Source organism: Myotis nattereri (genome assembly GCF_964212035.1).
Source record: "Myotis nattereri genome assembly, chromosome: 16".
NCBI lineage: Eukaryota > Metazoa > Chordata > Mammalia > Chiroptera > Vespertilionidae > Myotis > Myotis nattereri.
In genome coordinates, this window is record NC_138091.1 from 46,919,244 (window position 1) to 46,986,819 (window position 67,576).

The 67,576-nt window shown below is 55.3% G+C and overlaps 5 protein-coding genes across 6 annotated transcripts; 4 read left to right on the forward strand and 1 right to left on the reverse strand.

Moving 5' to 3' along the window:
* Positions 1-4,660: 4,660 nt before the first annotated feature.
* On the forward strand, positions 4,661-5,791 carry SP6 (Sp6 transcription factor; the record flags this gene model as incomplete). Its single annotated transcript, XM_081110584.1, has 1 exon — positions 4,661-5,791. One exon carries the CDS (start codon positions 4,661-4,663, stop codon positions 5,789-5,791), a length of 1,131 nt encoding a protein of 376 aa, XP_080966710.1.
* A 6,556-nt stretch (positions 5,792-12,347) lies between these two features.
* On the forward strand, positions 12,348-17,036 carry SCRN2 (secernin 2). Of its 2 annotated transcripts, none has more exons than XM_081108898.1 (8): positions 12,348-12,420; positions 12,766-12,939; positions 13,476-13,657; positions 14,234-14,433; positions 15,120-15,335; positions 16,032-16,197; positions 16,290-16,470; positions 16,727-17,036. In XM_081108898.1, the coding sequence occupies exons 2-8, from the start codon at positions 12,766-12,768 to the stop codon at positions 16,883-16,885; spliced, it is 1,278 nt and encodes a 425-aa protein (XP_080965024.1). In that variant the 5' UTR covers positions 12,348-12,420; the 3' UTR covers positions 16,886-17,036. The 2 variants fall into 2 exon arrangements, with proteins under 2 accessions (XP_080965024.1, XP_080965025.1); XM_081108899.1 differs by having other exon boundaries at positions 16,333-16,470.
* On the reverse strand, positions 17,011-21,297 carry LRRC46 (leucine rich repeat containing 46). The gene is made up of 8 exons (XM_081108900.1): positions 20,998-21,297; positions 20,793-20,898; positions 19,867-19,975; positions 19,004-19,050; positions 18,602-18,711; positions 18,327-18,396; positions 17,873-18,012; positions 17,011-17,574 (listed from the first exon to the last, which is right to left on the reverse strand). The coding sequence occupies exons 1-8, from the start codon at positions 21,005-21,007 to the stop codon at positions 17,210-17,212; spliced, it is 957 nt and encodes a 318-aa protein (XP_080965026.1). The 5' UTR covers positions 21,008-21,297; the 3' UTR covers positions 17,011-17,209.
* A 144-nt stretch (positions 21,298-21,441) lies between these two features.
* On the forward strand, positions 21,442-26,545 carry MRPL10 (mitochondrial ribosomal protein L10). The gene is made up of 5 exons (XM_081108901.1): positions 21,442-21,519; positions 23,065-23,234; positions 24,366-24,530; positions 24,781-24,925; positions 25,668-26,545. Exons 1-5 carry the CDS (start codon positions 21,468-21,470, stop codon positions 25,922-25,924), a joined length of 789 nt encoding a protein of 262 aa, XP_080965027.1. The 5' UTR covers positions 21,442-21,467; the 3' UTR covers positions 25,925-26,545.
* Positions 26,546-28,089: 1,544 nt separating this feature from the next.
* OSBPL7 (oxysterol binding protein like 7) lies at positions 28,090-42,349 on the forward strand. The gene is made up of 23 exons (XM_081110053.1): positions 28,090-28,258; positions 29,609-29,762; positions 29,874-29,999; positions 30,221-30,274; positions 30,861-30,974; positions 31,306-31,416; positions 31,530-31,647; positions 32,251-32,354; positions 32,719-32,811; positions 32,895-33,027; positions 33,100-33,194; positions 33,343-33,438; positions 34,124-34,261; positions 34,837-34,930; positions 35,720-35,967; positions 36,145-36,282; positions 39,021-39,084; positions 39,201-39,279; positions 40,344-40,488; positions 40,615-40,759; positions 40,843-40,969; positions 41,111-41,233; positions 41,369-42,349. Exons 2-23 carry the CDS (start codon positions 29,688-29,690, stop codon positions 41,475-41,477), a joined length of 2,529 nt encoding a protein of 842 aa, XP_080966179.1. The 5' UTR covers positions 28,090-28,258; positions 29,609-29,687; the 3' UTR covers positions 41,478-42,349.
* The last annotated feature ends 25,227 nt before the right edge of the window (positions 42,350-67,576 follow it).

Genomic DNA, 67,576 nt, shown 5'->3' on the forward strand with positions numbered 1-67,576 from the left:
GCGCGTGTGTTTCTTGGGAAAGCACATACACAAAGGCGGAGTTTCCCGGTGGCGTGTGGCTGGCTTAGCCGTTTGGTAGTGGCACTTCGGGGGCGTCCCACGCGGGAACGCAGGGCTGGAAAACCAGCGGGCCGCCCGGACAGCCATCGCGGCGGCAGGAGCGACAGTGAATCCGCCCGAATCCCCGTCCGGCTGCGCAAAGGACCGTCAAGACAACAAACAAGGAAGACGGGAGCCTTTAATAAAAAGCCAATGGCAGCGCGCCCAGGGACAGCCAACGGGCACAACAACAACAAAAATACGAAAATTGATCAGAGTCCCCCACAAGACCAGGGTCACTTGGGAAGTCAACGTGGCGGGTAGAGGAGACACCAACCGGGAAGGGAGCGTCGGACTAACGGGGTGCAGAGGCCTGCGGGGGGGGGGGGGGTGGCGGGCGGGGGAAGGAGGGTCCCGCGCTGCCCACCGGGCTGGCCAGGCATCTCGATCCACTCGGACCTTGAGAGGAGGCTGGGCGCGGCGAACGCCCTGACGTTCTGCAGATGCTGCATCGAGTCTGTGTCTTCGCTTTTATCAAAGGACCCCTCCCCCCCTCCCCCAGGTTAAGAACCCGGGGTTCCGACGTGTAGGTGGGAACCGGGAAGGGGTGGTGGCTAGGGGTCCCTCAGTCCGGGCGCCTGCCCCAGCCGGGCCGGGGGCGCGGGGCGAGGCGGTGGGCGATCTGGGGGTGCGTTTAGCCGGCGCCCAGGTTGCAGCTTCAGGGAAGATGGAGACTGAACGCCTGGGGCCCTGGGAGATGGAGGGGGGGGGGCAGGCAGAGATGGGCCCGTGGGGGAGTTGATGGGAAAGAAGAGGGGGCGGTCGCCCTGAAAAGGCGAGTGGCCGGAGGGGAGAACTGGAACTCGAGCGGGAGCCCAGGACGGGGAGGGAGGTGGTGGTGAAGAGAAGGTGGGGGTGGGAGGGAGGGTGGAGGGGGGGGCAGGGGAGGAGGGCAGCAGCGCAGATAATTTCTCACGGCCTAGGGCTGGGCGGAGACCGGACACATACTTGGCGCGCGGTCCTGCTTCCTCCTCTCCTCTCGGTTCCGAGGCAGCGCTCGCGGGCCGAGGGCCGTCGAGGCCAAGGGCGCCCTAAGGTGGCTCAGGATCACCCCAGGGCCCGCCCCCTCTCTGGTCCCCCACCCCCACCCCTCCAGGGTCGGAGCGAGTCCTGCGTCCCCAGCCCAACCAAACCAGCTCCGGGGCAGCTTTCTTCCCCGCGGGGCGGGTCTTGGAGCCCGGAGACACTCCGCCCGGCCCCTGGCCCGAGACCGGGAGGGACGAGGAGGAGCGAGGGAGGTGGCGGGAGGCGACCTAGATAGCGATCCCTCCCCCGTTCCCTGCCCGCCCTCTCCTCGCCGGCCCGGCCCAGCCGAGCCTCCCGTCCCGCCGAGCCCGCAAGGGTTAAGGCGGCCGCAGGTGAGGTGGGCGGGGCTGCGATTTCGGGGAAAAAGGAGCGCGGAGCCCGGGATGAAGGCAGAGCGCGCGGGTGAGTCACGGGCGGAGCTGGCCTCGCTCGCTCGCTCGCTCGCTGGCTCCCGCCCGCCCTCCGCCCCTCCTCCGCCGGCTTGGGTCGCGGCGCCCACTCGCCCTTGGCCGCTGCCCCTCGCCGCTGGAGAGCCTGCCGGCGCACCGGGCCCTGGAGCGCCCGCCCGTAGCGCGTCCGCCAGCCGCGCCCGGAGTCCGAGCGCAGCCGCGAGGTAGGAGCCCGGGTCGGGGCGGCGAGGGGTGCGCGCTCCGGGGTCCTCTCGGAAAGACGCGCCCGGAACGCGCCCCCAGGGCCTCGGGGGAGCAGAATCCGAGGGGCTCAGAGCCCCAGCGGAGAGAAAACTGGGCGGACGGGAGAGACTGGAAACTGGGGAAACGGGAGCGACTGGGACAACCGGAGGACTTGAACCTTAAGGACGGGGAGGAGGGAAGTCCGACCGGCCCCGGAGCGCCGGTGGTCCGAGAGGCAGCGGGGGACGGGGGAGGAGGGTGTCTCTAGCCGCCTGCCCCCGTTGGGGAGCGCGAAGCCGGGAGTGTGCGTCCTGCGGTCTCCCACCCCGAAACCTCGCTGGCAGGCCGTGCATCCCGGCCTTGGGCTGCCTGCCCTGGGTCGGGAGGGGCCACTCAGTGGAGCCTGGGTCGTTAGCCTCCCCACCCTCTCGTCTTTGGGGCCGTTCCCAGGCGCCAAAAGCTATTAGGGTCCCAGGCCTCGCTGCTCCCGCCCAGCCCCTCCTGGGCTGCCCCGCCTGGGCCTGAGGCTCCACTCCTGCAGCTTCACCCGGTTCCTTTCTTGTGGTGAGGCCGCAGGAGCCTGAGTAGGCGCCCCAGCCCCTCTCCCGCTCCCTCTGCCAGACTCCTGCGGCCACCTCCCTGCTCCCAGAGGCAGGGGGTAGTAGGGTCAGCCGAGCCCCGCCGTGGAAAGTCCCTGCCCGAAACCAAAGCGCCTCCTCTGCCAATCAGATACGAACCCCACACCTGGGGCTCCCGAGCCTTAGGGAGAGATGGTGAGAAGAGGGGGACCTTCAAATCACAGATAGATGGTCAAGAAAGGGGTGCAGGTCTTCAGGTTCCCAGTGGTTCAGGGAGAGTGGAGAGACCTGGTTCACAGAGACACATACAGTACATACTTTGTGGGTGTGTGTGTGTTTCAATCCTCACCTGAGGACATTTTTCCATTGCTTTTTTTAGAGAGAGTGGAAGGGAGAGGGAGAGACAGAGAGAGAAACATTGATGTGAGAGAGACACATGGATTGGTTGCCTCCCGCAAGCACCCGAACCAAGGCTGGGGATTGAGCCTGCAACCGAGGTACTTGACCGAAATCAAACCTGGGACCCTTCAGTCCGCAGGTTGACGCCCTATCCACTGAGCCAAACTGGCTAGGGCAATAGCTGTTGATTGAATGAACAAATGAATGTCTTTGTTCAAGTCCCTTCTCCAAATACTGCCTCAGTTTCCTCTTTTTCAAGAGTGTTAGTCTGAGCGGTAGTTCTCAACATTTGGCTGCATATTAGAATTATCCACGGGACTCCTATAAATGATCCATGCCTAGCCTTGGCCAGTGTAGCTCAGTTAGTTGGAGCATCATCCCATACACCAGAAGGTAGAAGGTTCGGTTCCCAGTCAGGGCCCGTGCAGGAGGCAGCTGATCAATCTCTCTCTCTCTCTCTGTCTTCCTTTGAAGTTAATTTTTAAAAATGGTTAAATTAACTTCTTAGTTATTTGAAGTAAAGAACTTACTAGTTATGTTCTTTAAAAAATAAATAAAATAAAAATGACCCACGCCTAGAATACACCCCTTTATTAAAAACCCTTTGGGCAAGTCTTCCTCTTAAATCTGTGATTCTGGTATTCCTGTCGCCCTCTGCTTTCCCCACTCTGACCCTGCATCCCTTAAGGAGTCTTGGCCTTTTGTTGTTTTTTTTATTTTTTCTTTTCTTTTTCGTATTTCCCTTTTTTCTTGTTGTTTTTTAAATATATATATTAAGGATATTGTTATTGATTTCAGAGCGGAAGGGATAGGGAGAGAGAGAAACATCAATGATGAGAGAGAATCATTGACCCGCTGCCTCCTGCACACCCCCTACTGGGGATGGAGCCTGCAACTGGGGATATGCCCTTGACCAGAACGGAACCCGGGACCCAGCAGTCCACAGGCCCAGGCTCTATTCACTGAGCCAAACTGGCCAGGGCAGGAGTGTCATTTTTACCTTCTTGAGCTTGATGGTGAACTCTTCTCTTCCTGACCCCCTTCTCTGGGAAGCCAACCCCTCCCCGCTTCACATCTGGGTCTCCGCTCATGGCAGGAGGGCATGGGTAGCAGCCGGAGAGAGCGGGCTGGCACCAGTGTGGGTCAGGACCGGGGAGGGGGCTTAACTTTCTCTGGTGGCAAGAAGTCCCCCAGAAACTGGCACTGCGCTGAACCCCAGGGAGGTGAGGTCCTCGACCGAGGGAAAGCGTGAGGGCCAGGCAGGGAGCTGGGGAGAATGAGGCTGGGCAGTGAAATGCTCTTCCTCAAGGAACATGCCTCAGAGATAGAATTCAGTTTTGTTTTGTTTTTTTCTTTTCCAAAATCCCAGAATCTGCTTTGGGCTTTGGGAAGTCAGATAACCTCAAGCTTTGAGTTTCAGAAACAGGCCACCTCCCTCTCCCCACCTGTATCCTGAGTTAAAGTGGGAAAGCTGCGATGGGGCTAGCTAGATCCTCCACTTGGGGTGGCGGCAGGTCTGCAGGGGCAGCTGGGGTCCGCCGGTGTGAGCACTGTCCTGTAGGAGTATCCTCCCTACCAGCCTGGGACCAGCCCAACTCCCAGGATAAGCTGGGTCCTCTAGGAGAGATAACGTAGGGGAAGGGAGACTTCCATCATCCTCTGCCCTTGGCCGAGACCTTCACACCCTCAAGTCTTCCTAGTTCTCTCGTAGTTAACTGATCTTGAATCCCCCAACCAGAGGTGCGTTTCTCTTTTTCACCTGGGGGCGTGGAGAGGGAGGGAGGGGCACTTCGCAGGGAGGGGACTAGGTTGGGACTGAAGGTGAGCTGGTGATTTTGCTCACTTCGCCTCTCCTTTGCCTCCTTTAGGTCTCACCTGAGGAGCCCCTGACCGTCCCTGTCCCCCACCGCATCCCGCATCCCGGCAATGCTAACCGCTGTCTGCGGCTCTCTGGGCAGCCAGCACACGGACGCGCCTCACGCCTCCCCTCCGCGCCTCGACCTGCAGCCCCTCCAGACATACCAGGGCCACACGAGCCCGGAGGCGGGGGACTACCCCTCCCCGCTGCAGCCTGGAGAGCTGCAGAGCCTCCCGCTGGGCCCCGAGGTGGACTTCTCGCAGGGCTATGAGCTCCCGGGGGCCTCCTCCCGCGTAACCTGTGAGGACCTGGAAAGCGACAACCCCTTGGCCCCGGGACCCTTTTCCAAGCTCCTGCAGCCAGACATGTCCCACCATTACGAATCGTGGTTCCGGCCGACGCACCCGGGCACCGAGGATGGCTCCTGGTGGGACCTTCATGCGGGGACCACCTGGATGGACCTCCCCCACACGCAGGGCGCGCTGACCTCCCCTGGCCACCCGGGGGCGCTGCAGGCCGGCCTGGGGGGCTACGTCGGAGATCATCAGCTCTGCGCCCCGCCGCCCCACCCACACCCACACCACCTCCTCCCAGCCGCCGGAGGGCAGCACCTCCTGGGGCCTCCCGACGGGGCCAAGGCCTTGGAAGCGGTGGCCCCGGAGTCCCAGGGGCTGGATTCCGGTCTGGACGGGGCGACGCGGCCCAAAGGTTCCCGGCGGTCCGTGCCCCGCAGCTCAGGTCAGACCGTGTGCCGCTGCCCCAACTGCCTGGAGGCGGAGCGACTGGGGGCTCCGTGCGGGCCCGACGGGGGCAAGAAGAAGCATTTGCACAATTGCCACATCCCCGGCTGCGGCAAAGCCTACGCCAAGACGTCGCACCTGAAGGCGCACCTGCGCTGGCACAGCGGCGACCGGCCCTTCGTGTGCAACTGGCTGTTCTGCGGCAAGCGCTTCACGCGCTCCGACGAGCTGCAGCGCCACCTCCAGACCCACACGGGCACCAAGAAGTTCCCCTGCGCCGTCTGCAGCCGCGTCTTCATGCGCAGCGACCACCTGGCCAAGCACATGAAAACCCACGAGGGCGCCAAGGAGGAGGCGGCGGGGGCGGCCGCGGGCGAGGGCAAGGCTGGCGGCGCGGTGGAGCCCCCGGGGGGCAAAGGCAAGCGGGAGGCGGAGGGCGGCGGAGCTCCCTCCAACTGAGCTCCTCCGACCGCCTCCCCGCGGGTCCCCCCGGGCATCAGAAGAGAGCCCCTGGCCTGGTGTCCCGGGGCGGCTTGAGCGAGGAGCAGGTGGTTATTTATTGCGAGGGGTGAAGGCGGTGTGGGGTCGGGCGAGGGGACGCTAGGGGTGTTGTAGTCTCTGGCTGGACAGGACGCGTTTGCCTGTTTGGCTGGCCGGGTGTGTGTGTGGGGGGGGGAGCTGCGTAGGCCCCTCCGTTCTCGGTTTCCTCACGTCCCCCAGCTGGAGGGGTGCGGTGGGGTGTCCCCACCGCGGCTGCAGGGCGGAGGGGGCCGCCGGAGAAGACGGGCATCCCGGGAACCTAGAGGAGTGGGGCCGCCCCTGCGCTGGGGGGACCTGTCCGGACGCGTCCTTAGCGCCTGGGAACCAGGACATAAAAGCGCCTCCGGATCCGCCCTGTGGCCTGGCCCCTTTCATCCCCTCCTAGTTCTCTCCCTAGGGTTTCCGGAGGGAGAGCTGAGATGGGGTAGGGGAGGCTGGGGTCCCCTTCAAGGCGGGGTCTCCATCAGGCGAGGAGGCTGTTGCTGTAAAAATAACTCCTTTGAGGCGCCTCCTTGTTAACCCTCCCAGACCCAGCCTGATGGAGCCATGAAGGAAGGGGGCAGAGGGCCAGAATCGGGACAGCTTCCCAGCCCTGACTGCGGGATGGAGCAGAGAGCCGGATAGAGGTGGGGCGTGGGCAAGGGGGTCCCCTTCTAAGACGAGAGGAAGCAATTGAATGGGGGAATGGAGGAAACAAACTCGGATTCGGTCCTTACTCTGGGTCTTGATGAAAAATAAAGTTCGGTAGTCCACATTCCCCATCCGGTCCCCCGCCCCACCCCATGTGAGCTTTCCAGGCAGCCAGAAGCCCCCGCTCTAGAATTAATGTAGTTCCTCATCCTAGGTTCCCCATCGTCCGCCTTCCCCCCTGGGGATGGAAGGGACAAGGTTACCGGGCTTGTTGGGGTTCCGTGGGGGTGCCCCAGCAGAGGGACCTCCAGCAGTTCCCACTGGGAGTGGAGGGCTCTGTCTGCCCGGCCACCTCCTGCCCGCCCTCCCCTTTCCCTGCCCCGGGGGCGGGAGCCGGGCCCCTCCTGTAGAATGTGTGACGGAGGCTCCCAGTCCTGTCCGTGGGAAGGAGCGGCTCTCCCACTGGAAGGGGCTGCCTTCTGTGATGTCTAGGAAGCTGTCCCCTTTCCTTCTTTAGATGCTAGAAATACCTTCTGGTTGTGATCCCGGAGTGGGGAGAAGGGAGGGAGGAGTCCAGCAGAGGCAAAGGGGAGGGAGCCGACGAGGGAAGAGTGTGGAGCGAGAGGCCTTTCCCAGGCTTGATATGGAGGCTGTAAGGTCCCCTCCCCCCCACCTCCCCTCTTTCCACCCAGAGCCTTTTTGGAGGATTAGTTGTGTATTGATTTTTAAGTTATAAGCAAAGGGTATTTTATTTAATATTAGGGCATGTGTTTGTGCATGTTGTGTGTATGAGTACGTGAGTGTGTACGTGTGTGTGTGTGTGTGTGTGTGCGTGTGTGTGTTTCTCTACTGAGCCTGTGGTCTCCAGCCAAGGGAGACCCTACCTTGTTCACCCCGTCCAAGGTCCTGGGCTTTAGGCCTACCGTGTCTCTTCCTCCCTTGGGGATGCTGGAGCCCGGTCCAAGGAGCTCAAAGGGAAATGGGGCTGGGATCTGGGTGGGAATCTGTGTGTGTGTAGAAGGGAGTCCGTACAAGGGATAGGGCGACTCTCCCAGCGGGACTCATGGCCCTGGGGTAGTTTAAGAAATAATGTTCTTTCTTTCTGTTCCCTCTGATCCCGACCTCCTGCTGACCCCGCCAGAGGTCCCTTTCCTTGCCGAGAGGCTTGGGGGCAGGAGAGAGTTGGCGGTGCCTGCAGGTTGCCTGGCCAGGAGAGAGGGGGAGAAAGGGAGGGCACGTGGGTGTGAGATGCCTTTCTCCTCCACCCATCGAAACCAGCTGCCACCTCCCTGTGCTGCCAGGACAGCTTTCCCCAGCGACCATTCTAAGGGGAACTCCCGAATGAGTGGTGGTGGTGGAGGGGGGACATGGCTGTTCCCCTTGTGGAGGCCCCCAGCTCTAAGGTGTCCCTCTGGTGAGGGCTTTGGTTAGGTTTTCTGTCTGCCCCCTTCTAGGCAGCCCCCTAGAGGAGAAATGTAGGATTTTTTTTCTTTAACTGCTGTGAACCCACTTTGTTGGGGGGGAGGGAGAAGAGGAAGAAACAGCCTGTGTTTTTTATGCCGTAATAAAGTCATCAACCACATCATTGCTTCATTTGTCTTCTCGCCCGTGGTCGGTTTCCTCTTTGACTCCGTGTCCCTCAGCCGTGAGGGCCAGGCTGCTGCAGGGTGGGGTGGACACTGCCCTTTGATCTCGCAGCCCTGGGCAGCCTCACCTCTCCCCCTTTGTTTGGGGCAGAGCTGGGCTGATGGAAGGGTCCGGTCCTGCCCTGGGGGTGGCTGGTTCAGGAGGGAGGAGCTCCCTCTGGGTTGATAGCTCTGCGGACTGTCCCTCCCCGGTGGAACCTGTGCAGATGAGGAAGTTCTAGATGTTTCCTTCCTCCTCCACACACAAGCCCCCTCTTTCCCCTCCCCTGCCAAGAACGCGGCTGGTTCCCTGCCTTCCCAGAGACCGCCAGCCTCTTGGCACCCTCACCCCACATGGGGGTGTGTGTGTCAGTCGGTCCTTCTGGCTGTGAGGGAGGTGGGGGTGACTGACAGCGATTTCTTCACCCAGGATGATCCCTATCAGGAACAAGGCGATGAAAGGCAGCCAAGATATCTGATGGGCTCCCGCCCAGCTGGAAGGTATGAGGGAAAGGCTCCTGCTGCAACTCCCAGATAGAGACCTGCCAGTTACACAACTACTCTGTGCACAATGAGCCCTCGCCGGACCCACGGGGCGCCTTCGGATATGCAGAACTGCCCATCTGTGCACACTTTCCCAGGCTGCCCCATGCCTGGCATGTCCTTGGTGCCTAATGAATGTCAAATGAGTATAAAACCTCAACTCCAGAGCCCCAAAGCCAGGAAGGTGGATGAAGGATCAGTTTTGGGCTCCAAGGGGGCAGATAGATGATTGTGTTCTTTTTAAAAATATATATATTTTTTATTGTTTTCAGAGAAGAAGGCAGAGGGAGGGAGAGAGAATGAACCATCAATGATGAGAACGAATCACTGATCGGCTGCCTCCTGCACACCCCACACTGAGGATCCAGCCCTCAATCCGGGCATATGCCCTGACTGGGGATTGAATCGTGACCTCCTAGTTCATAGGTTGATAACTCAACCACTGAGCCACACCGGCTGGACAGATTATTGTGTTTTTTTCACCTTCCCATCCTCTTTTTTTTTTTGCCAAAATTATTCTTTTTTTTTATCTAGTGGGATTTCTATTTCCCCTGCTCTAACCCTAATCCAATTTTTCAGAACTAAATCTGGTACCCAGGTTGGCCCATCCTATCACAGGTTTGGGTCTGGGCTCACAAAATCCACCTTGTGGTGGGGCACCAGAATGATTTGGGGGTCAGACAGGAAACAACACTGGTATTGGGGGGTGGGGGCAAAAGTTTGTTCCCATCTGCTGCTGCGTTAGACGTCTGGGAGGACAAGAAACAGGTGTGTTTTCCTGTCACCTCATGCCCACCCCACTCCTTGGGTGCTCTTTGGTCCTCCTGGTTCTGGGGGAGTTAGACCCCAGGAACCTGGTGAGTCCTCTCCTGTCCCCCCAGCGCTGTCCCCGCTGTCCCCGGGGACAGGAGGGCAGCTCTGGGGCCGGCTGGGCCTGTCTGGGCAGGGCTGGCTGCCCCTCCTCCAGGTGCAGCTCCTCCCGCTGACCTGCATTCTTAGCGGGGGCCTTTGGTGGGGCTCTGACGCTCCCTCGGCTCGTTTGCCTTGACAGCAATGCTGCCTGGCTGGCCTGGCCCCCTTGATGGAGCCCAAGGCTGGCCACCTCTGACCCCTCAGGTCAGGGGCCCCTGGCAGGACGATCCCGGAGGAGCTGGGAGGGACGGAAATCAGAACATCTGGACTGACCCTCTGGGCGACTTCTCTGAGCCGCCATCTCCTCTCCTAGGACGTGGGAGTGGAATTCCGAGGTGGGTGAGTGAAATCTGGAATGGAAAGTGACAGCAGCAGGCAGCCTGGGAACTGCCGCCTGGGGCTGTGCTGCGCCGGCTCCGCCTCTCCTCCTGCCTGTGCCTGCCCCCTAGCGGGAGGCTGGGGAAGTGCAGGCGGTGAACCAGCTTTCTGGCTGGCCGCTTGGGCGCTCCTGTTAGCCCACAGCCTTGAAGTTTGTTTCTGGAATGCCACGCAATGGCAACCTTACCACCCCTCCCTGACGCTGCACCCGAAGCAGCCTTCACCTCCACGTCAGCCCAGGAAACCTGGCTGCTCGGCGTCCTGTCCTAGCAGTGTAGGTTTGGAAAGAATCTCAGGAACCAAACAGTCCTGCTGTTCCCAATCAGTAGACTATTCGGATCACCCGTGGACTTTTTCAAGATACCGCGATTTCCTCCCCCAAACCCGACCCAGGTATGCCCCTGGGGGCTGTATTAGAGCAGCACTTCTCAGACTTCATACCTGAAGTCTGGGGAACATGCAGCTTCTGATTCAGTAGGTCTGAGGTGGGGCCCAAGACTCGACAATTTTCACAAGCTGTCAGATGATGCTGATGCTGGCAGTCTGCCGACACTTTGATAGCAGAGAATTAAAGTGTCGTGTTGTGCAGTGGGAAATGTGTGGCTGAAAAATAGCCACCCTGGCTGGGTAGCTCAGTTGGTTGGAGTGTCATCCTGATACACCAAGGTTGCAGGTTCAATCCCCAGTTAGGACACAAACAAAAGTCAATGAATGAATGAATAAGTGGAACAGCAAATCGATGTTTCTCTCTCCCCCTTCCTCTCTCTAATATCCATAAATAAATAAAAATGAAAAAATTAACCCTCCCTCTCTCCACCTGTGGTTGGGAACCACGGAGGCCCTGGCAAGATAAGAGACCTGCCCAAAGAGACCCCACAAAAGCAAGATCAGATGCCAGTCTGCAGAGTTCCAGGTGATGCTCCTCCCTACTCCAGCCCAGCTTCTAGACCACTCTTCTGTTCAAGTGGCAGTCCCTTCCTGACAGTGAAGCTCATCTTCCTGGAGACACAGGCATCTTCTTGGGATACCTGAAGGCATTTAGGAAACATCTCAGGTTTCAGGCCCCCCACAGCCTTATCTGCCAGGTCTCCTCCAGCCATCACCAAGCACGCCTGCCTCCAGCCTGCCTCCGGGCAAAGCCTCAGCCTCTGCCTTCATTCCCACTCTAGGAGTGACCGATGGAGCAGCAGCCCTGATTGTGTGGCTGGTGGATGTGGGAGAAATAGACCATCTGTAGTGTCTCCCCCATTCCTGAAGGACTTCACAGAGCAAAATGGCGTGAGATGCATTCGCTTAAATGCTGGATATGATGGAGATCGCTTATAGAGGAAAATGACCCAGCAAGCAGAACACTCGAGACTTCTCCTGTTTCAGCTTCACTATGTGTAAAGAGACCATAACTTTGGAGTAGCAATTTCCAATTTTCTTTCAAATCACTTGTTGGGGGGGGGGGCGCAGAATCAGCCTTTGGGGGGGTTGGGGGGGTTTTATGTATAGGTGCCCTTCAAAAAGGCGTTAACTTATGTGTTCCCTACATCTCCTGGCCGAGCCATTCTTAAAAACAAAAACAAACAAACAAAAAAACCCTTTTCACCCTGCCCGCAGGTCTCAGTGGTTAAGCCTCAACCTGTGAACCAGGAGGTCATGGTTTGATTCCTGGTTTGATTCTCAGGGCACATGCCCTCAGGAGGCAACCGATCAATGATTCTCTCTCATCATTGATGTTTCTATCTCTCTCTCCCTCTTCCTTCCTCTCTGAAATCAATAAAAATGTTTAAAACATAAAAAAATACTTTTTCCTTCTTTAAAAAAGAATTTTTTTTTCAGAGAAAGGAAGGGAGATCAGCTGGCTTCTGCATGTCCCCCACCGGGGATGGAGCCCACAACCTGGGCATGTGCCCTGACCGGAAATTGATCCAATGACTTCTCAGTGCATGGGACAAAGCTCAACCAACTGAGCCACATCAGCCAGGGACTGACCATTCTTACAGATCTTACTGGGGAGGCGGGTGGGCCACCAGCCTGGGATTGTGTCTTCGGAATTCAAACCAGGTCACAAGTTCTTTAATTCCAGATGCCCCAGCAGTCCCAGCTTTCTAATAAACCCGCCCGGCTTTTCTTTCCTCTCTTTTCACGTGGCTCCTTTCCGCTCCCAGCTCCTGCTCCCCACGGTGACCCTATTGGAGTTGCGCGCTGATTCTCAGCTTTTTCCTGCTTGAAAGCTGCGGGCGGGGCAGGGCAGGCAGCCAAGCCCGGCTAGGGAGGCGGCTCTTCTCCAAGAAGCGGTGCTAGCGCGCCCCCTGGTGGAAGACCGAGGAACTGCAGGTGCTCGGTTCCAGCTCCGCCCCGGGGGGCAAGGCCTTCCAGGTCACCTGGGAACCTCGGTCCAACGGGCAGACCTGACCCTAAATGGAGGCACTGGCTCCCGGAACTAAGCTGGGGATCTAGCAGGGAGAGAGGGTGAGGAGCACATGACTGGGAAGCCAGAAGGGGTGGACAGAAGAGGGCTGTGGGACACTTGGAGAGGCGCAGGGCCACCAGGGAGATGGGCCAGGACTCTCAGAAGGGCAGGGCCCGAGGAGCGCGCTGGCCTGCCGATTCCTGAGCCTGGAGCTGGGGCGAGAGCGGGTGCCTCCGGGTCACATTGCACATGGACTGTGCGCGGGGTGCGGGGTGTCCAGAACCCGACTGCACTGCCTTCCCTGGGTGTCTGTTTTCACGTGTGGGGAGAGGGGCTCCCTAGCACTGATTCCAGGCTGGGATAGTGGAGACACGAGGGACACACTCGTCTCCCCCTCTCCCCAGATGGCATCGTGGAGCCCTGACGCCCCATGTTCCTGTGACTGCTTTGTCGCGGCGCCCCCGGCCTCGGCCATCCCAGCTGTCATCTTTGCCAAGAACTCAGACCGACCCCGGGATGAGGTGCAGGAGGTGGTGTTTGTCCCGGCGGGCACTCATGCCCCTGGCAGCCGGCTCCAGGTGGGTTAGGCCTCTGGGGTGCCGGGTGGTGGCGGAGGTAGGTCTTTTTCTAAGTCAAGACCTTTCTCCTCTCTGCTCCCACACTTGGGAGGCCTCCAGATGTGGAAAGAGCATGAGCTTCACACCTACCAGCCTGGACTTAGCCTATTGCTTAACCTCTGTCGTCCTCCATGCCTCCTCTGTAAAATGGGAATAATCAGGCCTTCCGCTAAGGCAGTGGTTCTCAACCTCCCTAATGCCGCGACCCTTTAATACAGCTCCTCATGTCGTGGTGACCCCCAACCATAAAATTATTTTCGTTGCTACTTCATCACTGTAATGTTGCTACTGTTATGAATTGTCATGTAAATATCTGATATGCAGGATGGTCTTAGGCGACCCCTGTGAAAGGGTCGTTTGACCGCCAAAGGGGTCGTGACCCCAAGGTTGAGAACCGCTGCTCTAAGGGCTGTGGAAGGTGACTGCCACTTGGTAGGAACCTTCCCCTTTCTGATCCGACTCTCCCCCCCCCCCCCCCCCCCGCCTCCCGCCTGCAGTGCACCTACATCGAGGTGGAGCAAGTGGCCAAGACCCACGCTGTGATCCTAAGCCGCCCTTCCTGGCTGTGGGGGGCGGAGATGGGCGCCAACGAGCATGGCGTCTGCATTGGCAACGAGGCCGTGTGGACCAAGGAGCCAGTTGCGGAGGGGGAGGCCCTGCTGGGCATGGATCTACTCAGGTGAGGCCCCTGCCCTTCCTCGTCCCCTCAGCACACCAGAAGTCTGGGGGCCGAGGACTGGCCCCGGCCTTCCTCCCCTCCTCCAAGCCTGGTCCACAAAGGGCCCCTTCCTTTCTGCGTCACCACCAGGCCGCCGCCCTGCCCCTCTCTCCCCGGCCCCATCTCCACAGTCTGGTTGGAGGCTCTCCCAGGTGGCCACCTCTGGGCCTCCTCTGGCCCAGAATCAATAGAGGCTTAATGTCTTTCTAATGAAATCTCATCCCGATTTATTAACCCAGTGAAAGCGGAGCAGCTCTGGTTGAAGAGGTGGTGGGCTCAGGGCACTTCTCTGAGACTGTGTGTTGGGCCTTTGCGCGGCCCTGCAGAGACAGCCTGACAAAGACCGGCATCGCTGCAGTGTTGGCAGGTTTTCTAGGGGACTCGGGCCTGACACCAAACCTCCCTGGGCCTCTTCTGTCCCCTGGAGCTCCCGCCACCAGCCACGGTGCCCCATCACCCTCCTGTCCCCTGGAGCTCCCGCCACCAGCCACGGTGCCCCATCACCCTCCTGTCCCCCCCGACCTCTTTCTGTGCCAGGCTGGCTTTAGAACGCAGCAGCTCAGCCCAGGAGGCCGTGCACGTGATCACAGGCTTGCTGGAGCGCTACGGGCAGGGGGGCAGCTGCCGGGAGGACCCCACGCCATTCTGCTACCACAACACCTTCCTGCTGGCTGACAGAACCGAGGCCTGGGTGCTGGAGACGGCGGGGCGGCTGTGGGCCGCACAGAGGATCCAGGGTGAGGGGCCGGTGCTGGGGCCTGCCTTTTGCCAGCCTTGGGAGGGGGTGGGAGCGGTGGTGGCTGCAGGGAAGGGCCAATCCAGGTGCAAGCCTCTCGGGTGGTGGGGCCATCCAGAGAGATGGAAAATGAGCCCCGTGGGAGAACCTATCCTCCCCCTTCACGGGGTGAAGTCCTCTTGTGCTCCAGCCTGCTGCTTCCTCCGAGGAGCCTTCCTGGACTCCCTGATGGCCAGGTTTCCCCCTTATATCAGGTTTCCCTCTGGCTGATCTGGGGAGGCTGTCTCTTCATCACACTCCCCACAGACGGCAGACTCAGAGTTCTTTCTGTGATTGTCCCGTCTCCCTCTTCAGCACTGTGTTCTCAGCACCCCGCCGAGTGCCTGGCACAGAGTAGGACTCAGTGATGGCGAACCTGTGACTCGTGTGTTAGAGGTGACACGCGAACTCATTTTTTTGGTTGATTTTTCTTTGTTAAATGGCATTTAAATATATAAAATAAATACCAAAAATATAAGTCTTTGTTTTACTATGGTTGCAAAGATCAAAAAATGTCTATATGTGACACGGCACCAGAGTTAAGTTAGGGTTTTTCAAAATGCTGACACGCCGAGCTCAACAGGTTCGCCATCGCTGCAGTAGATGCTCAGTCATGAAGGTCCCCCCCCCCCCCCTTCTCCTCCGCAGAGGGCGCCCGCAACATCTCCAACCAGCTGAGCATCGGCACCGACATCTCAGCCGAACACCCGGCGCTTCGGGCCCACGCCCAGGCCCAGGGCTGGTGGGGCGGCCGGGGCCCCTTCGACTTCGCGCAGGTCTTCTCGCTGCCGCAGCAGCCGGTGCGCATGGAGGCGGCCAAGGCCCGCTTCCGGGCCGGGCGGGAGCTGCTGCAGCAGCTGCAAGGTCAGCGGGTGACGGGGGTGAAGGGGTGACAGGGTGAAGGGGTGACGGGGTGAAGGGGTGACGGGGGTGAAGGGGTGACAGGGTGAAGGGGTGACGGGGGTGAAGGGGTGACGGGGGTGAAGGGGTGATGGGGGTGAAGGGGTGACGGGGGTGAAGGGGTGACGGGGGTGAAGGGGTGATGGGGGTGAAGGGGTGAGGGGGGTGAAGGGGTGAGGGGGGTGAAGGGGTGACGGGGGTGAAGGGGTGAGGGGGGTGAAGGGGTGACGGGGGTGAAGGGGTGAGGGGGGTGAAGGGGTGACAGGGTGAAGGGGTGACAGGGTGAAGGGGTGACAGGGTGAAGGGGTGACGGGGGTGAAGGGGTGACAGGGTGAAGGGGTGACAGGGTGAAGGGGTGAGGGGGGTGAAGGGGTGAGGGGGGTGAAGGGGTGACGGGGGTGAAGGGGTGACAGGGTGAAGGGGTGACAGGGTGAAGGGGTGAGGGGGGTGAAGGGGTGACAGGGTGAAGGGGTGACGGGGGTGAAGGGGTGACAGGGTGAAGGGGTGACAGGGTGAAGGGGTGAGGGGGGTGAAGGGATGACAGGGTGAAGGGGTGACGGGGGTGAAGGGGTGACGGCCAGGAGGGCCGCGGCGCTGCCAGCCTCTCCCCCGTCCCGTCCCCGTAGCTTTGGGGGCCCCTGACCCTGTCCCGCTTGGCAGGGGGCATCACGGCCGAGGCGATGATGGGCGTCCTCAGGGACAAGCAGGGGGGCATCTGCATGGACTCCGGGGGCTTCCGCACCACGGCCAGCATGGTGTCCGTCCTGCCCCGGGACCCCGCGCAGCCCTGCGTGCACTTCCTCACGGCCACGCCAGACCCTTCCAGGTGCGGGGCGGGCTGGGGGCGGAGGCGGAGTGTGCGGGGCCGGGTTCGCGGGGACGTGGCCGCCCTCCATCCCTCCGTCTGCGCCCCCTCAGGTCCGTGTTCAAACCTTTCATCTTCGGGGCGGGGGCGGCCCAGGCCCCCCAGGTGCGGTCCCCCACCTTTGGAGCACAGGACCCCGCTCGGGCCGCGCCCCGCTTCCAGACTCGGGTGGATCGCCGGCACGCTCTCTACCGTGGACACCAGGAGGCCCTGGGGCTGATGGAGCGGGAGCAGGTGACCCCCGGGGAGCAGGGCCTCCTGGGGGGACCACTCACGGCCCCCACGCCCCGCTGGGTTCTGGGAATATGGGGGGGCCGGGCTGGGAGTGGAGAGGCTCCAGGCTGGGAGAGGGCTCTCTCCCTTCAGAGCCAGCTGCCCAGGAGCAGTCGGGTCCTTTGTCCCTTCCTCCCGCTGTGAGACCAAAGACGACATGTCCCCCGTCATGGGGGGCGAAGCCTGCGCGGGGACTCATCTCTGCCTCTCCCGGCAGGACCTGGGGCAGCAGCTGCGGCAGAAGCAGCGGGATCTGGAGCAGGAAGGCCTGGAGGCTGTGAGGGGGCTGCTGACCGGGGCGGGGGCCCCAGCCCCCCAGGAGCTGGGTGGCCTCTTCCAGGCCTTTGTGGAGCGGGAGAGCCAGGTGTACGCCTGAGCGCCACAGCTCCTCCTGGCCTGGCGTGGGGCGCGGGGCTGGGGGGGGGGGGGGGCTGGACCCCGGGGCAGTGGGATCCGAGCAGGTCCTTCACGCCCCTTGTTCTGAGTGGCTGGCTCAGCCTCGTCTTCATAAACATGTTTTATTTCTTATGTGTTTTGCTGATTTTCCCTCGAGCTGCCCCCAGTGACGTGAACACATTCAGGGCCTGGAGACACTTTATTGGGACAGGCTCCCACCACAGGGGGGCTCTGGGAGGGGGTCTCCCCTTGTTCTCGCCCAGCCCTCCTTCCCATGGCTTCACTGACAGCCCAGGGCTGTACTTCACTTCTTGATTCTCCTGGTCATGGTTGTGCTGGGGGCCCCAGCCAGGGCGGCCTTGGGGGCTGCAGCTGCTCTGACCCCCCTCCTTGCCTGCACGGTGCTTTGGGGGCCCCTGGAAACCAGGGGGCACAGCTTCTTGGTGGCAGAGGAGGCTTGTGGCAAGGAGGCAGGCTCCGGGGGTGGCTCCTTCCCCTGCCGGGGGGCGGCAGCAGAGGGGCAGTCCCCAGCCATGGGCCTCCCCGGCAGCTGGGGCAGCTCCGTGAGGACCGGCTGGGTCTCTAGCCTCAGCTGGTGCTCCGCCTGGGCTGCCTGCTGCCTGTGCGCCTTGTGCCTGCTCATGTCCTGCTCCAGCTCCTGGAGGAAGCCTGTGAGGGCCAGGACGGGGTGTTGGATGGAGCCGGGGCTCAGCAGGAAGGCCTCGGGCTGAGGGAGCTGGTCTCTGGCTGATCTGAGCAAACTGCCATTCCCAACCGGGAGGAGCCTGAGGCTGGGGGCGGGGGGGGGGGGGCGGTCACCTGTGTGCCCAGGCTGACATCTGGCCCTGGCTGTACTGTCCTCTGGCCCAGATGCTGAGCTGGGCCTGGGGCTACTTTCCCAGACCCCCCCGCCCCCAGGGCAGGGGTGAGCTCTGGGGAGGGTGCAAGTCTTGGGAAGCAGGGTCACCTCGCTCTGCACGGAACGGGCCACTCAGCTCTGGGAATTCTTCATCCGAGGCTTTGTCCTCCTCATCCGAGTTCCAGCGCTCCGACACGGGCTGCCTGTCCAGGTCCATGAGCAGGGGCAGGGCTCCTGTCACCAGCTTCCTGCAGGGCAGCAGGCAGAGGCTATGCTGGAGGGCACCCCTGCGTGTGGAGCCTGGGACACTGCGCACAGAGAAACAGCACCCACACCGGGTAGGATGGTGGCTCAGGAGCAGGAAGTCCCCAGATTGCTAAGGGCTGGTTTTCTGTGGAGTGATGGGGGTGAAAGGGAAAAGGGGGCCGACTTGAGCTGGGGCGGGGGAGGAGAAGGGACCATGGGCCAGACTCCAGATGTGCAGGCTGAGAGGGAGCCCACATGGAGTTAGTAGGGGGAGCTCAGCCATCACCCCTTTCTTCTCACCTTCAGTTCCCCTCACCTGTAGCCATCCTGGTTGGTGCAGCTGTTCCCAATCAGGTTGAGGATGAGAAGGCTCTGGGGGAATTCATCTGCTCGAACCAAAGTGGGGGAATGAGGTTCTCATACCCACCTTCCAGCCCAAAGCCACTGCCTCTCTGCACAGCCCGACCCCTGGAGGCTGTGCAGTTAATGCAGGCAGAGGGAGATGGGGCAGGGAGGAGGGAGGGGCCCGCGTAGGGCTTATTTCATCCCCGCACGGGACTTATTTCATGAGCCAGGGTGAGGGCATCCTACCCAGCTCCAGTTTTGCTATCAAGTTCTCCGAAAGGTCCAGAAACTGGAGGTATGGGAGGTCACGGAGGTTCTCCACCTGCCGGATTCGGTTTCCTGCCAGAGACAGGAAGCTGCAGGGGAAGGGAGGGGTTCAGAGAAAGAGCTGAATTACAGAACAGCTGCAGGAGAGGAAGAGGGCCTGAGGTGCTCCGGCTCCAGGCTAGGCAGCCGGATGACAAGTGGGGACACATGGCCTTTTGGGGTGAGGGAAACAGAGCTAGGCTTGCTGTGTCCTCAGCTGACAAGAAGCCAGGCTTGGAGAGATCTGAGCCAGTTCTTTGGGGATGTTCCCAGGTTTCCTCCCCTTCACCCCCCCTTCTTTGTTCCCCACCCCACCCCCACCTGAGCCCTGGCACCCCATACCGTAAGGAGGGGACACAGGCCAGGTTCTCAATTCGCTGGATCTTATTCTGCAGGAAGAAACCAAGGTGGGGAACCAGCCTGAGGTCAGCTGGGTGAGGGACCCTTTAAAGGGACACAACCCCAGGACCATGTTGACTCTTGCAACTGGAGATCTGGCAACTGGGAACGCTGATGACCCCATCACTGAGCTGTCTGTCACAACCTTGGGATGACTTGCTTTCTCCGGGTGGATGGTTCAGGGTGTAAATTTGGGGCTGGCTACAATTGATTAACGTATACCCTGCTCACCCCACAACCAAAGAGTGACCTGGAAATCAGAGAAGGAAACCAGGGGGACTCGGGGAAATGGAAAGGGTCTTGGTGGGGGCTTGCATGTATGAAGAGAGCAATGAACACATATTACTTTGATTGGCATGGTTTCTGTGGGGCAAGGTTCAGGGAGCTGGATATATTCAATCTGGGGGAGGCTGAAGGTCAACCTCCCCCCACCTCCCCCCAGCCTTCAAGTTTCTGAAGGACACAGAGGAATCTTCTTGGCTCCTTCCTCTTCTTCAAAACAGAAAAAGAGCTTGAGCTATATAACATGAGAGGTTTAGGGTAGACACCGAGAGGAACTGGAGCAGGAGAAGTGTCTGACAAAAAAAAAAAAAAAAAACACGGATTCAAGAACACACTCAAGATCTCTTTTGGGAGGACTGGTCTTTGAATCCAGGAGACTGCTTCATCTGGGAACCGTTTCAGTGAAGGTCTGCCTGCCTGAACTGCAGGGAGTGGGCAAGGCGACCTGGCTGGCTCCTTTCAGATTAAACGGACCTGGCCCACAGGAAGCAAGTGGAGAGGAAGGAGGGGGGGCAAGCAGTTACCGCTTGCAGATAGAGGCTGTGAAGGTTCTGGAGGCCCTCTAGATTCTTGATAGTGGTGATCCCCTCCCGGTCCAGGCGGACAGTCTGTAGTTCAGCAATCGTGTGGAACCTGGGAGAACAGTCAGCGGGGTGGTGTAACAGAGAGACACTTCTGTGGTCTCTTAGCAGGGAAGATGGGGGGGGGCGGGGAATAGATTTTTAAGGAGGAGTGGATGGCTAAGTGACATATGAGTAGGAATTAGCCAAGAAGGTGAGAAGGGGGTGAAGAGAAAGCATTTCAAACAGAAGGAATGGTATGTGCTTATTCAGCCTTTCTCAAACTTGAATGTGCCCGTAAATCCCCTGGGGGACTTGTTAAAAATGCAGATTCTCATTCAGTAGGCCTGGGGTAGGGCGGAGATTTTTCATTTCTAACAAGCGCCCAGGTGATGTGAGTGCGGCTGCCCCCTTCCTCTCTCCCCAGCACCAGACCACTCTTAGTAGTAAGGCACTGAGGTGTGAGAACATGGGGTCTTCGAGGAATTGCACACCTGTAGAGAGTGGCAAGAAAGAAGGCTGGATGGGCAGCAGAGGTCAATTCATGCTAAGGTGTTTAGATTTTATTTTGGAAGATTATATCATGGAGGTACTGATCAGAATTCTCGTTTAAAAGGATCACTTTGGCAACAGTAGGGGGAGCCTGGACTGGGGTCATGGGAGACTAATTAGGAGTTTGAGAGGTGATGACAGCTTTACCTAAGGCAGTTGAGTGGGAAAGAAATAGAATGATTCTGAAGGAGAGGAAATCAATTGGACATTAACCACTGATTGAATGTGTGGAGTAAGAGAGGGACAGAGATTAGCTGACAAGTCAGTACAGCTCAAGGGACTGGTCATCCCTGGGATTTCAATACTATTCCAGCACCCTTCTCTCTCCCTGCACTCACATCTTCTCTGACAGATCCTCATCCTCGGGGAAGGTCAAGTTCCGCTTAGTGATAAGGGCTTCAGTAATGCACACTTCCCCTTTCTCTGGACTCTCGGCAAGCTGAGCTGTGAAAAGATCCGTTCAATTGTTACAATTCCTTATTCTCGGAGGCCTGACCCTACTGTTATCCAACTGTTCTACCTGCCACCCATCTCCCGACTCACCTCCAGGCATGATCTAAAGGCTGCTGGCCTGGGGCGGATTGGAACGGAGAGCAGAGTTTGGATGGCCCTCGGGGATGGCGAGATCCAGGGTGGTATGGAGAGAGAGAAGCTCAGGGACTTGGGGGACAAGGGAAAGGGGTTGATTCAGGACAAATTACTTAAGTGGGACAGAAGACAAAAGTAAATCGAAGTGGAGGGTCTGGAGTTTGCGGGGTGTAGAGGGGTTTTACTGGCCGAAATCTCTGGGAGGTTAGTGCGTGCGGATGCAGAGAGCGGTTCAGCCGTTTACCGTTGTTGCTAGGAGACCGACGCCAGGTCGAGCGTGGCGGGTGGGGAGAGGGGGGAGGGCTCGCGGCGCATGCGGATGACTGCTCCAACCGGCGGATCCTCCCACGGCTTCCGGCCCCAGGTATCCCACAATCCTTCGCTCTTTCCGTTTCACTCGGCTCCCGTCCGTTCCTCCGAAGGCAATGGCTGCGGCCGTGGCTGGGATTCTGCGAGGCGGCCTCCTGCCCCAGGCGGGTAAGGAGCGGCCCAGGCCCTCACGGCGTGTTAGGGCCGGTGCTCTCAGATCCCCGTCTCCCCTTCTCTGCCACTGGTCCCCCCCGTAACCTCTGACTGCAGGCAGCTCCCGGGGACCCCCCAGCTGGGTCGCCCGCCTCCTTCCCCAGTCCAATTCCCGGCGGCTCCAGATTCCAGCAATGACCGCAAACAGCGACAGCGGCAGCCAGGCCACAGCATTGATTGCATTCTTTGGGTTCCCGTGATCCATCACCTAGGTTTTGCTCGCCTCCTGTTTCCTGCTGACCACCCCCGGTCCCAACCTTGGCATTACGTCTCTTTAAGATCTCAGCCTAAATGTCACTTCCTTAAGCCTGCCCTTACCATCCTCTGCAAAGCAGGTTTCCCCTGTTAAATCTGTACCTTGCACCCTCTCTTTGGCCCTGTAGTTTGTATTTATTTGTCTCTCTATTAGACTTTACAGAACCACCCTAAGCAACAGGTGTCATAATGCCTGACATTCTTAGGCATGCCGTAGGTATTTGATAAATGACTTTGAGCACACTCTATAGGCCTTGGCTCAGTGATAAATGCTTTACATGGTGTTATTTAAATCTTAAAACATCCGATGGAAAAGCATTCTCATCCCCTCTTTACCTACGATGAAACCAGTCAAGTTTAGACCAGTCAAGTGACTGGTCAAGGTCACAGCTCGAGTGGCAGAAGAAAGATTAAAATCTGGTTGCATTTGGGTCGAGAGTCTGTGCTCTTGATAGTTAGATGTGTGGTCCCTGGTAACACCACCTCTCACCCCAAGAACTCGCCGTGCTCTCTGACTGTTAGAGTGACCTTCTGGTTGAACCTTTCCCTGAGATCTCATCCCAGCCTTGGGAAGGGCTGATAGGGGAAGCTCTAGCCTGAATTCTTTTATTGGGGATGAAGGGGTCACTTGGGCTCAGTACTTTCGAGTAGTTCCCTTGTCTTCTGAGGGGTGCTCTCGGGCGATGCCTGCAAACAGGACGCGCAGAGGGAATGGAGACTTGTTTGGGGGAGCTCTGAGGGCAGTGTAACTTTCCCCAGCTCTTTCTTGAAATCATGGGAGAAGGCCTTCAGAGCAGTGGTCTTCACCCTTCAGCACGCATCACCTGGAGGGCTTCTCCAGACATTGCGGGCTCCACAGATGCAGTAGGTCTAAAATGGGGCCTGAGGACTGGTATTTCTAAGAAGTGCTGCTGATGTTGGTTGGTGCTCAAAATACTTTCTCTTTGGTTCTCTCCTTCCTCCCCCCCCCCCATCTGTGCATAAAAAAGTGCTGGAAAATAATAACTAAGTACTGGAGAAATGGGAGCCTCAAAGGATCAAGCAGCTGAACTGAGGTCCGCCGTTAGGAGGGAAGGGTTGGGGATTCAGGATTTCTAGCGGGAAATTCTTCATCCCACTTTGGCGCTAGGTTCAGCTCTGGGAGCCATGGTCCCCTCTGCCCCGAGGGTGGCCCCTTTCTCCACCCGGGGCCGCCTGAGGCCTCCAAGAGGCAGCATCTCACTGCACTGCTGCTTCCCCTTCCAGGCCGGCTGCCCACCCTCCAGACGGTCCGCCGTGGCTCCAAGGCTGTGACCCGCCACTGGCGCGTGATGCACTTTGAGCGGCAGAAACTGATGGCTGTGACTAAGTATATCCCCCCGAAACCCGCGGTCAATCCGCGGTGCCTGACGCCTCCTCCCAAGCGCATCCAGGAGGTAAGGCGACTGGGCATGTCACTTGGCGGTGGTGTGGACGTGAAAGTGGTCTTATATCCGCGACCATAGCCACGTGGGGTTCCAAGACACACTCATCCACACCGTTACTTCCTCGCGTTGGCCCATGGCCCAGGTGCTTTAAAGTGAAATGGCCACTTGATTTGGCTTTGGCCCTGTGGCCTCTGTGGATTGGACGGGTCTCCTGAACTTCCCTCATTCCCCGCTCCCTGCTGTCCAGGTGTGTGATGGTGGCGGCGGCGGGGTAGTTGGGGAGAGTATCTCTGTCCTGTCTTGAAGGACTTGAAGCTTTCATGTTTTCCTAGAAGAATGAGAGAGGTTTTCTGTTTTTAAAAAGAACAGAAAGACCAGTGGGTGAGTTTGACTCTCGTGCCCTTGAAATGAGGTCAGTGTGAGTGAGGATCTGAATTTTTAATTGTATTTAATTTTAATTAATTTAAATAGAAAAAGCCACATTTGACTAGTGCAGTGATGGCGAACCTATGACACACGTGTCGGAGGTGACACGCGAACTCATTTTTTTGGTTGATTTTTCTTTGTTCGATGGCATTTAAATATATAAAATAAATATAAAAAATATAAGTCTTTGTTTTACTATGGTTGCAGATATCAAAAAATGTCTAGATGTGACACGGCACCAGAGTTAAGTTAGGGTTTTTCAAAATGCTGACACGCGGAGCTCAAAAGGTTCGCCATCACTGGACTAGTGGCTGCTGTATTCTGCAGGGCCGATCTAGAATCTAGATTTAGCACAGTAGTGAATCTTCCATTATTTTGCCTTACATGTATTAACATTTTCATGGAATTCTGCAAACAGCACCATGACTTCTAGGTCAAATAACGTTGACTGGGTCAGACTGCTGACCAGATCGGGGGAATCAGTTCTCAGGTTGGAAAAACACTGCTCTATTGACCGATCCTCTGATGAAAATGAAAGGATAGAATGGGAGGTGGAGCATGTCTCTGGGAGTCAAGGGCCCAACTATCCTGCCTGTACCTGATCTTTCCCCACATTTGGGCCTCGTGGGAAGCCCAGCACTCATCCCTGCGGGAGCCGAGGGGGACAGAGAAGAAGCAGCTTATGTCCCCTTGGCTGTCCCTTCCTGATTTTAGGAGACAGGCCTCATCCGACTCCTCCGTCGGGAGGTAGCAGCAGTTTTCCAAAACAACCGAATGATAGCCATCTGCCAGAATGTGCCTATGGGTGCGGAGGACAAGCTGTTTATGCAGCACCGGCTGCGGAAACACGATATCTTGGTTAAGGCCTTCCCTAACCAGGTAGGGAGCCGCCTACCCATGGACCCTGCCCGTGTTCCCCTTCCCCTGCCCACACAGACCCAGCATCTCTCCCCAGAGGGCACTTCCGACTCCTCCCCTCCACTAGCAGCTATCTCTTCTGGTGCCTACACTGTGATTAGGGGCTGAGGAGACCCTCTGGTTTCACCCTTAACTGATGTGGCCTGTGACCAAGGTGGGCAGCTCTTCCTCCCGCTCGTCCCCAATGAACCCTTCTTTCCTGCTGTTCCAGATCCTGAAGCCCTTCCTGGAGGATTCCAAGTACCGAAACCTGCTGCCCCTTTTTGTGGGGCGCAACCTGCTGCTGGTCAGCAAAGAGCCCAAAGTCAAGGAGATGGTGCGAATCTTGAAGGGTGTGCCCTTCCTGCCACTGTTAGGTGAGCAGGCTCCCCTGCCTGTGGGGGCGGGGTGAAGGGAGCGGGTGCTGCAGCCGCCTAGTGCCAGCTGCTAGGCCTGAGTGCGTGAGACCGTGGACATCTTTGGAGAAGACATCCTCTCACAGATGGGGCCTCAGCAGCACCGTTGGTCGAGGGCTGCCTGTGTCTTCTAACACCTGTGTTGGCTCACTGCCTGCATCGCTCTGCATGGGGAAGGTTAGGAAAGACAGAGAGGCCTCTACTGGGGGAGGAAGTTCAGACGCCTTGAGTCTTTACTAGGTGCTAAAACCCACAAAGGTAATTAGAACAAATAGCCCAAGTATAAGGTGCTGAGGAACAGGCAGCAACGTTTCCCAGACTCCCCTGGTACTAAGAATCCCTAGAGGTACTGTTTCTATATAGGATACTGATTTCATAGGTCTCTGTGGGAAGGGGCAGGAATCAGTTTATAAACCCCCCCCCCCCCCAACACACACACACATACTCCATGGTTCTTCAAGAAAGTTTAGGGAACAGTGACTTAGTGGGGGTCGGACCAGGTGGATGATTTATGTAAGGATTTTCTAGAGAAGAGTTAGGAAGGAGGCGAGGGGATCCGTCCCAAACACAGTGTGAGTGGGGTGGGGCACAAGTGGGAGCCAGGTGGGAGGTGGAGAAGGGAAGTGGAGAGCAATTCCTAGGGTTGGCATGTTTCGGAGAGGAAAGGCATTGTGGGGAGCCCCCTGACCCTGTGTTTTTCCAGGTGGCTGCATTGATGACACCATCCTCAGCAGGCAGGGCTTCATCAACTACTCCAAGCTTCCCAGCCTGGCCCTGGCGCAGGGGGAGCTGGTAGGAGGGCTCACGCTCCTCATGGCCCAGACCCACGCCCTGCTTCAGCACCAGCCCCTCCACCTGACGGCCCTGTTGGATCAGTACGTCAGACAGCAGCACGAGGGGGACTCTGTCAAGCCAGCCGCTGGGCAGCCCGGTCCGCCCGACTCTGTTCCGGACTCATAGCCGCCCGTCCATAAACACACCTGCCCGCTGGCCTGCTGTCCTTGGGAATGTGGGTGAACTCGGGGTGGGATGGTGTGTGTTCCCTGGCTTCTACCGACGACGACCTCCTCCGATGAAGGATTTCATTTCGGAACGGAGGCTTTTAATCGCCGTCTTTGCCCTTCGTTTCTCCAACCTGCGACCTGACAAGAGCAGAGTGTCAGCTCCAGGTTCGAGGCAGAGCGGCTGAGCAGATGAGGATACTGCCCTCTGCCTCCTGTTCACTGTCCCTTGGACAAGCCTCCCCAGCCTGACCTCGCTGTCAGAGTAGCTCAGCTGAGTAGTTGTTCTAAGAATGGGTTCTGTGGAGAACCTGCTGCCAGGCTGCATGCTAACCCTTCCTAGGTGTTAGTTCTTGTATTCCTGGGCCAGAGAAGTTACAGCGCCTGCCCAAGGTCATGCGGCTGGTAAGTGGCAGAACAGGACTTGAACCAGGCTCTCTGCTCTGAGACGTGCTCTGGATTCTAGAGCTTCCTCAGTGAGGTCCCGGGGGGACTTGGATGTGAATTCTCCATCCGCGGGTGTGCCGTGTTGTGGAAAGGCTGGGAACACTGCTTTATGACAAAAATAAATGCATTTTACTTAGTCTGTTTTGCTGTTTACAAACTTACCTTCCTGTCCACTTATCCTCAGGCTCATCTCTGACTCTCACTTCCCTTCCTAACAAACCCCTCTCCTGTGTCCACGCCTGTCACTTCCCTGTCCCCACACCCACAAGAGGCATCCCCACAGGCTTGTCCTTGGGAGGCAGCCACCAGCTCTGCCCAGCAGCTACCATGTCTCAGGTGGTTCTGAGCAAAGGAGCTGGGGGGCAACCAGCATTCTGCAAAGATGAGGGGCTTTGGGGGCTCTTAAGTAGAAGGTGTCATCCAAGTCCTGGGCAACAAAAGTGCCTAATGAAGGAGAGAAGCCGACCCTTGCCCTTGGCGCATGCGCTGGGTGGACGCAGGGTGCGAGGGGAGAGTGGCCGTTGAGCATTCCTCCTGGACTTGGAGCCGCGCCCGGCTCCCCGGGGCCTGGGTGGGCACCACGCTGGCAGCGGCGCTCTGCAGCAGCCTCTCTGTGGCCTGGTCTGGGACCAACTGCCCTGAGCCCAGCTCTGCCCGGACACCCAGGATGCTCAATCAGTGTGAAATGCGTTAAAAGGCCCTTGAGCCTCACGGGTGCCAGAGCTGGTCTGCACAGTGCCACAGGAGCAAGAACCACAGGAGCAACAGCGCCCTCCTGGGGCGGGGAGCTGTGCTGAGGTTCTGAATGGCGCGGCGAGCAGGCTTCTGAGAGGTGTAACACCACGAGGGGTCAGCCGAGGCCCTGTGGGCACCGGGTGGGCGGGGGAAGTGGCCTAAAGCATGTCTCCCCACATTGCATCCTTGACCTGCTGGCGGAGCCCGAGGCCCCACCATTAAAAACCCACTTTCCAGAAAGAGGCTTCGCTGCACTTAGAGCTGTCAGTCAGTTTCACATTCATTTCAGTGGAGTTGAGACCTTTCTCAAGAGCTGATTTTTAATTAGATTTGAGCACTCCAGCAGGGCAGGGGTGCTCAGAAGGGAGGGGACTCAAGTGGGCTCCAGCCAGCCCTTAATGGCCAGCTGGTCCTCGCCCCTGCTCTGCTCCTGGTGCAGGGACAGCAGGCTGCGGGCTTTGTCTCGCTGCAGAGGTGCTTGGAGTCCCCCACCCCATGGGGCCAGTGGCAGCCTCTGGGGGGCCATCCACTGGCTCTTTTGAGCCTTGACTTCCCTGCTGACTGTGCTCTTGGCACTGTCCAAAAGGGGCATCCCTCCCTCCCCATCAACCCGATACCTTTGCTGGCTCCAAACTTTGCAATCTATTTTCAGATGTAAAACGAGAGGCAGGAGTTAATAATAATAATTAAAAAAATGGACGTGGCTACTAACGGGTCAAGGCCAACGCACGTCTGAGTAAACCCTTTCCCACCACTGGCGTGAGGCCAGCAGCTCCCCCGTCCTCTGTAATCCCTTGGAGCTGTGCCCAGTGGGGTCCCTCCCCCTGCACCCAGGCCTCCTCAGCTCTGGGGAGTCACTCAGCCCTGAGTCCTCCCGGGAGCAGGGGGGCAGAGCTGAGCAGCTGCCCAGAGCTTGGCGGGAGGAAGAGCGGGGGAGGGGAAGGTGGGGAGATCCGGCGAGAGGGGAGGCTCCTCTGTCTCCTTCCTTCCTGGTTCCTGCAGCAGCCGGTGCCACTTGGCTCCATGAGGAGGGAGCGGGCGGCTTGGAGACGGTGACTCAGAGGCAGAGCTGCGTGCGGGCCAAGGAGCACTGGCGCCCATGGACCCTGCGGTAAGGGGCCGAGTCAGCTGACCTGCCTCCCACCTGCAGCTGGCCGGTCTGCCCCTTCGGAGAAGGGGACTGGCATGGAGGTGGAGACGGGGCACACTCACCTGACTCACCTCGACCCCACACCCTCTAATGACAGAGCCTCCCCCTCCGGCCGCCAGCAGTGCGGGGCCAGGATCCCACGGGGCCAGGCAAAGGGCACAGGGACACCCCAACACTGGGAGAGTTTGGGAACTTTCAATGGCTGAATGCGGGAATTTCTCCCCGGGTCAGCCTCTGGCAGCATGGGCCCCTCTGCCCCCACCTCCCGGTCACCCCTGCCCCAGTCACCCCTGCCCCGGCCACCCTTGCCCTACCTGTCCCCGTTCCCTGTTGCCTCAACTCCTCAGGTGCTTACAGGCTTCACAGAAGATCTGAGCGGTTTCCCCAGCCTCGGGCCAACCTTGCCCCTCCAGTCCCCTCCCCCGTCTCACACACAGAGCCTCATGCATTATTGATCTCCCGGTGCGACAGGGTGGCCTGAGCTGGTGCCAAGGGCGCCAGTGGGCATTGCTGCGGGGACCTGTGCGGACCTCGGCATGCTCTCGGCCAGCTCTTCTCCGCCCCCCACTTCCTCCTCATCTCCATCCGCTCGGTCCCCTGCTCTCTGGGTGGGTGGTACTTCTCAGGACCCCCAAGGACTGGGGTGATAGGGGATGGAGGGGCTTTGGGGGACACTGAGCATCTGAGGTGGGCATCCTAGGGGGCTGTTGGAGGGGAGGAGGCACAGGGAACAATGGGGGCTGTCTCAGGCCTCAGTTTCCCCATGCAGAAAATGGGAGCCCAAGAACTAGAGGATATGGGGACCAGTTAGTGGGGAACTGGGGTGAAGGGATTGGGGGAGGAGGTCATGGCAGAGGAGTCTCCTGGCCATGGTGGTGGCGGTGCGGGGTCCTGAAGGAGGAGGAGCTGGCTGAGATCTTGCTTGTCTAGGCTCTGAACTCCTCTGGCCTTTTTCGGATCCTCTTCCTCCACTCACTCCGATCCTCCCAAGGAAGCCTTCAGAGAAAGCTCCCAGTGTTTCCTGGAGCCCAGGAATGTGTGCTCAGGGTGGGGCTGGGTGGACTGTTCCTGGTTTTCTCTGGGCACTGCCTGCCTCTCTGCACTATCTCAGTGGCTGCGGGAAGGTGGAGGCAGGAAGGTGGAGGCAGGGAGACCCACCCGCGGTGGGGGGGGGGCCTACCAGGAGAGGTGGGACGGGAGCAGAAGAGGTGCTGGTGAGGTGTGGTCCTAGTGGGTGCAGGACAGGTTGGCGGTGGAGCAGGCGCTAGCAGGAGCCCAGCTAATGAGTCTCTCTCTCTCTCTTGCTTCAAGGGCCCCCTCAGGACAAGGCGACATCCTTCCCCTTCCCCCCGGCTCTGAGTCCTCAGCAGGGAGTGGCCGCTCCTTCTCCATGGACTTCCAAGAGCGGGGTCCCCCCTCGCTGTCCGAGAGCACTCAGTCCGCAAAGTCCAGCAGCACCCAGCAGGTCTGAGGGCGGGAGGCAGGCAGGGGGTGGGCTTTATTTGGCCCAGAGGGCCCTCACCAGCACCCCTTCCCCCACCCCCACCCCCCACCCCGACTCTGTCCTGGACTGCAGGCCTCTGAGCTGTGGGAGGTGGTGGAGGAGCCTCGGGGCCGGCGAGGCGCAGAGGGTGTCATGCCTGACAGGCAGGAGGGCCACCTGCTCAAGAAGAGGAAGTGGCCTCTGAAGGGCTGGCACAAGGTAGGTTCCAGGGCAAAGGGCAGGGCCAGATTCAGGGCAGCATGGGGGGATGCTAGAGGCGGCTGGGTATGCTGTGTGCGTGCGTGCGTGCGTGCGTGCGTGTGTGTGTGTGTGTGTGTGTGTGTGAAGAAGGGGAAGAAAGATCCGTGTGTGCAGTTGCTCTCTCCCCACACCCTTCCTCTTGGTCACCTGGGTCCTGTTCCTCCTGGGTGACGTCACAGAGATACTTCGTGCTCGAGGACGGGATCCTTCGCTATGCGACCACTCGGCAAGATGTGAGTCAGGGCCTGGCTGGGGGTGATGGAGGAATCGGGTCCCAAAATGCCCTGGGCAGGCAGGGGGCTTCCGAAACCCCCCAGAGCAGGGCCCGAGTCCCAGGCCCCCCTATTCCTGGGTGTGGGGTCTTAGCAGGTGTCTTCCCTGGGCCTCAGCTCCCTCCTCTCTAAGACGGGGAGAGTGCGATCACCCATGTGTAAGGTCATTGTCATCGTGGTGAAGGCCCTCGGGGCAGGGCCTGGCACAAAAGTGCCCAAGAAAGGGGAGCTTGATCCTCCTCCTCCTTGTCCTGTCCTCCTGCTGGGAAGAAGGGGCTGAAGGCCAAGCAGCTCGAGCCCTCTATTCCTCAGCCTTGGGGACCCCCGAGAGGGGGCGGGTGACTCCCTGCCCTGTGACTCCCTGGAGCTCAGAATGTGACTTGTGGGTTCTGTGCACAGAAGGACGACAGAGAGGTCCCTGCTGGTACTGTGACTTGGTTATGAGGGTGAACCTGCTGCTTGGTCTCACGTGGCCTCAGGGACATGATGGCTCTGTGGCCCAGGGGTCTAAAAACATCCCCCTCCCCCCACTACCCCCCCACCCCAGATCACCAAGGGGAAGCTGCATGGCTCCATCGATGTCCGACTGTCTGTCATGTCCATCAACAAAAAGGCCCAGCGCATTGACCTTGACACCGAAGACAACATCTACCACCTCAAGGTGACATCCCTGGGAGCCCGTGGGTGGCTTGGTCCCCAGCCTGGCAGAGGCACTGGGGCCCCCAGGAGAGGGGGACAGGGGCTGAGGGTCCGTCCCTGAGTTTGATAAGAAGGGAGCTCCCATCGTGTCCAATAGCCAATGGCAAACGGCCCCTGCTGGTTGTTAGAGCTCGGACACTGGGGAAGCTGGGTTCCATCTCCTGCCGGGGGCCTTTGCAGAAGCTGGACATAAAGCGAGAGAGCCTGCTTGCCTGGGGACCAGAGCCCCAACTTCCTGCCCTGGAAAGCACTCCTCCTTTCATGTGTCCCTCCCCCTCCCATCACGTCTGCAGATCAAATCCCAGGACCTGTTCCAGAGCTGGGTAGCCCAGCTGCGTGCCCATCGCCTGGCCCAGCGCCTGGACATGCCCCGCGGCCCGCTGCCCAGCAACTCTCACCGGAAGGTAAGGTGGGCCCTGGGGCAGGAGCCGCAGGGATTCAGAGGTGGCGGCTTCAGGGAGCAGTGAGACCCAGGGCGGTGGGCACCATCCTTCCTGACCCTTGACTCACCCCACAGGTTCCCGGCGCCCAGCTTCCCACAGTGGTTAGTGCCTCAGCTCTGCCTGGGGTTGGACCTCGGGAGAAGGTGTCCTCCTGGTTGAGGGGCAGTGATGGCCTAGACCGCTGCTCTCACGGTGAGGGGCCCACACTGTCATGTTTACATGGCATCAGCAGCCACAAGAAGGAGAAATGTTAAAACGTTATCCTCGTGCCTCAGGGACCCCAGTCTGATGGGGGAGACAGCCTGTGCCTCCAAGCTGACGGTCTCCTCAGGCCCTGTCCGGGGAGTCCCAGTCCTACAGAGGATGGAGGGCTCCTGGCTCATGGGCAGGCAGGACACAGGGCCAGGCCTCATGAGAGAGAAGATGCAGGCGCCAATGTAGGGAGGAGGGGTGCAGGGAGTGAGGCTCTAGAATCGGGTTCCTGGAGGGGGGCTGTGAGGTTGGCCCGGGAGAGGGGAGTGCAAACCAAGTGAGGCCGGAGAGAGCGTGAGGCAGCAGAGGGAGGGTGTGATGTGGCGACCACGGGGATTGGGTGCCGCTTTCCCGGGGAATCCAGGGTGGGGCCAGACCAAGGGTGGGAACTGGGAGCTTCTGTGGGCTCACGATTCGGGGTCAGGGGGAGGAAGACTCTCAGGATTTCCCTGACTGCCGGGGGAGGAGGAAGGAAAGCTGGGGGACAGACTCTGGGGTACCCGGCCAGTGTCGGGAGGACTTCCTCATTCATTCTTCCCGCAGAGCTCTCGGAGTGTCAGGGGAAGCTGCAGGAACTACACCGACTCCTCCAGAGCCTGGAGTCCCTGCACCGCATCCCCTCGGCCCCTGTGATCCCCACGCACCAGGTGAGGTCCAGGGGAGGGAGGGTGCAGGCTCCTGCTGGGCGGGGGGTGGGGAGGCTCTCTCCTGCTTGCTGCGTCCACCCCATCACTTCCCGGGACAGGTCCCCAGCCCCCTTACGTCACTGCTGTTTTCAGAGAGGCAGGCACCGGCCCCCTTACCCTCTTCCTATGACCAGCTGCCTCGGGGCTGTCGCTCTGTCCCTTTGGAGCGACCCTTCCTCCCGTCTGCCAGGGGGTCGGGCTCCTTTCTCTGGGAGGTCGCTTTCCCTGTGCCCTCCTCCATGGCCCCTGCCTCTCTCCCGGCTCTGATGGCTGCTGCCCCCCTCCCCACCCTGAGAGGGAAACCTCCCTCACGTTGACTTGCTAGGCCTCGGTGACGACGGAGAGACCCAAGAAGGGCAAACGGACCAGCCGCATGTGGTGCACGCAGAGCTTCGCCAAGGACGACACCATCGGGCGGGTGAGGGGGGTGTAGACCCCAGATCCCCGGGTGGGACGCTCCGAAGGACGCCACCCCCCTCAACCCCTCTCCTTCCCCCACAGGTGGGTCGTCTCCATGGCTCTGTTCCCAACCTATCTCGGTACCTGGAGTCCCGGGACCACTCAGGACCCCGGGGGCTGCCACCCCCAGACTATGCCCACCTGCAGCGCAGTTTCTGGGCCCTGGCCCAAAAGGGTGAGTGTGCGCTGGGAGGTGGCGGGAGCAGGGGGCGAGGAGGAGGCTCTGACGGCCTGCCCCTGCCCTCAGTGCACAGCTCCCTCAGCAGTGTCCTGGCCGCCCTCACCGCTGAACGGGACCACCTGAGGGATCTGCACCAGGGCTCCGAGCTGTCCAGAATGGGGGTGAGGCTTGGGGACAGGGTGGCCGGTGGGGGGAGGGGGCTCGAGCCTGAGGTCTGCGGGCCTGGGGTGGTCACAGATCTGGGCCTGGAGGGCATGAGGCAGAGGCCGTATCCTCCTGGGACCCTGTCTCCTCACCCTCTCCCTGCAGATCTCCGAGGCCTCCGCTGGCCCGAGGCGCCTCCATTCACTGTCCATCTCCTCGGACACCACGGCGGACTCCTTTAGCTCCCTCAACCCCGAGGAGGTAGGAGCCGGGTGGCCGATGGGGACCGTTTCTCCTGGGCCCTCTGTTCTAGCAGGATGAAGGCACGGGTGGATTTCAGACCTGCCACGGCCCAGAAATCCTAGCTCCCACCCTTTCACTGAAAACACTGGCAGCAGCCGCCTCTTGGCCATTACTTAACAGTGTGCAGAATGCTTTCATTTAACTCAGAGGCCTGTGAGGCGGTGATTCCTTCCCTCCAGGCATAGATGAGGAAACGGAGGCTCCAAGAGTCCCATTGAGGGGCCCACGCTCTCCCCCTTGTGGACCAGTGAGCTGGGAGTTAGGCGTTCCGAGCAAAGACTCCGGGGGCCTCCATGGGTTTGAATTTGGCTCCTCCACCTGCCGACTTTGTGACCCTGAGCCTCAGTGTTATAGTCTGCAAAGTGGGGACAATAAGGACACTTAACCTCAGAGGGTGCGTGTCAGGACTGATGGAGTTCATACCCACAAAGGCCTGGAGCCGGGCTCAGAGCCGGTGCCCAGGAAGCGTGAACGGTTATTGTGGGACCCGTGTCTCCTTACCCCCAGGCTGGGGTTCACTCCACTACGCTCGCCCCGTCTTCTCCTGCTCAGTCCCGGTTATGCTTCCCTCCGAGGGGAGCTGGCAGGCTGGGGGGCCCTGCCTGCCTCTCCCGGCCGGCTGACCTCCGTCCCGCTCCCACAGCAAGAAGCTCTGTACATGAAGGGGCGAGAGCTGACGCCCCAGCTGTCCCAGAGCAGCGTCCTGTCCCTCGCGGATTCCCACACGGAGTTCTTCGATGCCTGCGAGGTGCTTCTCTCCGCCAGCTCTTCTGAGAACGAGGTGAGGGAGGCGGGAAGCTGGCAGGCAGAGCTGGGGGCCTGCGGGTATAGGGGTGGGATGCAGAGACACTAGAGCCTACGGAGTCCCACTCCTTTCTGCTATTCTGGGAACACGGACAGCCCTGCTGGGTTTGAGTGGCCCTGATCACAGATCTCTGCTGGGACCTTTGTCCAGTTTGTCGCACTTTATCCCCATTGGGTTCCCCTGAAATTGCTGCCTCAGCTCCACCCCAGCCATCTTCTTGTGACCCTATTTCAGACCCGGGGCTCCCTTGACCCCCCACCCTACACCCTCGAATCTTAGTGATCCCAGTTTCCATTCCCATTGTGTCTTGCCAAGTCCCTGAGTTTCTCCCCACCCCCCAACCCCCAACCTCCCGCCTGCTCATATGGCCAGGCCCTCCCTCAGGTATGCCAGGCCTTCGGGCAGTGTCTTAGGGCTCAGACCTCCCCAAATATATTCTCTTCCCCTTCCCACCAAAGGGCTAGCTGGGCAGAGTCTTGCCAGGCCCTGGGCACTGCCCAGCTGCCCGGGGGAGGCCCAGTCTGCCCGGCCTGTCATCTGTCCCGGCCCAGGGCTCAGAGGAGGAGGAATCGAGCGTCAGTGAGATCACCACCAGCCTGTCCGAGGAGGTGCTGGACCTCAGGGGAGCTGAGCGCTATCAGAAAGGTGCCCACCAGGTGTCTGGGCAGGGAGGGGCGGAGGTGGCCACAGCCCAGGCCCCTTGGGGAGGCAGTCCCTTGTGGTGACTGGTGTCTTTGGGTGCTGACTCCAGAGGTGACCCAGGAGGCGAGGAAGGCTAAGCCGTAAGCTCTGGAATGTTCCAGGAGTGGCTCCAGAGGTGGGACAGGCTCTGGTCTGGGCGAGTCTCCATTCTAGTTTTCTGAAAAGGGTCAGGTGGGGCCTGTAGAGACGGAGAAGACCCCCCGTTGCCACTTCTCAGCAGTGAGGCTTTGGACTTGCTGGAGCCTGTGTCCTCATCTGTAAAAGGGGCTGAATAATCTACATCCTGACATCAGTTTCTACGTTTATGAAAGGAACAGAAGGCAGGGGTGGGGACTCAGAAAGGGTTTCTGGGGTACAGGGTCCCCCCAGAGCATGTCAAGAATTAGATCCTGCGTCGACCTGCAGACAGAGGGGTCCCAGGTTTGGTTCCGGTCGGGGGCGCATGCCTGGATTGTGGGCTCGATCCCTAGTGGGGGAGCGTGCGGGAGGCGGCTGATTGATGATTCTCATCATTGATGTTTCTATTATCCTCTCCCTTCCTCTCTGAAATCAATAAAAATACATAAAAAAATTTTTAAAAAAAGAATTAGATTCCCAGCTGCCCTGCCCCCCTAGGAAGTCCAGGTTGGGACTTGGGGTGGGAGGCAGTGGGCTGGGGGCTGGGCTGGCGGCCAGCCTGCGGGCCTGCCGTGTCTGGGTGCCAGCGAGTGACATGGCTGGGATGGGCCCCAGGGGTGTGTGTTCCAGGGAGAGCTCTGGGGCCACCCCGTCGCCGCTGCCTGCCGGCGGCCAGTGGGCCCGGAGTTGACGTGAGCCTGTGGAACATTCTGCGTAACAACATCGGCAAGGACCTGTCCAAGGTGTCGATGCCCGTGCAGCTCAATGAGCCGCTCAACACTCTGCAGCGGCTCTGCGAGGAGCTCGAGTACAGCAGCCTCCTGGACCAGGCCAGCCGCATCGCCGACCCCTGCGAGCGCATGGTACCGGCCCCCACCCGCCCCTGGCCCCGCCAGGCTGCCTCTTCCCCACCCCGCGGGCCCCTGCCTCCCAGAAACCCTGGCTGCGCTGTCCTCTTGCTGCCGAAGCTCCACCCCAGGACCCAGCCCTTGCTCCGATCCCACCACCCAGTGGCGCTCTCCCCGCCCTTCCCCCTGCAGGTGTACATCGCCGCCTTTGCCGTCTCTGCCTACTCCTCCACGTACCACCGCGCAGGCTGCAAGCCCTTCAACCCCGTCCTGGGGGAGACCTACGAGTGTGAGCGGCCTGACCGAGGCTTCCGCTTCATCAGTGAGCAGGTGTGCGCCCCGGGAGCAGGGGGCTGTCCTCACGGGGGTCGGGGCAGGGAAGCACCTGAGCTTCAGAGGGGCCAGGGCCTGGGAGAGGGCAGGGGCAGTGGGCTCGGTGCCAGCCACTGGGCCACGTGATGGCGGTACAGAGGGCTCTACTCGAAGGAGCCCCCACTGAGTGTGGGAGACGGACTGAAACACGGGGCTACTGTGCCACATTCTAGAGCGGGTATCGTGGGAGCTCACAGGAGGTTACTCAGCACCCCTGCCTGGGAAGGCAGGCTCTAGGGCAGGGGTGGGGAACGTCCGGCCCGCGGGAGGTATAAGGCCCGCAAAATCATTTGGTCTGGCCCTTCCAAGGCAACCACAGGCGGGACTTGAAATTCAATAAATCTAGGAGCTTTTTTCATAGCAACATAATTTATATTAAGTGAATTATATTAAGCGAGTGATGTTAGAAATATCCAAACGGCCTTTGGCAGAAAAAAGGTTCCCCACCCCGACTCTAGGGGGTGATCTTGAGCTACATCTGGAAGGATGAATTGGAGAGTTCACCAGGAGTACATGGGAGTGGGTAGGACGGGATTTGCCAGACAGCAGAGAAACGGATGGAGCACGTTTAGGAGGCGTTAGGGACGGGGCTGGGAGACAAGGCGGGCCAGACCCAAGGAGCCCTGTCGGTGGTGAAGGTAAGGAGGGCTTGGCTGTGTCTAAGTCCTGAAGGCTATGGGGAGGGTTTTAAGTGGTAGAATGGCGTGCTCAGAATTACGCTTTGTCAAGAGCATCCAGGCAGAGGCGTACGGTCAGAGCAGCCATTAGGAGGGCATTTTGGCCCTTTCCCTGGAGCTGATGAGGACCTGCACTTAGGCCGCGGCAGCTGGATTGGGTGGCCAGGGTTAAGAGCTATTTATGTCTTGCCCTTGACAGGACTCAGCGGTCAACAGGATGTTCTTACGAATGGGGAACAGGGAAGGCGGCTGATGAGAGGGAGAAGTCTGAGGGGGTCTGGCCTGGAATTCGGATTGGGGCATTTGGTGTGCGTGTGTGGCGTTGCCAGTTAGAGAGATGGAGCGAATGGGAGGGAGGTAACTGAATTAGGGAGACTCCTGGTCCACGGGGCTTGACTTCCAAGGGGAGACGTCCCGTAGGCCCTGGGGCATCTGGGCTTGGAGGTCCTCAGAAAAGTCACCCCTTAGATGGCAGGCGAAGTCCCCGACTGCTGCCAGAAAGGGTCTGGGAGGAGGGTGGGGGGAGGGGGGGAGGAGCCCTGAGGTGCAGGGGGTGGCCACGGGACTTAGGGGGTGTCATTAGCTTCCTGGTGAGGGAGATCTCAGACACAGGTTGGGGGTGCGGCTGGGTTACAGTGAGTGTAAAGTGGAAGTAAAAGGGAGAGAGAAGTGCAGGCTTATTTCAGAAACATGTTACCATGAGGGAAAAGGGGAAGGAAGGACGGTGGCAGCCAGAGCGGGAGATAACGGGTTGAGGCAATTTTGCGTGTTTGTTTAGACTTTAAGTGTTTTTGAAAACATGGTGACGAGCTCCCACAGCCCAACCGTGCGTACGGCGTGACCCCCGCCTCGGCCCTCCGGGGGAGCTGCGGCCTGCGCTCGCTTTCCCCCGGCGCGGGCCAAGGTGCGCCTGACTAGAGAGGCCAGGGTTACTCTTGCCTCAGGTGGGAGAAATAGGACATATTTCTATTCGGAGAGAAAGAGAGATACAGAGGGAAAGACTGCCGTGCAGAGGGAGGGGCGATGGGCGGAGTGGGGGGCCCGCAGGGAGGGGCCCTGGCCTGGCAGAGGGTCGGGGTGGGAGCCTGTAAACTGGTGGAAGGAGTCGCCTGCTGTGTTCTCCCTCTGATTATGGGGTGAATGTGGCTTGAAGGGGAGGCTTGGGTGGAGGCCCTCAGAGGACGGGGTGATGCTGAGGCCCCCGGTGCAGACGCGCTGTAGGATTTGAGGTTGCTCAGCATTGCTGTGTGGCACACGGGGGTGGGCGTCTGGAGAGCAGGGAGCCGGGCTGCACCGAGGGGTCTGCAGGTGCTGGGATTGTGGCGAGTGGCCGCAGGTGGTCAGGTGAGCGGCCTGGGAGTGGTGGGGGAGTCGGCCTGGGAGGGGTGGGGGAGTCGGCCTGGGAGTGGTGGGGGAGTCGGCCTGGGAGTGGCGGGGGAGTCGGCCTGGGAGTGGTGGGGGAGTCGCAGCTGCGTGGGAAGGAGGGAAGCCCTGGCTGACAGGCCACGACAGAGCAGAGCGGCCGGCCGGGCGTCTTGGCAGGAGCTCCAGGTGTCAGGGATGGGCAGAGAGGCAGGACAGCAGGCTGGGGCTACCGGAGTCCAAGGGTCCAGGTGTGGGCACAGGTCAGGGTTCTCCAGGTAGTGTGGAGGCTGCAGGATGACATCAGCGTTGGGGAGAAGGGGAGGGAGGGGTCCTCCTGGGAGGGTTGGCTGTCAGCAGGGCACCGTGGGGTCCCCACCTGTCCCTGCGGAAGAACTTTATAGGGCTCAGCCGGTGTTCTGGAGGGCACCATAGACAGGGTGGTGAGAGGACTCCAGCGGGGAGCGAGGGAGAAGGGAGAATGTAGGGGCCTCGTGGACGAAGAGAAAATAATGGAATTTGGGTGGTGGCCAAGGATCACAGGGAAAGAGACCTGGAACTGACTGATCTTCTGGTTCACAGGGGAGTGGGAGGTGGGGGGCAAGGGACTTTTGGGGGCCTCAAGGGCAGCCTCAAGAGAACTCCTTGCTCCCCAAGGTCTCCCACCACCCCCCCATCTCGGCGTGCCATGCAGAGTCTGAGAACTTCGTTTTCTGGCAAGGTGAGGAGGGGGCATGGGAGGATGGACCTGGGGGGGAGGGTGCAGGGCGGATGGGGGAGGGGCTGGGACACTGGTCTTCTCATTGCTGTCCCTCTCCCTTCCCAACCCAACTCCAGACATGAAATGGAAGAACAAGTTCTGGGGGAAATCCCTGGAGATTGTGCCTGTGGGGACAGTGAACGTGAGTCTGCCCAGGTGAGTGTTCCCAGCCACAGGCCCAGCCACAGGCCCAGCCACAGGCCATCCTCCGCCCGCTGGATGGAAAGGTCTGGCCTGAAGCTGCCTGGGGTGGGCCAGTGACTGTGCGTTTTGCCCCTGTATTTGCAGCAGTTTCCAACAGAGAAAGGGGAGGCAGTTGAGCTTGGGAGGGCTGGGAGGGCTCATCGCCGTCATCTGATGCAGTGGCTTTCACACTTTTTTTTACCATGACTCACAGTAAGAAATGCAGAACACACACACACACACACATGCACACGCACACGCACACCTAAATGAGCTCAGAACTGGTCACAAACCACATGTGAAACATCCTCATCCAGCTCATTTTACAGGTGGGGCCCGCAGCCAGGAGTCAGCCAGAGGCCAGTGTCAGAGCGGGAGGGAGAGCCTGGGCTTCGGGGTCAGAAGTCCTGGCTGAGAGTCCTGGTTCTCACTTAATCGTTATGCAAGTGGCAAACAGGACGTGACGCCTCTGAGCCTCGAGCTCCCTCTTCTATAAAGTAAGAGTAGCCTGGCAGGAAGTCACGGTCTGATTCCCGGTCGGGCACATGTCCTGGTTGCGGGCTTGGTCTGTTTCTATCTCTCCCTCTCCCTTCCTCTCTGAAATAACATATATATATATTTAAATAAAGTAAGAGTAATGAGTAACTGATAGAAGTGGGGGGTAAACAGGGTAATAGAACAGAGCCACCACCGTCCCTGGCATCCAAGGGCACAGCCCGTGTCTTTTTTTTAAATCTCTATGACCAAGCATGTCAAACTCACGGCTGGGGGGAGGGGGTGCCGCATGCCTTGTTTTGCGGCCCACCAACCACGACTTTGACATGCTTGACTTGGGCACAGGAGCTTAATGAGTGGAGATGTGTTAGTTGAACATTTTCTGGGAAGGCCGCTCTGCTTTGTAAGTAAGTCACCCTTCACGGCAGAGTCAGAGCCAGGACCCCAGGGTTTCTTGCACAGACCCATGTGACCTGCCCGCAAAGAGCCGGGGCGCCGGCTCGGGGCCGGCCCGCTGCCCTCCCGTGCTCCGTCTCCCTCAGGTTTGGGGACCACTTTGAGTGGAACAAGGTGACGTCCTGCATTCACAACATCCTGAGTGGCCAGCGCTGGATCGAGCACTATGGGGAGGTCCTCATCCGCAACACGAAGGACAGCTCCTGTCACTGCAAGATCACCTTCTGCAAGGTGGGCACGCGCCCCTGCCCCTCCGGGCCGCCCCCCGCCCCCCGCCCCCCGCCCCCCGCGGCTCACGCTGGGGGAAGCGGAGGGAACACCTCCCTAAGCCACCTGCCCCCACCCCACCCCACCCAGGCCAAGTACTGGAGCTCCAACATCCACGAGGTGCAGGGCGCCGTGTTCAGCCGGAGCGGCCGCGTCCTCCACCGGCTCTTCGGGAAGTGGAACGAGGGGCTGTACCGGGGACCCCTGCCTGGTGGTCAGTGCATCTGGAAACCCAGTAAGTGGGGTGATGGGGGAGGCCTGGGCAGGGTGAGGGCAGCTATGGAAGTCCACCTGCCCCAGCCCCTGCCTTCCCCCCAGACTCCATGCCCCCAGACCATGAGCGAAACTTCGGCTTCACCCAGTTTGCCTTGGAGCTGAATGAGCTGACGGCAGAGCTGAAACGGTCGCTGCCTTCCACCGACACTCGGCTCCGGCCCGACCAGAGGTCAGTGCCAGGCAGGCTCCTCGCTGCCCCACGTGGGTCTCCGCGGAGAGCTGGGGCTGCGTCCCTTCCCTCCGCTGCCTCGGGGCCTCGGGTTTGGGGGCCCGGAGGGACCGTTCCACTGACGGCGGTCTGGACGCTCAGGTACCTGGAGGAGGGGAACATCCAGGCCGCCGAGGCCCAGAAGAGAAGGATCGAGCAGCTTCAGCGAGACAGACGCAGGGTGATGGAGGAGAACAATATCGTCCACCAGGCTCGCTTCTTCAGGTCCTGGGCCCTCGCCCTGCGGTCGAGGCTCCCCTGTCCTCCCCTCTGGCCCCTTCCTGCTTTGAGAGGCAGCGTCTCCAGCCGGCCTTCATCCTGGACGCTCACTCTTCCCGTTCCCTGGCTCTCTTCCCCCAGGCGGCAGACAGATGGCAGCGGAAAGGAGTGGTGGGTGACGAACAACACGTACTGGCGGCTGCGGGCCGAGCCGGGCTACGGGAACCTCGACGGGGCCGTGCTCTGGTAGCCCCGGCCCTGGGGGCGGGAGGCTCATCCTCCTCCCTCCTGCCTCCATTCCCACCACGGACACACGGGTGAGGCCAGGCTCCCCGCCCACACCCCCCCCTCCCCCGGCTCTGGCCCGCTCCCCTCTGCCGGCCAGAGGGGCTGCCCATCGCCCATCCCGTGTTTGGGTGAGAACAGGATTCGTGCTTCCCCAGGCTCGTTGCCCCCATAACCGGCATGTAAGACGCTTCTTGCTCTGTCACCCCCTTTCTTCCCTGCTGGGGGGCTTGGGGGAGACTCTAGGCTCTCCAGGATCTTTCCCCTGTTTCAGTGCCTTCCTAGGACCCAGGGGACCCCTGGGTGCTCCCCAGGCTTTCTATGCCCAGGGCTCTGGCCCCAGCTGTGTGGTTGGGGTGAGTGAAGGAGGGGACACACCTGACATCTTCTTCCACCCCGTCCCTCCCAAGCCCCTCTCCAGCATCTCCCGTGCCCTGGCCCCGCGGGCTCCCCTTGCTCGGTCCTTCGCCATCTCTCTCATCCTCCTGGATCCCCTTCTCCCAGACTGCAAAACACCTGCCGCTCCCAGCTCCTTCCGCCCTGGTCTCAAGTGGTTTCCTTCAGGACTCCCCCCACCCCAGCCAGACGAGGCCTCTCCAAGGGGCGGGAGCAGGCTGAGCAGGCAGGGCGCCCTGCTCCCAGCCACCGGTGTGAGTGAGTGTGTGAGGGTGTGCGTGAGTGTGTGTGCGCGTGTGCCTGAGAACTGCTTGCAGGCGAGCAGGATCCCCGATACGGCCCGGACCTGGGCGTCCGCCACTGTCGCTGCTCATTTCCACAGTCTGCCTCTCACCAAGGTGAACTACATTCCAAGCTCAATAAAGACTGTCCCAAACTTTGGCCTGTGACCATTCACTTAAACACACGCTCCAGCTCAGCAAAGGCCCACAGCTGCCCGCTCACCTGGGCTAAAAGGTGGATGTTGTCTCTTTCCCTTAATCCTCACAGCCTGCGTGTGCTGCTTCTAGTCCCTCTGGGCCAGTGGTTCTCAACCTTCTGGCCCTTTAATACAGCTCCTCATGTGGTGACCCAACCATAAAATTATTTTCGTTGCTACTTCATAACTGTCATGTTGCTACTGTTATGAATCGTCATGTAAATATCTGATAGGCAGGATGGTCTTAGGCGACCCCTGTGAAAGGGTCGTTCGACCGCCAAAGGGGTCGCGACCCACAGGTTGAGAACCGCTGCTCTAGGCCAGTGGCTCTCAACTTTGGCTGCACATTAGAATCACCTGGGAATCTTTTTTAAATCCTGATTTCTGGGCCTCATTCTGGAGGTTACTATTGCAGTAGCCTCGGAGCCCTGGTCATCCCCATTGCAATGCTGGCTTTCAGGGTGAGGTTGTTTTTTAAAAAAATATTTTTATTGATTTCAGAAAAGAAGGGAGAGGGAGAGATAGAAACATGAATGATGAGAATCATCAATCGGCTGCCTCCTGCACGTCCCCTACTGGGGGTCAAGCCCGCAACCCAGGCATGTGCCCTTGACTGGCATCGAACCCGGGACCCTTCAGTCCGCAGGCCGATGCTCTATCCACTGAGCCAAACCAGCTAGGGCTCAGGGTGAGATTTTAAAAGAGAAAAATGATACCTTGTACTGCTTCAAACATATCTATTGCTTCGGAGTGCCTAAAGGAAAAGTCAAAACTCACCCAGCAGAAAACTCTGGTCCCTGTCGCCCTCTGGCCTAGAGTGCTGACCCCCAAACCCCGCATCCTGGGTCAGGTCTGTGCCTCCACCTCCACCCCCCAGATTCGTGTGTGTTCAAGGAGAGGTGGGAGGGACGAGACGAGAAGGGCCTGGCGAACAGGGCAAGCTGCGGTTTCTCCCACTCCCCCACCACCTAGGCTGAGCCCAGCCGCTATTTCAAAACGATGTGGTCTTGGTCAAGTGCTTTATCTCTCTGTTCAGACTCTTCGTTCCTACATCTGGCCTCCGTTGTATCTTAGAGGAGACTGGAGGGGCCCAGGCTCCTGAATTCATTAGCTGTCTCAGCCCTGGACCCCACCCCACGGCAGCAGCAGGCCCCAGGCCCTGCTCTGGTTTGATGATGTCCTTAGAGCAAGCTGTGCTTTCTCTGGGGTTTGGCAAGAACAGAAGGGACTCCTGAGTTACCAGGTCCTTCTAATCCTAGTCCTTTTCTTCCCCTTCCCCTTCCCCTTCCCCAACCCTGGGGCGGGGTAGGGGGGCCACATTTCCAGTTCCCAGAGTATTAAAGTCAGAACCTATGCCGCGCCAGCACGGCCAAGGGAGACCCTGAGAGGGGGCGGTGACGGATTGAGAAAAGACAGACAAGAGAAGAAAGCTGAGTCCGGGTGGGACGCTGTCCTCTCTGATGGAGAGACAGAGCCACGGACTCCAAGCCGTCTCTATTTTATAGCCAGATCCCACGAGGCAAAGTCAGGGCGTGGTTACAACATTCTCGTGGGTTTCGATCCTACTCAACTACATGCACCTGAACTCTATCAAGCCCACATCACGCAGGCACGTGGGGCCACGTGTTCGGACCAGAGGTTCCAGCTCACAATCATAGCTGTTGGCTATCATGGTGCTGGGAGGGCTCTGCCCTCCAGCTGGGACTTGCACGTGGCCATGAGAGGACCGTGCCCTCTCATTAGTCCGAGGCTTGAACCTGTCCAAACGCTGTAGCCGCTCTCCACACACTTGCCCTGACACCACGTACCAGAAATAACCCCCACCCATCCCAGCGAAGCCAGAGCCTGCACACGTTCAGGAGTTTTTTTTTAGAAAAAAGGTGCTCAGTCTTCCTCCACCCCCCCCCACCCTCCCCCCACCCACACTTCTTTCCACTCAGAACAACACAGACCTGACCCACCAGCCTGGGTTCAACTTCCACATATTTTAAGAATTAGGGTTTCAAGCGGACAGAATTGCACAGCTCTTCCAAACAGCGATGGGAGACTAGCCACACCTCTGCCCCCAGGAGCCAGCCCTCTGTGGCTTGTGCCATCCAGACCAGCATCGACCCCCAGCCCGGCGCCAACGCAACAGAGGGAAATGGTCAGATTGGTTTGCTCTTGCCGGGGCCCAGCCGTGAGGGGCTTTCCTGCTGGAGGGCCGATGACCTCTGAGAAACCCTCCCGCCTGGTCAGGGTGGGTCACTGCTCTGTGGACAGCGTATGAAGGGCCCCAAGCAGCAGTGGGCGGGTGGTGGCCGCCGCCCAGCCACTGGGAGGTGGGAGTGGGTGGTGCGTGCTCAAGTCTAGTCTGAGGCAGGAATAGTGAGCCTTACTTTTTTAAAATATATTTTATTGATTTCAGAGAGGAAGGGAGAGAGAGAGAAATATCGATGATGAGAATCATTGATCAGCTGCCTGCTGCACGCCCCATAGTGGGGACCGAGTCCACAGCCAGATTGGGAATTGAACTGTGACCTCCTGGTTCATAGGTCAACACTCAACCACTGAGCCACACCAGCTGGGCAGGTGGGCCCTGGTTGGGAGCACAGCTCCTCGGACGCCGGGTATTAGATGGAGACACGAGAAGTCGTAGGCATGCATGGGAGAGACTTAACTGTAGGCCATTGCTACCACAGGAGCCACCACAGGAGAAGGCAGCCGCACAAACGCAGCCCCCAAGCTGGCTGGTCAGCGGCAACTTATGTACACGCTCCAACAGAAGAGGCCTCGGCCAGTTGGTGCCGCTCGGGCTCCATCAACACAATCAGGTGGTCACTGCCCGCCCCTGCAGGGGGCAAGGGGCCTCTCACCTCGCAATACTGCCCCGTCCTCGCCTGCCCGCGTGCGTGTGCCAAACTGGCCTCGATCGTCCCGCGTCCTCTGATTAGGGTGCCCACAGCCCGATTCTTGAGCCCAGCTCAGTCCAGTCCAAGGACACACAGGAGGACTGCCCACCAGGGGCCCTGGGGCGGCCGAGCACAGACCCGGACTCCTGGCTCCGGTTGGGGGATATGGCAGGCCTGGGCAAGGGGAGGACTGTGGGCGGAGCGGCCCCACATCTCTCTCCAGGTGGCTTGGGAAAGGCAGGAGATGGGCCACACCTGTTTGCAAAGCCAGGACCTACTTCCCTGGGGGGGCTAAGGTCAGAGCCTGAGGAGCCCAGGAAATCCCTGAGCCCAACAATGGTGGCCGGGGAGAGGGAGGCAGGCGCGGGGGAGGCGGGGAGGAGGGAGGGGCAGTTCAGTTCTCACCTCACCTACTGCGGGCCCTCCAACCCCAAACAGCGAGAGAGAGAGAGAGAGAGAGAGAGAGAGAGAGAGAGAGAGAGAGAGAGAGAGAGAGATTTTGTGTGTGTTTAAAATTTTAGCTATTGAATAGCTGAGGGGATCGCCTCGTCTGCAAGGGGTAAAAAGGCTGGAAATAGTATAACCCCCAACTCCCTGAGTTTTCTGAATGAAGAGTGGCTTTGGGGGTGGGGGTGTGTATTTATAATCAACCGAGAGGGGAAAGAACGCTGGACCAGTCAGGAAGCAGGTTTCGAAGATCCACACCACCCGGACATTAAAGTGGTGAAGACAGATTTTCCTGGGTGACGACTGGCAGGAAAGCTGGCATTCAAAGGGACAGGGAGGGAGTGGGGAGGGGGGCCAGCGGGGGTGCAGACGCGGCCGGGGCGCTGAGTTTCCAGCGCTTTAGCCAAGAAAAGAAGGGTACAAAGCACCGTCACAAAACATGGGGGTCCCCAGGCATTGGTCCAGGAGGAGGGGCGGCACCCCTCATCTTCCTGGTCCTCCCCACCGCAGTCCCTGAGCGGGGACACTGCATCCCCACCCCAGTCAGCGGATGGATCCTCCTCCCCGGTCAGGAGCCTCGGACGATGGGACGTGGCTGCCCCGTCCACCCCAGACACACAGAGAAACTGGCTCAAGGGGCCAGAAACTTCTGGAAGGGCGGGAGGCCAGGCTGCAAAGACAAAGGTAGAGGCAGCAGATGTGGGTCCCTGCCCCCGGCGTCCCCATCGCTGCTCGGGGCTCGGGATGGGAGGTGGGCGTCGCTTCGGGACTGCGGGCTGCGCAGGAGCCCCGGGCAGAGCCGCGCCGCCCGGTTCCGCGGCTCCGGTGCAGCCCGCCGGGCGGCCGCGGGGCGGAGCCCGAGGACCGGGGACGCGGGAGCGCGGGCCCCGCCGGGCAGGAGACTCCCCTCGCCGCGCCCGGGGCCGCGCCCGCCGCGGGTGGGAAGGCGCGTCCGCATGCGGGTGGGAAGGCGCGCCCGCCGCTGGTGGGAAGGCGCGTCCGCATGCGGGTGGGAAGGCGCGTCCGCATGCGGGTGGGATGGCGCGTCCGCCGCTGGTGGGAAGGCGCGTCCGCCGCGGGTGGGAAGGCGCGTCGGGATGCGGGTGGGAAGGCGCGTCCGCCGCGGGAGGGACGGCTCAGTGACCCCGGCGCCGGGAGCGCGCCGAGGGGGCTGCTGGAGTCCCCGCGCGCCATGCACACGAATGCGGGTCCCTCCTCCAACACGGGCACCCCAGGGCGCCCCGACCCTGGACGGCCTCTCCCCACAGCCTCGACCCCTCGCTCCCTCCATCTCAGTGGGTACAGGGCGTGTCCCGAGATGAACGTCTGGAAAAGGAGGCCCCGCCCGAGGGGAGGATGGAGAGGGCAGCCCGGCCCGAGCGCCCGAGGGCGGAGGACAGGAGGGGAGGCGGCAGGATGCCGAAGGCGGGATGATTTAGGGCCCCGTGCGCGGGGAGGAGGTGGGGACCACGTTCCCTTTCCGGCTGTCAGTTTCTCCTTGTAGTTCTTTTAAAAGGACAACATAACACTGTTTGTTTGTTTGTTTTTACATCCTCCACCCCCGTTAAAAATAACGCATTTTTCATTGTTGGGAAATTAGAAAATAACAGGCAAACATGATTTTTAAAGTCTGCAGAACATCCCCCTGGAGAGGAGGCGGTTTCGATGTGTAACCTTTTAAATATACCATAACACAGCAATAAAAAAATCCTTGAAGCAGTGTTGTCTGCATCTGATTTTTTAGGCTAAATGACTAAACATGAAATGATTGGATCTAATGCAGTGGGTGTCAAGCCTGGCTGCACACGCTCTTGCTCTGAGAAGTTTTACAAAAGAGGTGGCCCCTGGGGTCGAGTCATTACCAACCTTCACCACTCACTTCCAGACCCTCCAACCCAGCAGACCCACTCACATATCTGCCGTCTGTCATCCTGGGTAATACTTGTTATTTCTTCAATATTAATCAAAATATTACTGTTTTCCTTTCTTCTTTAGTGGATTTTTGTCATTTATATTCTGAGAAAATTGCCCATTTCATCCACATTTTCAAGAATATCAGTACATAATTATATGTGTTGCTCATAATTATTTCATTAACCCAGTAACGTATATTCCCTTCTTAATTCTCAAAATCTATTTCTGTCTGAAGGCTAAAATTAAAAAGACTGATAACATGAAGTATTGGAAAGGTATAGATCAGTAGGTCTTTCACGCATTGCTGGTGGGATTGTAAATTGGTACAACGACGCCAAGGTTCGGGTTCGATCCCCAGTCAGGGCACATACAAGAATCAACCAATCATGCTGTAACCGGTTTGGCTCAGTGGATAGAGCGTCGGCCTGCAGACTGAAGGGTCCTGGGTTCAATTCCCAAGGGCACATGCCCAGTTTGCAGACTGGATCCCCAGTGCCCTGGGGTGGAGTGGGGGGGTGGTGGCGTGCAGGAGGCAGCCAGTCAATGACTTTTTCTCATCATTGATGTTTCTATCTCTCCCTCTCTCTTCCTCTCTGAAATCAATAAAAATATATTTAAAAAACAAAGAAAGTTGCAGAATGCTTGAGATGACCCTGATCTGTCCAGGGTGCTGACAACTCACAAACCATCCTGCCAAACAGGTTGGAAAGATTTGATGCCAATTATGAAATTAGCTACAGTGACTTTATGGCTTCCAGTCTCAAGAACTGTGGGTCCAAACTCTTCTGCCCACACCTCCCCCTGGAGGAAATGAAGTCAGAGACATCCTGTCTTGAGCCCAGTAGACTAGAATCCCAAGGAGCCTGGAAAAGAGTTATGAAACTTAAAAAGAAGCACAACTAAATAGTACCTGGGATAAGAGTATATGGACATTGGAGTTAAAATTTTTTAACAAAGGATTACAGTAATAGACTCACAACTCAGGATAATGGCAAATTCTGGGAGAGACCAAGGGAGCTGATAGGGAAAGGGAACACAGGTAGATGGAAAATTCTTGGTATTGTTTTGGGTCTTCATTTGTGTTTGATTCATTTATTTTTAATATTACACTTTAAATCCTAAGTATATGCCACATATATCTTGAGATGCACCAAAAGGTAAAAGATAATGAAGATTAATCATATTACTGAAAGGAATCTTGACAAAAGAGTTAAGCCTAAGGCTGTGTTTACCTGGTGCTGGAAGATTTGGGCCACCCAAAGAAATGCAAGTTTTTGGTCTATCATCTCCCACATTTTTGTTACTATTGAAAATATGTAAATTGTTAAACTTACTACTCTTTTCTATTGCGAATGACACTATATAAAATAATATAGACAGTTTGGAAATACTGCTTTGTCACTCTCCCACTTTATGAAACGATTTGATCCGAGTTGCCGCTTTGGTATTTTATTCTTGTTTCCATTCCTGGAGCTAAGCACTTCCACCGATTGCTACTTGCGAAGAAGCAATTTTTGCATCATGTGTGATTCTGTCCCTGGAAATTTTATCTCAAGTTTCCATTCGCTATTCATGATCTTCCTAATGTAACCAGTTGTTGTATAGGGTTTTCATTTTTGTTTGAAAATATAAAACAGACAATGTGGGGAGGACATACAACGAACTCCTAAACTCTCACCCCTGAGAATGAACGATTATCAAACTTTTTGTGAATGTGTGTTTTCACTTGGCTGGGAGTGCAGTTGCTGAATCCTGTGTTGGCGGCATCACCCAGATGATTTTCCAAACTACATATGAATATATATCTTAAAACAGCAAGCATTCTGTGAACTTTCTTCCGCAACTTCCCTTTTATGTATTTTGTTTTTGTTTGCACCTAAGAGTGTGGCGAGCCGGCACGGCCATGGCACACTCAGCCCCACGTTGGCGCCTTATGTGCCGCGCCAGCTCAGCCAGGTTCGGTGACCCTGAGAGGGGGCGGTGAAGGATTGAGAAAAGACAGACAAGAGAAGAAAGCTGGGTCTGGATGGGACACTGTCCTCTCTGATGGAGAGACAGCGACAGCGCCACAGACTACAAGCCGTGTCTTTGTTTTATAGCCAGATTCCGCAAGGCAAAGTCAGGGCGTGGGTTTCGATCCTACTCAACTACATGCACCTGAACTCTATCAAGCCCACATCTCTCAGGCACATGGGGCCACGTGTTCGGACCATAGGTTCAAGCTCACAACCATAGCTGTTGGCTATCATGGTGCTGGGAGGGCTCTGCCCTCCAGCTGAGACTTGCATGTGGCCATGAGAGGACTGTGCCCTCTCATTAGTCCGAGGCTTGAACCTGTCCAAACGCTGTAGCCGCTCTCACATAATAGTATATCTTGGATATCTATCTATCATCTATGCAAGATATACTACTAGGTTCAAAAAAGATATAGTACATATCCATGACTACGTCATCTATCTTAACAGATTCATCATCTGTTCTGTTGCATGGATTTACAGAAAGTGTGCCCGGCGCTGAACACACTGCCACTGTCACCCTCTCTCAAGAGCATGGCCATTGCCTACTCCCACTGAGATCACCTGAGGTGTGTTCTCCAGCTTGTTATTGCTTTTAGAAAGAGAGGGGGAGAGAGAGAGAGAGAGAGAAACATCAATGTGAGAGAAACATTGATCCATTGCCTCCTGCAGGCGCCCAAGGGGATCAAACCCGAAACCTTTTGGTGTATAGGAAGCTGCTCCAACCACTGAGCCACCCGGCCAGGGCACGATACTCATTTCTTTGCCCTCAACTTTTTATTTACCTCATGTCTTTCTCTCTCTTTCTCTCTCTCTTTAAAAATGCTTTATCTTTCCTGAGCTCATCTTCAAATTATTCTTTCAGGGCCAGTCTGCGGGTGTTAACCTCTCTTAGGGTTTACACATCCAAACCTCTATCTCACCTCTTGAATGTTCGTTTGGGTGCACTGAGGATTTCAGGTTTCTAATCCTGGGCTGTGCTGGGCTCTGCTGCTCACTACCCCTCCGCACAGGTTCCGTTCTTTCTGACCAGCGGGGATCTCTCGCCGCCTCCAGCGCTGGGCACTCCGTGGACAGAACACAAGATCATGACAGTATCACATGTCTGACCCCCCTTTCCCAGTGAGGGGTCCTCGAGCTGCGGAGAGTCCCACCTCAGACACACGGAGAAACCTGGCTAAATGGACCAGAAAGTTCTAAAAGGGCAGGATGTCCCAGGCTGACCAAGAGAAAGGTCGAGGAGGCGCAAACAGGCACCGGCCCCAGGCATCGCCTTCTGCACTCACACCCCGCGGGGAGGCCCAGGATGTGCGCAGGGCCTTGGGGGGCAGAGCCGCGCTGCCTTCCCGGCGGCCCCCTCCCGCTGGCCGGGTGACCGAGGCCGGAGCCCAGGACCAGAGACGCCCGCCCTCGGTTGCCTCTGCCCGAGCTGCGCGGAGGCCCCCCTGCTTCCCCAGGGGCTGCAGGGCTCCGAGCTGGTCACCGCTGGTGGGAAAACCCAGCTGGGACGCAGGAGGGAGGGCACGGGGCTCAGGGACCTTCAGGACTTTAGGTTTCTAGCCCTTCTAACAGCCCACATCGCCACACCACTGCCTCCTTTTACAGGAGAAGAAATCAAGACACCTGACTCCCAGCTCCCGTTCTCCCCGCGCCCAGAACTCGCCATTTTCCTGTGTTGTCACCTGCTTTGCCTTCTCACCCGCATGCAAGTCCCGGGTGGCAGGGCCCTGCTCCCCCTGAGGCCACAGACGATGCCCTCCCGCTGTGACCCCAGAGGCAGAAGCTTCCGAGCCTCCATCTGAGCCAGGCTTGGGGGGGGGGGCACTTGGGACAGGTGGATGATGTGACTCCACGAGGCTTCCAGAAGGATTCCTGGCCTGAAGGACCGACAGGTCAGGTCCTGGTCACAGCCGGCTGGGAGGGCTTCCGAGGTCACTGCCCTTGGGACCGGCTCAGGGAGCGAGGCCCCGGCAGCTAGAGCTCACGCCCTGAAGCATCAGAAGCCAGGCTTACCTGTCGGAGGGGCGCCCCCCTGAACTGGCACCTGAAGCTCACAGGGTGGTCCCGGCTGACCCGACGGACGGACATCTGTCTCCTTCCTCAGTCCCTTGAGTTTGATAGCCTGGGGTCCCCTTCACTGGGGGCCTGGGGGCCCCTTCACTGGGGGTCTGGAGGCCCCTTCACTGGGGGCCTGGGGGCCCCTTCACTGGTGGCCTGGAGGCCCCTTCACTGGGGGCCCCTTCACTGGTGGCCCAGGGTGCAATCTTCCCCAGGACCCTGCACATGATCTCATTCCAACTCCCGCGTCACCTTAAATGGCCTGTGACCTTCCTTTGCCCACACAGGCTAAGCCCCGGGCTTCTCTCAGCTGGCTGGTTGTAGCTGGAATTCTCAGCTGGGGCCTGGGGGAGACGCTGGCGTTGGGGTGTCCGCCTGCGGAGGCTGGAGGGAGCCTGTGGGCCCTCGGACCACTATGGGGGGGGCGTGAGGAGAGCCGTTCCTCCCCAGCTTCATGGAGTGCAGCCCAGTCCAGTAGAGCTGCCCGGGGCAGGGGTAGCCATGTCCGGGCAGGACGGCCCTTCCCTTTGCTGGGCTTGTTAAGGCCAGACCTCCAGGCAGGCCGAGGACCTGCAAGTCTTCGCTTCGGGTCCCACCAAAGAGGCCAGACGTTCCCCAGGCCCTTGGAGCCCCTGTCCTTCCAGAATCACAGACCGTAATGGTGCGGTCTGGGATGATAGCTTCCCCCCATCTGCACCAGCCACTCGGGGTCTGGGATGATAGCTTCCCCTCAATCTGCACCAGCCACTCGGGGTCTGGGATGATAGCTTCCTCCATCTGCACCAGCCACTCGGGGTCTCCCCTCCAGCATTGCAGCGCCAGGGGTCTCAGGGCCTCTCCTCTGGCCCCTCACAGGGAGTGGGCCAGGCTTTCATCACCGTGACCACACGCAGACATGGAGACGGTGGGAGGCAGGAACAGGCACTCAGGCCCCTGGGTCCGGACTCTGATTCTCTCTCCTAATGTTATTTGGTTAGTTGTTGCTGTTGTTTTTACCATGAATGTGTGTTTTTCTTACAATGATTTGTTTGATTTTTAAAAAGAGGAAGAAAGGGTTGTCATTGTGATCTGCTGTTCCCCCATCATACACAAACATACACCTGAGGGCAGGGGTCCTCAAACTTTTTAAACAGGGGGCCAGTTCACTGTCCCTCAGACCGTTGGAGGGCCGGACTATAGTTTAAAAAAAAGAACTATGAACAAATTCCTATGCACACTGCACATATCTTATTTTGAAGTAAAAAAAGAAAACAGGAACAAATACAATATTTGTATTTGCATGTTGGCCCACAGGCCGTAGTTTGAGGACCCCTGCCTTAGGGTATGTGTCTCTGCCAGTGCAGATGGGGAATCTGGAACCTTCCTTACTGAAGTGTGAATGGTGTCATCTCGCAGGAGTTGGACAAAGAGTGGGGGAGGACTTCGGTGTACTCTTGGGTATCCTTTAGAATTGCTTATATATATTTGCAAGGAGCTGAGATATCTCTTAGAGTTAAAATAAATTTGAAATAATTATTTGTGTTTTCACTCAATGATTCCACTCTTCGTTCTTATCCTAAAAGAACAAGCATATGTTGGCATAGATTCATGTGCAAGGATGTTGGCTGAAGCGTCATTTAGAGACTACTTAGAGATTGACAACCTAACCTTTCATCCATAAAGAATTGGCTAAATAAGTTCTCATCTACTCTCCCAATTAAATACAATGCCGACTTCATAAATCATGCTTTTATAAGTTATTTGATGATATGGGGAAATGATCTCCTTATAATGTTAATTTTGAAAAATAGGATACAAACTTAAATACAGTCATTCATATACATAATCTACATCTGGGTGATACAATATATGTCTCTGAGTGATAGATGAGGAACAACTAATAATTTTCTTAATTTCATTGTAAAGTTTTTAATTGCAAGAAAAAGCCAGAATGATTTCATTAAATAAATACAAAGATGATTTAAGCCTGGAAAGGTTCCATAGACCCTTCAATCCCTCCTTCGCAAAATGTTATCTGCAGTGGCTTGTGCCTCCAACATCCACACCCAACACCTTTTCCTCCCAACTCCCCCCTCCCCTAATCCAACCACTTCTTGACCCTCAATCCTTTAATTTATAGGGTTTCCACCATCCGATAGCCTCCTCACATCCCTTAGTAACAGTAAGGTCAGAGAAGGGAGGTTCTTGTAAGTGCTAGAGGGCCGCCAAGATTGAGGAGCCCTGGCGTGTCCTCTCTGGGGTGGTGTGAAGGGGGAGGAGGGCTGCAAAGAGGGGGCAGGGGGCAGGCAGAGCCCTGGTGCCCATGTTGGGGGAGGGACACACATTCCTGTGAGCTGGGGGACAGCTCTGTTCCTGCTCCAGCTAAACTGTGAGGCGATGGTAGGAACTATTTTTGATTCCCACCGGCAGCTGGCAGGGCCCCTGTCCTTCCAGCTTTCTAAGCTGGGATCCCATCTCCTGCAGGAGCCAGTCTGCCACTCACGGCCTTGCTCTCCCCGACTCACAGGAGAGGAAACTGAGACACAGGTAGGTGACCACAGGGGAGGACGGTGGCAGGCAGAGAACTCAGCTCCCCTATAAAGTCCAGCGCTCTTTCCTCTGACCTGGGCTCCCTCTGTGAGGGGGTGGTGTGGACGGGGAGGGGCTCAGAAGTGTTTCTGCCCTACCTGGGCCCCCACAGAACTGGCCGCAGGAAGAGTGGCCCTGGGCCACACTCCCTTTCCCCAACATCCAGGCAGTCCTCAGGGTAGCAGGGTCAAGCACAGGGCTAAAGGTTGGGGGTCTCTGGGTCTCTGAGGATGAAGAGGTGGTGTTTATTGGGGGGCACACAGCCTGAGTTTGGAGACGCTGAGCAGCTCCTTCAGCCATGATTACACAGTTATGGTCTGGTTCTGACTGGCCTGCAGTTGATACACAGACACCCAAGTGGAAGTAAATGAAGGCAGCTAGTCCCCTAGGCTCTCCATATGGACTGGGCTCTTTTGGGAAAATTGGGTGCCCTCTGGTGGACACTTGAGGCATTTCACTATATATATTTTATCCTCCAAGAAGTTCCATGATCATTTCCACCACTACCGCCCCCCAAACACCCACTCCACTGACAAGCCATTTGAGGGGGTCTCTTCAATAGGTACAAAAGGGCTTCTTGGATCCAAGATTGGATTTCAACACATGACATTCTAATATAGTCTAAGCAAGCGTTTACATAGCACTTGTGTACATGGGTTTATACAAACCCATTTATTCCTCGCAGCCACCCTATGAGGTAAGTACTATTATCATCCCTACTGTAGAGATGAAGAAATCATGGCACAGAGAAGTTAAGTGACTTGCCTCAGGTCACACAGCCAGTCTGGAGTCCAGACGCTCGGCCATGCTGCCTCTCACTGGTGTGGGAAGCTCCATGTAGCAACAGAGGCACAGCCAGAGGATGTGTGTGCATGCAACAGAGAGACTGTCCCCAGACCCCTTCTCTGATTCCCCCCAAGCTCACCCCGTACCTCCCGGGGATGAATCTGTCCTGCCACCTGAATGGAGAGTCAGGAGATTTCCAAGAACCTCCTTTCTTTGACCTTATTGTTACTTTCGATCACTTCTGGGAGGTGGAAAGTGAGAGCGGGGGCAGGGCTGCTCAAAACTTTGCAAATCTCAGGGAGAGTCAGAGTTCTCTAAGGCAATATGGTCCCATCACCAACTGAGCCAGACACCAGTGCAGGCACAGCCCAATCAGGTGGCATCCACACTGCCTGCTCACTCTCCACCCTCTTGGCATAGAGGGGCTCCCGGTGAGCAATCATAAGACTTGCCTCTCTTCTGAAACCTGAAACACGGGGGTGTGGGGGTCAGAAGAATCCCTTTCCATCATTTCACAGATCAGGAAATGAGCCTCTTCCTAAGACCCCCCGACCCTCAGTCATCACATGCTAGCTGACAATCTCCTGTGGGTGTTGGGAGGCAGTGATACAGAGGTGGGCGAAGACCAGCTCTCTGACCTTAAGGAACTCTGTCTAGCAGAGGAAGGTCCGCTGAGCAAAACAATTGTAATTCAGTGCGATGGGTGGACAATGGCGGTGACTGCTGCAGAGGCGGAGGTGGGCCTCTGCTTGAGTTGGGCAGAAAGGCTTTGAAGGAGGTGCCACTGGTGACTGGTCTTGGCGGGTGGACTGGGATGCACAGGGGTGGCGAAGAAGAGCATTCCAGAGACGCAGCAGCGGAAAACAACAGGGCAAGTGCAGGGAACTGTGAGTGTTTTTGTGTGTGTTTTTCTGGCTGACACAGAGGCTGCCTGGGAAGAGGACAGGAGACTGGAGAGTTGGGGTCAGATTGCGAAGGTCTCACTTGCCAGGAGAGTGAGTTCAGACTTGACACCATAGTGCAGGCAAGGGATGGTGTCAATCTCTCCTAAGAGCATAGATGAGGAGGTGCCTGGCCATGCTCAGAGGGAAGGAAGGTCAAGGAGAGGGGCACTGGAGATGGTTTGCTTAGTCTATTAATGTCTCATTAAACTTCTATCGAGCTCTCTATTAGTCAGGACTCAAGGACACCAGAACTCCATCTCTGCCCATGGCTTATCTCTGCTCATCTCTGCCTTGCTCTGCTCTGCAAAGAGCCTTCCTTCACATTGAGGGAAGCTGGCCACCCACAGCCCTGTGCCTGCATCATCTCAGCTAGCAACCCTAGCATGAAGAGGACCTCCTTCCCATGTGTGTGTATTAGTGTGTGTATTAATCCCAAGGAAGCCTCCTGCTTGATTAGTAATGACCTATGAACCAGAAGGTCAGGGTTCAATTCCCAGTCAGGGCACATGCCCAGGTTGTGGGCTCCATCCCCAGTGGGGGGCGTGCAGGAGGCAGCCGATCAATGATTCTCTCTCATCATTGATGTTTCTATCTCTCTCTTCCTCTCCCTTCCTCTCTGAGATCAATAAAAATATATATTTTTAAAAATCTTCCATGGGAAAGAACAGATTGCCTACAAAGGAATGAAAACCAGATTGTTATCAGACATCTCATCAGCAACCCTGATGCCATCTGAAGGTGGAGCAGAGCCTGCAAAGGGTGGAGGAATGGGCAACACCACTGGTTGTCGCCGCATCTGTGCCCTTATTCCTCCTTAGTAAGAGAACCTTGGGATGTTAGCCAGGTGCAGAGCCATCGAGAATCAAGGTTACACCCCCAGCCTCCCTTGAAGCTAAGTGTGGCCACATGACTAAGTTCCGGCCGTCCCTTCCTTCTTTGCACCTTCCTCCATCCAGGCTGCTGCCTCTATGCAGCCATCATCTTAAACCATGAGGACAAGTGCCACATCTTCTGTGGCGCAGAGTAGAAAACTGAGAGGAGCCTGGTCCCCCGCAGTCATTTCCATGAGAATGAAATAAACTTCAATTTGCTTGCACCGCTGTTATTTTTGGTCTTTTATTTTCAGTTAAACTTAATCCTAACTAATATGGAGGGGAAATTATACCCAGCCCAAATATCACTCAAGTACAAGAGTAAAATAGTCATTCTTCTCTAGGCAATAATCAAAGGGAATAGATGTTTAAGGATATTATTTAAAGCCCCACAAGTAAAGAATGGAAGGAGTACAGAAATGTGTGACTGGCAGGGACGAGGGAAAGAAGGGAAGCAGTGAAAACAAGCTAAATTCGTTGTCTTTCATCGCGGGAGTCGGGAGATACTGTTTAAACGTGATGAATTAGGCACAAAGATATTAGCATATTTTCTGGCATTATGGAAGAGCTATCAGAAAGGCTAAAAAGAGAACTGGTTGAAAATTATTGCTTCTGGGGAATGGATCTCATAATTGATGGGGGTGGGGGGAACTGACCGATTTTTCAATTTTACTCTTGTGCACCGTTTAAATATGTGTGTAGGAAAACCTCTGAAGGATAAGTACCTAACTCAGAGGTGTAACCAACCCTCCCAGGGACAGAGTGGACCCAATAGGGGAGGGTGTGAGCACAGACTAAGGTTTCACTTTATCACTTTTTGCATTATTTGGTGTTACAACGCTCATTATTTTTATTTAAAAAATCTTTAAACATATATATTTTTTTATAAGCATGAAAGGGAAAATAACAGACAATGGTCACAATCTGGAAGATACCACAGGCCAAAGGGCAGGACCTGCAGACTCGTTGCCCTTTAGTGAAAGCAGGTGTCTCTTAGTAAGTCTGATTGCCCTTGATTTTGGCAGCTGCCCGGATTTGTCTCGTCCCGTGTCGTCCACAGCCAGGCCTGAGCGGAGTTTAAAGAGAATTCCCCTCTCGGGAGGTGTTCTGCTCAAATGTCCCACTTCCTGCTGGCATAGAGTTGGAATTCTCTCAGAACCGAGCAATTGGAGGTCCCTGTTTGCCAGGCTTGGGGTTTCTCTGGTGACACAACTCCCTTAAATCCTAGTTGGCTGTCCGCCATTTCGATTCCTCGGGATGCCAAGTGCAAGTAACCAGTGCTAGAAATCTTGCCCAGTCATGAAACTTGATTCTGAACCTGGCTCTTGCGGTTTGTCTCCTAGCAACAGGCTTGGGGGCTCTGATTATCCATCTCGGCCTTAGGTTAAGATTCTTCCTCGGTCTATGAACATCTGGCGTTCACCGCCCAGCATCTTTTCTGGGACCGAAACCTTGCATTTCCTTTGGGGAACCATCTTTCCTTCTCCCATTCTCAGCCAAGAGATTTAACCCGGGGTTTAATCTCGGGGCGTGCCAATCAGAATGTTCCTGCCTCCCTAGCCAAAATGATGGCTCAGGGATGGGCCCGTGATCTATGGCAGCCCCATCAGAGAGAATCACGGGACTTTTGCTGAAAATGGCAAGACGTGGACTTGCTCCTTCTTGAGTATTGACCAAAGAAGCTTGTAGCTCCAGGAGCTAAAGGTCCAGGAAAAGGGAAGCTTCGCAATACATAAAACTGTTGGACAATAGTCACTTTACTACAGCCAAAGAGAGCAAAACAATGGTGGCGCACCCATGCCAGTGAAGATTCTAGATTCATCCTTGTCAGTCTGTAAGGAAGCAACTGACCTTCCCTTCCCCTAACCCACTGGCCTGGTGTCAAGGAAAGACTGAACATGGGGTCGGGACTTTCCTCCCCACCGAGAGCAGTGTCCCCCACCTTCCCTCGGGTCAGTCAGTGGAGATGATGTGGAAAACTTGGACTTCCACCTCCACCTGTCAGTAAGGAAAGTGTGCCAACCCTGCCTGAGTGGTGTCAGACAGCCAGTTAAAGCAGAAGGGTCTAGAGCAGCGGTTCTCAAGCTTCCTAATGCCGCGACCCTTTAATACAGCTCCTCATGTTGTGGTGACCCCCCAACCATAAAATTATTTTCGTTGCTACTTCATAACTGTAATTTTGCTACTGTGATGAATCGTAATGTAAATATCTGATATGCAGGATGTATTTTCATTGTTACAAATTGAACATAATTAAAGCATAGTGATGAATCACAAAAACAATATGTAATTATATATGTGTTTTCCCATGGTCTTAGGTGACCCCTGTGAAAGGGTTATTCGACCCCCAAAGGGGTCGCGAGCCACAGGTTGGCAACCCACAGGTTGAGAACCGCTGGCCTAGAGTACCATAACACAGGTACCAAATGAACAGATTTCTGTAGAAAGTCACTTGCATAAAAAACAAGGAAGTTCTCAAACTGAATGAAAAAGAAAATTGGTAGATGCTCGCACAGATGACAGACATGTTAACACTATCTGACAAAGATTTTAAAGCAACCGTGAGAGAAATGCTTCAACAAACATGCTTGGGACAAACTAAAATATAGGAACCCTCATCAGAAAAATAGAAAGTTTCAGCAAAGAAATAGAAGGCATAAAGAAGCAAAAGGGAATCTAGAACTGAGACATAATAATACCAAAAAATTTTAAAACTCATTGGATGCATTAGTAAAATGGAAGGGATAGAGGAAAACACAGTGAACTGGAAAATAGAATAATAGAAATGATCCAACTGGACAACAGAGAGAAAATAAACTAAAACAAAAAATGAACAGAGTTTCAGGGACCTGTTGGACTTTAGTGAAAGCTCTAACACTCCTGTCATTGGGGTCCCAGAAGGAGAGAAGAAAGAGGAAAGGGTTGAAAAGCACTTGAAGAAATAATGGCTGAAAATTTCGTAAAATTTGACAAAAGACATAAACTTACAGATTCAAGAAGCTGAGTGAACTCCAAATGGGAAAGCTCAAAGAAATCCACACCAAAACACACCAGAATCCAACTTCTGAAAGTTAGACAAAGAAAAAGTCTTGAAAACAGTGAGAGAGAAACGACATCTTTCCTATAGGGGAAAACAACTCCCATGGGAGTGAATTTCTCATCAGGAACCATGAAGGCCAGAAGGGAGTGGCATATTTTCCATGAGCTTAAATAACCGTCAGCCCAGGATTCTATATTCAGCAGAAATATCCTTCAGGAATGAGGGACTATCAAGACATTCTCGGATGAAGAACGAAGAATTTGTTACCAACAGGCCTACCCTTTAAAAAATGACTAAAGGAAGTTTTCTAAACAGAAAGGACGCTACAGAAGAAGGATTCCTGGAACATCAGGAAGGAAGGGAGAACATGATAAACAAATATATGAGTAAATTGAATAGGATTTCCTTCTCCTATTAAGCTTTCTAAATTGATGGTTGAAGCAAAAATTATAACACTGCTTGAAATGGGTCTAAATGTATATAGAGAAAATATTTAAGACAATTGTACTAAAAATGGAAAGGGTAGAAAGCCATAAGGGGAGGGGAGGTTTCTATACTTTATTCAGATTGGCAAAATGACGACACTAAATAGACTGTGACGAGATATATGTAATCCATAATGTAATAACTAAAGTAACTACTAAAATAAACTCTATAAAGAGATATACTAAAAAACACTATAAGTAAAAGAAAAAGAAAATTCTAAAAGATGTTCAAGTAACCTACAAGAAGACAGACAAAAGAAAGCAGTGAAATGGAAAAAAAAAATCCTAAAATGAACGCTGGCCAGTGTTGCTCAGTGGCCAGAACATCGGCCTGTGTACTGAAGGATCTTGCGTTGGATTCCCCGTCAAGGGCACATACCTGGGTTGCAGGTTTGATCACCGGCCCCAGTAGGGATGCGTGGGGGAGGCAACCAATCAATGTTTCTCACATGATTGTTTCTTTCTCTCCCTCCCTCCAAATCCTCTCTCTAAAAGTCAATACATTTTTTTAAAAAAAGAAAAGAAACTCACTTCAGATATAACACTATAGGCAGATTGAAAGTAAAAATATGGAAAAAGATATATCACGGAAATATTAAAAGAAAGCAGAAGTGGCTATATTAATATCATGTAAAGTAGACTTCAAAGCACATTTCCAGAAACAGAGATGATGAAAGGGTTAACCTACCAAGATGAAATAACAGTTCTAGACGTGTGTGCACCAAAGGACAGAGCTACAAAATATGTGAATTAAAAACTGACATGTAACTGAAAGAAGAAATAGACAAATTGACAATTACATTGGAGACTTCAACCTCCCTCTCTCAACAATTGATAGACAGAAAATCAGCACGCATACAGAAGAATTTAATAATACCATTAACCAACACCATCTAATTGACAATTGACATTTATGGAACGCTTCCCTGACATCAGCAGATTACACATTCTTTTCAAGTGCCCACAAAACATATAGCAAGCTAGACCACATCCTGGGTCATAAAACAACCTCAACAGTTTTGGAAGAATTGAAATCATATAGAATGTGTTCTCCAACCACAGTAGAATCAAACTAAAAATTAATAACAGAAAGACAAGAGGAAAATCTCCCAACAGTTGGAAACGAAATAACACATGTCTAAATAATCCATGTGTCAAAGAGGACGTCTCCGAGGAAATTTTAAAATACACTGAAGCACATGAAAATGAAAAGACAACATAAAAAAACATATGGGACGAAGCAGTTCCGAGAGACACATTTATCGAAAAGAAGAAATGGTCTAATCGATCTAAAGACACCAATGAAAAGGCAGAGATTCGCCCGACCAGCCTGGCTCAGTGGTTGAGCATCGACCTATGAACCAGGAGGTCACGGTTCAGCCACGTGCCCGGGTTGTAGACTCGATCCCCAGTGGGGGCATACAGGAGGCACCCGATCAATGATTCTCTCTGGTCATTGATGTTTCTATCTCCCACTCCTTCTCCCTGCCTGAAATCAATCAATCTATATATATATATATATATATATATATATATATATATATATATATATATTTTTTTTTTTTTTTTTTTTTTTTAAAAGAACCACCTTAGATAGGGTCCTCTGGTCTCTGTCAAACTGCCATCAGTCCCACAGGCTTGCTTTCCACCTAGGTGAATCTCATTCAGTAACGGCAACCCGCTGTTCCTTCAAGGTCATAGCATCCATCCAAATGTAGCAATATACTGATTGATTGATTTCAGAGAGAAAGGGATAGGGAGAGAGAGATTGAAGCATCAATGATGAGAGAGAATCATTGATTGGCTGCTTCCTGCATGCCCCACACTGGGAGGTGAGCCTGCAATCCAGCTATGTGCCCTGACTGGGAGTCAAACCATGACCTCCTGGTTCATAGGTCGATGCCTGCTGGGCTGCCCACTTCTATTTTACAGACCTGCAGCTCGAGGTTTCTCTGGCTAATGTTGAACATGAAAAACAAGCAGGCCCTGGATATGCCCCTCCACTTCGGACTATGGTTGTGGCACTGACCACCCAACTAGAAGCTGTGATTGCTCTCTCTTACCTTTAACTCCACAATCAAGAATGGGCTAAGCTTTCCGCGCTTTTGGTACTCAGAGTGATGTATGAGTACCAAAAACCTGCGTGATCTCAGCAAGGCCTAGGAATGGCAGGGTCAACCTTCTGATGGATCAGAAAATAACTTGCACAGCGGTAAAATGAGGATGTGGCCTCTGTCCTTCCACCCTACCCACCCCTACACCTTTTCACTTTGTTCTTAATCATCGGAAATTACTTTGGGATGAGCTGGATACAAGTCCTCCCACTATAGGAACAAAATGTACAACATCGTCTTCATCCTCTTACTCACAATGATATGATGTGCTTATTATGACTGGGAAGGGATGTCTTAATCAAGGTTGTCTTAGTGGTCCAAGACTCCCACTGCAAACGAAAGGGAAAATGTTGTTAGCACGTGGGTGTGGCTCAGAGGACAAAGAGAGGAAGTGCACTTGGACCTTAAGAGGAACTAGAACCAGGAAGTTCTTTCTCATTCTCACTCTTGCTCTATCACTCCCTCCCTCTCGTATATTTTATCACTCTCTCTCTTTGCACAGATTGCATTCTCTCCATTTTCATATGCGTGGCTGCCCTGATATACCACAGTTTATACAACCCAAACTCAAGCAATACCTCAAACTAACTAAAGACTTTCAACCCCAATTCCTTCATGTATCAACCCTCTTCCAATCAGATATGATGAGGTATGAGGTGAGGCAGGGTCATTTCTTATAAATATGGCCTTTAGGGGCTTAATCCCTACAAAGAAGAGGGTGTGGGTAGAGTTTTCATAAAGGAGGGGTATGGTCCGAAGACAAAATACCTATTATTTTGCCCCAAAAGTACTATAGTTCAACTATTCGTTTAACTGATTCGTTTAACTAAGCCCCCATAGTAAGTTACCGCACTCAATTATCTTGCCATTTCAAGATCCAAAAGAAAATTCCAGAGACTTATTCAGCATCCTCAAAGAAATAAAGAAATCTGTCAGGAGAGAGTTGAGATAAAAAGATAATAGGCCAGGATGAACGTGAGGTTGAGATAAGACAAAATTGAAAAGGAAACTAAAATTCAATGGCAGAATGTGAACTCCCAGTGAAGGCTCTAACGGGCACAGTGGAATTGAGGGGAAACCAAATCAGTATAGTGAAAAGCCATTATGATTCGGTGTGTTTGGAGATGATTCAGCCCGGTATCTATGCCACAATGTCTTTCATCGCAGAAGGATACTTGTCATATAAGGATGGCAGCACAGGCAGGTACGTTTCCTCAGATATTTCCTGAAGTAATTGCTGTGCCCCTTCTCCCTACCTGTAGGAACCTCTGGTAATCTAGATATAAGTAACTCAAACAAGGCAGGTTCTGCAGAGTCTGAGAAAAGATTAAACTAGTGTTTAATCTAGTTTCACATCTTGGCCCCAACAGTTACTTTTAGGCCCAGCTATTTATAACCCTTGCCATTATTAACTCATAAAACATCACATTAAGACATGGCTGTAACCACAGACAATCACAAAGGCACTCATGTAAATTGTAAGGGTAGGTCTTTGACCTTCTGGCTCACTGTCTCCTTAGAAATTAGTTTTCAGTCATCCTCAAATTAATATTCCATTACTCAGATAAATTTGGAAGTCCCTCCCAGAATACTGGATATATATCTTCATTCTTTAAAAAATGAAGATAAAGTAACAGGAAGAGAAACAGAGGGTAGCGATCAAGTCAGAAAGTTACAGGTGTCCCTGAAAAAGAAACATGAACTGGATGAAAGGCAATCAAAGACAAAATTAAATAAAACTTTCCTAAAGTGGGGGAAGGCCAACTTATGAAAGTTAAAAAGATTTACAGGGTTCCATTCAACATTGATGAAGAGTATTTAGTTTAAAATGTATATATTGATTACCAAAATAAAAATATGGGAATTTTCTTAATGTATAGAACCACAGAAGCAAAGAGAACAGTAGAGGGGCAATACATTTCAACAAATTTTTGGAATATAGGAGAGTATCTGACTAAGCAAGATGGAATGACAACCTAAGAATCAGCAACAGCCTGGCCCTAGCTGGTTTGGCTCAGTGGATAGAGCGTCGGCCTGCAGACTGAAGGGTCCCAGGTTTGATTTCAGGTCAAGGGCACATCCCTGGGTTGTGGGCTCGGTCCCCAGTAGGGGGCGTGCAGGAGGCACCCAGTCAACGATTCTCTCTCATCACTGAGGTTTCTATCCCTCTCTCCCTCTCCCTTCCTCTCTGGAATCAACAAAAATATATTTAAAAAAATAAAATAAAATGTAGCAACAGCCTGGAATGACTATAAAGGGGGGAGGGGGGCTGGAAGATGTCCTTCAGCAAAACAAGGGAATTAACAAAGAAAGAAAAAGACATGTGATCCAGGAAACAGGAGACCCAGCGTAAGAGAGACATGAAGACAGTGTCCAGGCTGATGGTGAGGGAGAGGTCCCAGACCCATGCGAGGCAGCCACGCCATTCCTCCCATCTAGAGGGGAAGTGACTTCCCTTCCCCCTGGTTATGGGCTGGTCTTAACCAACAGGTTGTGGTGGGAATGATGCTGTCCCGGTTCCAGGCATAGGCCTTAGAGCAGGGGTCCTCAAACTACGGCCCGCGGGCCACATGCAAATACAAATATTGTATTTGTTCCCATTTTGTTTTTTTACTTCCAAATAAGATATGTGCAGTGTGCATAGGAATTTGTTCATAGTTTTTTTTTAAACTATAGTCCGGCCCTCCAACGGTCTGAGGGACAGTGAACTGGCCCCGTTTAAAAAGTTTGAGGATCCCGGCAGAGGCTGGGAAGCGCCCGTCTTGCTCACTGGGCGCCCTGAGCCAAGAAGGTCAACTATCCTGCTGGAGAGAAAAGCTAGCCACAACCTGGGGTTCCACATCTGTTGCATCAGAGGCAACGCCAGTGGTAGAAAGTTTGCCCAAGTTAGTTTTACAGGATGTCCATGGATTCAACGTCAAACATAACCGTCAAATAAAAACGTCCAAGTGCGCCAGAAGGCAAACCCACCATGAGTGAGAATCAGAAGAAACAACAAATTTAGATAATTACCCCTGCCACCACCCTCCACCAAGATAGCAAATACTGTAAATATCAAATACAAAACACAGACAGCTGTGTATAGAATGTTTGCAGGAAAAAAATGCAATTGTAAGGGAAAATATACAACAGGAAACCACCGGCATAGTACAGATGAGAAATAAATGAACTAATAGAAATTAGTGCACTAATAGAAAGCATAATATTTCAGTAAAATTTAATGGAGATGTGTAAACTATGTATAAAAAGTATTTTTGTAAAATGTGAAAAAAAATCTCAATGGATGGGCTAATCAGTATATGAGATACGGTTAAAAGTAGAATTAAACTAAAATATGTATCCCAAGAATTTACCCAGAGTGCCGCCAAGTGAAAGAAGGGGAAAGAAATACAATAGAGAGTTGTGATACCTGAAAAATAGTAGAATGAGAATGTCTTGCATCCATCTGATTAGAGTCCCAAAAGCTGAAATTGGAGAGAATGGAAAGAAGCAATATTTTAAAAGATAATGAATGAGAATTTTCAGAACTGATGCAAATCATGAATACACAGATCCAGGAAACACAGCATATTCCACATATGATCAAAAATAAATTCATACCTTGTCATCACAGTGAATCTGTTGGGCATCAAATATAAATAGGTGATCTGAAAAGCAGAAAGAAAAAGACAGATGACCCATAAAAGAATGATAATTAGAGTAGCAACAGGTTTCACAAACAATAATGGAAGCCGAAAGAGAGTGCAACAGCTTTTATAAAATGTTAAAAAAAAAATACTGTGCATTTAAAATTGTGTACTCAGCAAAACTATCATTTAATAATAAGGGAAAAATATAATAATCTTTATAAGAAGCACATGAAGGATTTACAGAGAGATTTTCTCTAAAAGAACTCATAAAGGATTTAGTTCAAGAAATAGGAAAGGGATCCCAGAAAGAGGTAGAGATGCAAAAATGAAAAGTGAACAACAAAAAAAAATGGTGACATAAAAATAAGCCCCAAGAATTACTGTGTCAGTACAGTAATACAGGAGTCTAATCTGTGGAGATTGAAGTGAGGCAGAACTGAAGTGTTAAAAATCGGTAAACTGGCAAGAAAATCAATACTATGTCAGGAGAGTGGAAGACCAGAAATAAGTGATCTGAAGTTGTCCTATTGACTAGAAGGAAGGCAAAATATCATTCAAGTTTTTAGGTTAAATGTGCATATTAAAATGTATCGGGTAACCACTAAAATAATAGAAATAAATTACAGAAACGCCAAACCAGCATAAAGGGAAAAGCAAAATAAATATGGGGTGGGAATCATCGCCCAGCGGCAAGAAGCTAGCATTCCCCGTCTTGGCCAGCACAATGAGGCAGGAGAAAGGTTAGCAGCATAATGATCACAAAGCGGAAAATGAAACTGTCATTATTTGAAATAATCTGACGCCATAGCGAAAATATGAATTTACAGCAAACCACTGAAAAGTAATAAGAGAATTTAGCAAGGGGGTTGGATCTTATGCTCCGCATGCAAAAGTCAATTGCAATTCTATATACCAGTAATAAGCAATTAGGGGACACATAGTTTTTTCAAAGATACCTTTTATAGAGAAAAAATACCTAAGAATAAATCTAACAAAAGAGGTATAAGTCCCATACTTATAAATTGTAAAACTCTACCGAAGGACCTAAAGGGTGACCTAAATAAATGAAGAAATAGTCCCTGTTCATGCATAGAAAGATAACGTAAGATATATAGACACACATACTTTTTATAAAGTTCAACTAAAACTAAACAGTGTAATAATGAGATAATAAAAAGTGTTAACACATAATTTTAAGAGCAAGAAAAAGATAAACACAAAATTCATGGTACTGGTTATCTGTAAAGAAAAGGTAGGAAGGTAATACATAACTAGCTATGATATTATTAGTGCTTAAGTTTTTGAGTTGTGTGTTAATCAGTGATCGTTATATTTGTAAATAAAAAGAAAAAAATTAAGGAAAGAGTCTTAAATGTGTTTTCAAATCCATCAGTTTGCAACTTGACAAAGACATAACTACAACAAAA

Coding starts and splice junctions, on each gene's coding strand:
- SCRN2 (XM_081108898.1), top strand. CDS start 12,766: ATGGCATCGTGGAGCCCTGACGCCCCATGTTCCTGTGACTGCTTTGTC. Junction 14,434..15,119: donor GGCCGCACAGAGGATCCAGG/GTGAGGGGCCGG, acceptor TCTCCTCCGCAG/AGGGCGCCCGCAACATCTCC. Junction 16,198..16,289: donor GCCACGCCAGACCCTTCCAG/GTGCGGGGCGGG, acceptor GCGCCCCCTCAG/GTCCGTGTTCAAACCTTTCA.
- LRRC46 (XM_081108900.1), bottom strand. Junction 18,712..19,003: donor GCCTGTGTCCCCTCCTTACG/GTATGGGGTGCC, acceptor CTTCCCCTGCAG/CTTCCTGTCTCTGGCAGGAA. Junction 17,575..17,872: donor CCCGTTCCGTGCAGAGCGAG/GTGACCCTGCTT, acceptor TGGCCCTCACAG/GCTTCCTCCAGGAGCTGGAG.
- MRPL10 (XM_081108901.1), top strand. CDS start 21,468: ATGGCTGCGGCCGTGGCTGGGATTCTGCGAGGCGGCCTCCTGCCCCAG. Junction 21,520..23,064: donor CGGCCTCCTGCCCCAGGCGG/GTAAGGAGCGGC, acceptor TTCCCCTTCCAG/GCCGGCTGCCCACCCTCCAG. Junction 23,235..24,365: donor CTCCCAAGCGCATCCAGGAG/GTAAGGCGACTG, acceptor TCCTGATTTTAG/GAGACAGGCCTCATCCGACT.
- OSBPL7 (XM_081110053.1), top strand. CDS start 29,688: ATGGACTTCCAAGAGCGGGGTCCCCCCTCGCTGTCCGAGAGCACTCAG. Junction 34,931..35,719: donor AGCTGAGCGCTATCAGAAAG/GTGCCCACCAGG, acceptor GATGGGCCCCAG/GGGTGTGTGTTCCAGGGAGA. Junction 35,968..36,144: donor CCGACCCCTGCGAGCGCATG/GTACCGGCCCCC, acceptor TTCCCCCTGCAG/GTGTACATCGCCGCCTTTGC.